The 69994-nt window shown below is 43.2% G+C and overlaps 5 protein-coding genes across 7 annotated transcripts; 2 read left to right on the top strand and 3 right to left on the bottom strand.

Annotated features, from left to right (window-relative positions):
- Nucleotides 1–2331: 2331 nt before the first annotated feature.
- Nucleotides 2332–18643, bottom strand: LOC120032260 (tetraspanin-33-like). 2 transcript variants are annotated; one of them, XM_038978268.1, is made up of 8 exons: nucleotides 18274–18643; nucleotides 8061–8118; nucleotides 6967–7094; nucleotides 6273–6347; nucleotides 5112–5207; nucleotides 4603–4731; nucleotides 4155–4316; nucleotides 2332–3786 (listed from the first exon to the last, which is right to left on the bottom strand). In XM_038978268.1, the coding sequence occupies exons 1-8, from the start codon at nucleotides 18370–18372 to the stop codon at nucleotides 3685–3687; spliced, it is 849 nt and encodes a 282-aa protein (XP_038834196.1). In that variant the 5' UTR covers nucleotides 18373–18643; the 3' UTR covers nucleotides 2332–3684. The 2 variants fall into 2 exon arrangements, with proteins under 2 accessions (XP_038834196.1, XP_038834197.1); XM_038978269.1 differs by lacking the exon at nucleotides 5112–5207.
- A 3261-nt stretch (nucleotides 18644–21904) lies between these two features.
- On the top strand, nucleotides 21905–37318 carry LOC120032153 (prestin-like). Of its 2 annotated transcripts, none has more exons than XM_038978118.1 (18): nucleotides 21905–22076; nucleotides 23396–23690; nucleotides 24228–24367; nucleotides 26972–27082; nucleotides 29548–29735; nucleotides 30126–30290; nucleotides 30582–30817; nucleotides 31142–31289; nucleotides 31542–31655; nucleotides 32125–32202; nucleotides 32483–32578; nucleotides 33580–33686; nucleotides 33889–33958; nucleotides 34199–34291; nucleotides 34512–34640; nucleotides 35011–35226; nucleotides 35474–35528; nucleotides 35676–37318. In XM_038978118.1, exons 2-18 carry the CDS (start codon nucleotides 23536–23538, stop codon nucleotides 35813–35815), a joined length of 2241 nt encoding a protein of 746 aa, XP_038834046.1. In that variant the 5' UTR covers nucleotides 21905–22076; nucleotides 23396–23535; the 3' UTR covers nucleotides 35816–37318. The 2 variants fall into 2 exon arrangements, with proteins under 2 accessions (XP_038834046.1, XP_038834047.1); XM_038978119.1 differs by having other exon boundaries at nucleotides 23399–23690.
- Nucleotides 37319–37349: 31 nt separating this feature from the next.
- Nucleotides 37350–42069, bottom strand: LOC120032154 (26S proteasome regulatory subunit 7). The gene is made up of 12 exons (XM_038978120.1): nucleotides 41900–42069; nucleotides 41390–41427; nucleotides 41045–41126; nucleotides 40718–40817; nucleotides 40442–40573; nucleotides 40255–40327; nucleotides 39641–39736; nucleotides 39226–39390; nucleotides 38842–38929; nucleotides 38409–38611; nucleotides 37818–37914; nucleotides 37350–37618 (listed from the first exon to the last, which is right to left on the bottom strand). The coding sequence occupies exons 1-12, from the start codon at nucleotides 41970–41972 to the stop codon at nucleotides 37461–37463; spliced, it is 1305 nt and encodes a 434-aa protein (XP_038834048.1). The 5' UTR covers nucleotides 41973–42069; the 3' UTR covers nucleotides 37350–37460.
- A 270-nt stretch (nucleotides 42070–42339) lies between these two features.
- Nucleotides 42340–48516, top strand: LOC120031979 (dnaJ homolog subfamily C member 2-like). The gene is made up of 16 exons (XM_038977871.1): nucleotides 42340–42516; nucleotides 43136–43326; nucleotides 43787–43862; nucleotides 44008–44106; nucleotides 44531–44753; nucleotides 44888–44953; nucleotides 45293–45384; nucleotides 45509–45630; nucleotides 45739–45888; nucleotides 46027–46115; nucleotides 46207–46276; nucleotides 46366–46547; nucleotides 46866–46966; nucleotides 47053–47163; nucleotides 47374–47528; nucleotides 47796–48516. Exons 1-16 carry the CDS (start codon nucleotides 42459–42461, stop codon nucleotides 47862–47864), a joined length of 1854 nt encoding a protein of 617 aa, XP_038833799.1. The 5' UTR covers nucleotides 42340–42458; the 3' UTR covers nucleotides 47865–48516.
- On the bottom strand, nucleotides 47878–52122 carry LOC120031980 (mitochondrial-processing peptidase subunit beta-like). Its single transcript, XM_038977872.1, has 13 exons — nucleotides 52025–52122; nucleotides 51509–51646; nucleotides 51330–51416; nucleotides 51096–51225; nucleotides 50771–50969; nucleotides 50280–50359; nucleotides 49939–50051; nucleotides 49435–49578; nucleotides 49193–49353; nucleotides 48835–48920; nucleotides 48581–48669; nucleotides 48393–48468; nucleotides 47878–48097 (listed from the first exon to the last, which is right to left on the bottom strand). Exons 1-13 carry the CDS (start codon nucleotides 52106–52108, stop codon nucleotides 48033–48035), a joined length of 1452 nt encoding a protein of 483 aa, XP_038833800.1. The 5' UTR covers nucleotides 52109–52122; the 3' UTR covers nucleotides 47878–48032.
- Nucleotides 52123–69994: the final 17872 nt, after the last annotated feature.

The raw sequence follows: 69994 nt of genomic DNA on the forward strand, positions 1-69994 counted from the left end.
CCTGTAGGCCTATAATGTTATAGTTCATGCAATTAGTTAAAACAACTGCAGGGCCATGTGCACAAAGCAGAAAGGTGTATGGAGTAGAAGTGCTTCACATGCAGGATTGTGTGTGCTCCCAAGCCCAGGCACATCAGATTTCAGGCCAGGAATGCATCTAAGCTCAGGTTTTCATTCGCCAAACGGGGTGGAGAGGAACCATTTTAATGTTTTACATCTGACTGTTCACAGCTATATTAGACTTTCAGCCCCAACTAGCCTGGAATGAACTTTAGTGTTTGCAACCAAATCATGAACATTTTAAAATATAAATACACTCAACTCACTTATAATTTCCCCTGTGTTTCTAATTCAACATGTTGTATTGTGGGCAGTAGCAAGACCATACTACACTTTTGTTAAGTATTGCAACACTGGCTGGTACAATCTGTGAAACTGCAGATTAGACAATAAAACAAAATACATTTGTTAAACTGATTGACTATAGAACACACATTTAGTCTTTGTGGATAGCGTACACAGCCATGCTTTCACTTGATACTACTTGCTGCAGTAATAGAACATGGAGCTGTGTAACCTGTTGTCACAATGGTCCTATTGAAGATTATAAAGAGGTTGCAGTTCAGTAGCCATTTATGCCTATATCCATGTGTCATTTTCCCTCATCACCCACCCACTGACAGGTCACAACAAGCCATCTGGGAGTACAATACAGGGAAAGAATGTCATGAGACTCTTAAATATACAGTAACACTTCCTTTTAGACCACCGTTTCCACTGGTATTTATCTGCTGTTTATTAGGACAATTACAAATGGTGTCATTGGGTAGTTTCTGGCACTTAATTACATGAATTCAACACAATTGGTAACCAACTAGCTCATACATGGATTGGAGTGCTTGTTGTGATGATTCCCAAAGAAACAAATAAAGAATTTATAAGCTATTGTCTTTACATAAGAGAGTAATTACCATTGTACTACGTACATTCAAAGTAAATACTCTCTGTACCTAAGGGGAATTGGGAAAATAATTTTAACATGTAAAAATGTGTTTTTTTAATGTTAATTCTTAGGATTTTACATGGGTCAGTTCCTAGAATGAATTCCACACCCGTCTGTACCGTTTAAATACAGTGCTAACCAGTAGTCTTGACCAGTAACAGTATGTTGACCCACATTTTGAGAAAATAAAACTGGTATTCCCAGTGGACCTAACTGGGTCGTGTTCATTAGGCACAAAACGGACTAAAACAGGACTTGTCCCATAAGAAGCGCTCAATTTAATTTTCCGTTGCGTGCTCTAATGAACACAACCCCGGTGAGGGGAAATGCCAACAGGGCTAGCCGACGGCCCAACATGGTTATGTTATGGAGAGTAACAGCATTAGTTTAAACTCCAGTGTTGCAGCGCTTGCCAATCTAAACACCAGTGCTTGTGTAAAAGGCGTTACGGAAAATAAGACTGTTTATTATAAAATCAGGCCTTTCTGTTGCGCTTTCAAATGGGGAAATCCCCTAGTAGCCCAGTGAGTAATAAACTACAATTACATTATTGGTCTGTATTGATACCCACAATGCTTCATATGTAAACGATATGATTTATTGAAAGGAATGTATTTACAGTCAATTTAGCTTGAAATATACACTTACTGGCCAGATTATTAGGTAAACCACCCCGTTCGCGAAAATGGGTCGCTCCTACAGACAGCGAGTCGCTTGTCACTGGCTTGCTATATAAAGCATGCAGATAGGCATCGAGGCATTCAGTTGTTGTCAATTGAATGTTAGAATGGGCAAAACGAGTCACCCAAGTGACTTTGAGCGTGGTATGATCGTTGATGCCAGGTGCGCCGGTTCCAGGATCTCAGAAACGGACGGTCTCCTGGGCTTGTCTAGGGTTTACCGAGAATGGTGAGACAAACAAAAATCGTGCAAGCTAACAGGCGGCATCTCGAAACGCACAACTCGTCGGTCCTTGTCACGGATGGGCTATTGCAGCAGATGACCACACCAGGTTCCACTCCTATCAGCTAAAAACAAGAAGAAGCGGTTCCAGTGGGCACGCGATCACTAACACTGGACAACTGAGGAGTGGAAAAACATTGTCTGGTCCAACGAGTCAGGATTTGGCGTAAGCAGCATGAGTCCATGGCCCCATCCTGCCTAGTGTCAACGATACATGCTGGTGGCGGTGGTGTAATGGTGTGGGGAATGTTTTCCTGTCAAACGTTAAAACCCTTGATACCAATAGAGCAACGTTTGAACGCCACATCTTGTAGAATCCATGCCCTGAAGAATTCAGGCTGTTCTGGAGGCAAAGGGGGGGGGGGGGGGGGGGGGGGGCAACAATTTACTCTGTGTGAATGGATTTGATGTAAAACTAAATTGGAATATCCCTTAAAATGTGTAGAAATAAATTGGGTAACACTTTACTGTAAAGGCTGTAGGTGCAATGATTTATTTAAGCAATAATGCTCGAGGGGGTGTGGTATATCGCCAATATACCACGGCTAAGGGCTGTTCTTAGGCAAGACGCAACGCTGAGTGCCTAGGTACAGCCCTTAGCCGTGGTATATTGGCCATATACCACAATCCCCCGAGGTACCTTATTGCTATTACAAACTGGTTACCAACATAATTGGCACAGTAAAAAGAAAGGCTTTGTCATACACGTGGTTTATGGTCTGATATACCACAGCTCTCAGCCAATCAGCGATCAAAAGACCCAGTTTATAAAACTTGTTATAGCATGCATGGCAAACTACAGTTGGGAGATTTAACAAACACACCATTAGCTAATGAGCTTTATTACATTACTTGAGTTTGCTCTTCCATATTTGAGAAGTGCCGACAGAATTGTCTTGTTCTCAACCCTATGAGAGTATTAGGGGATAACTGGATGGATATAAATAACAGATCAATGTCGTAAACCGCATTGACAAAAAAGTAACTGGACAGAGTCTACATTATTTCAGCAGTGTTTGTACTCCGGTTGCTGGGTTTTTTCCCTTTTCAATAAATTACAGATCGTGCCATATTTGAGATGAGTCAAATGACGAATAGGTATGAATGGAGGAGTTCTCCATTGGCTGTCTGGCTGGAGTACTTCCTGATTAGATTCATTCCTTTTAGCTCCCCTGGGGCACAGGGTGGGCAGAGTTTCAACATTGACCATTCCATTGATCATAAAGTGAAAACGCTAACCATCCGGGATACTGGGTGAGCTAAAACGAAACAAGTAGACATTGACACACTGTCCAGGCATCTGGACTTTTTCGGGAATCTTGGTTTCTCAGCCATTTCACATGGGTCTTGTCCCTCAGCCACATCAACCCATTCAGGAAATAAACCATTGGTTCTGGTAGCTCAGTTGGTTAGAATATATACTGAACAAAAATAGACATGCATAAGAATCAAGAACGCAGAAAGAGAGCAGACCACTTCGACGTCTCGACTCTTGTCAAATGGTGGATCATCCAACCAGAATCTTTGGCCTCAAAGCCAGTCCTTGCACCATTGAAATGATCAAGCAGCCTTGAAAATGAACAACATCTACATGAAAGCTTGAGCCCCATCCAGCAGAAGGGGGTAGAATTCCAGACTCCCACACCCCCTGGGTGACCCTGGGGTTGATGATCTAGTCCTGGTCCAGTTTGATCGGGTAGGACCTAATCATGACCAGGTTACTGCCAAGGGTCTGTACGGTGCTGCAGGTTGTAGTTCTGAAGCTCAATCTGGTCCTTTATCTGGTTGATCAGAATCTGAGACAAGAGGATCCCCACCAGCTAATGACAGAGAGAGAACACAGGAAAACAATAGAGGCTGGGTGAGCAATGAAGTGACTTTAGAGAAGTAACTTCACGTGGTTCCTGACCCTCTCTACACTTCTAGATGATGTGCCCATAGAGTTACAATGTGAATCTAAATAGACCAGGGCTGGGGTCAAATTAAATTGAAGTCAGTCAATTCAAGAAGTAAACTGAAATTCCAATTTAACAATTAAAATAACTAAATCTACTTTCAATTACTTCTTAATAACATGAAAAGGAGAAGCTATGTATTTCTAATGTTTGATTTGAAGGAATTGAGTGACATCAATTCGAATGGACCCCAACCCTGAAATAGACTATACAAGTGTGTGTGTGATGTTTACCTGTGGGATAGCCAGACCCAGGGCGATGCCCCCTAGCATGAACAAGTTGCTGTGGATCCAGTTGACCAGCTTGTCGATGCAGCCATTGGTGTGGATGAAGGCACCAGCCTGCAGGAATGGCAGCTCCTGCATCCCCCGACCACACATTGTGTTAATGACCGCCTGCAGAGAGAGAGAGAGAGGCAGAGAGAGAGAGAGGCAGAGAGAGAGAGGCAGAGAGAGAGAGAGGCAGAGAGAGATACATTTTAATTACAATGCACGTGCACAAGAATGCACAAGCACGTACATGAGCATGCACATTGTGCTCTGTTGAAACTAAACCACACTTGACAATAAAGTGGAACATAAAATAGCACACTTAACTGTAGCCTGTCATGATTTAACCACTGTAACAAGTTGCTGGCAAGATGATTGTAATACCCCAAGGCCCCGATCTCTAACCCCTGACCTCATCTTTAGACAGCAGGCAGCAGGAGAAGGGAACAGAGCAGCGCTCTCGGCTGCGGTTGTCTGTGGTGCAGTTGAAGTACATGTTCTGAGACCAGTCGGTGTAGGTGACACCTCCACAACAGCTGAACTGAGGAGACGAGGACAAACAAGTCATTGGTAATGGTTTGTGTAGCCTGTGTAGTCAACAGCTGTCAGTCTGTATTTGTGTGAAACTCAGTGTGGTGTGTAGATGTTGTCTTTTAACTCAAGAGCTTGTGAGACACATTTCTGATTAAGACCTATACAATGAACTGAACTGTTCTTTTCAGTTGAGGACGATAGAGGAACCTAAAAGGGTCATCTCAAAACCTCGACCAAATCTGACAGAGAACCTTCAATACTGAATAAACAGTAGTGTAACTACCGTCGCTGTACAGTACTTGTTGAGTTCAACGTGTATTATTTGGGAACAACAAGTATTACAGTGAGACAGTGTTGTTTTCCAGTTCTTCGTGGTCCACTCCTCACCTCTTTCTGACCAAAATCGATGAGGTTCTGTAGGTCAATGTCATCCCTATAATGAACGATGGCATTGTTGATAATCTCACTCACTTTATTCCGTGCCTTTAGAAAATACAGAAAAGAAAGATGACATTTGCTTTAAATAATTTGTTTAGTCAATCAACTAATACATTCAATTGTACCCTGAGCAAGACAAGATTGTTCCCACAAGCAGGGGCCATTGAATTACACACATTTATTTATCCTGAGTAAATCCTGGTAATATAATACCCCCATAGTTAGAAAACAGACCTGACTTTCTTTGAGCTGCGTTCTATGTCTTTACACACATGAACACACTCGCAAGCAAGCACGCACAGTGGCACGCGCACACAAAGTATACACGTAGTACATTCCTCTGAAAACCAACAGCCTGCTGCTGGATGAATTAAATCGACCGGTGAAGTGCAGTTGAAGGCAACTAGCAGCAGAGGGCGCTCTCTGGCCACAAGTCACAGACTGGCAAACAGCCCCCCCAAAAAAATACTTCCTCTTCTAAATGTACATTAGCATTTTTGTCGTCATTATCATATTTCTGACCCTTATCTTACGGTAATTACTTAAATGAACTGATATGAGCACTAACGGAGCCAATAGAACATTAGAAAGCCAACCATATTCAACAGTCACAATGTATGAAAGTCTAATCCAAAAGCATGGCTTTCGTTGGCTGCTCTTGTAAATATTGTGAATTCACGGCAAATCTTTCTCTTTTAATGATTTCTATTTTCCTCTTGTTGTATATGCTGTGTGTACGTTTCAATTACGCAGATTTTATTCTGCACAAGAACTGCCCTTTGGGGACAGTAACAATCTATTGAATTGACCTCAAAGAGAGATGTTGCACTTCTTTAACAAGAACTGGAGAAGGACAGAATATTAGGACCTGGTCAAGGTATAATGACCTAGCTAGAGGCAGAGGAGACGGGACGTGTGGGAATGAGTTCCCAGAGTAAAATTCTTAGGGGGAACCGACATGTACAGTTTATTATGGGTAATAAAATGCTGCATGATACAACCAATATAAATAATTCCCACAGTGATACCCCCATAATTCCCAGTGATACCCCCATAATTCTCATAGTGATACTCTGATAATTCTATCCTTTCCTAGTGGAGATACAGTACCTTATCTGAGAAGACGAAGCCCAGGACACCTGCAGCTAGCTGCAGCAGAAAGATGATAGTCAGGAAGATGCAGAACTGGAGTAAATAAGGAAGGAAGGAAGGCAGGAAGGAAAGAAAGAAAGAAAAGGAAAAAGAGAGAGCGAGAAAGAAAGAGAGAGAGAGAGGAAGAGTTAATCATTTGTTCAGTCTGAGGGCATGTCACTCAAGTCTTATGGATAAGAATGTATTAGCCTGGTAATCTTTCAGGGGTCAAAACCCCCCATCAGCAGATACTTTAGTCCTCCTCAGGTTCTCATACTAGGCTATTCAAATGATAGAGCACAACACAGCTGATAATTGGCAGTGGTCCAATTCCAATATTGTTAGAATGCATCCTTCCAGCCTGCCTTCCTTGAGGTAGAGAGCACTGATTCATACGTTTGGCTACGTGAAAGCACCATTTCTATCTTATTGCCTTCACCCACCAATCCTTAACAGATCACTGATTTCTTCAAGGAAGGTAGGTAGGCATGAAGGTTTTATTTATCAAATATTTACAAGTCTGCATTGTGGGGAATAGGTTCGTAAGTAAGCATTTCACGGTGAAGTCTACACCTGTTCTGTGTATTCTGTGAATGTGACCAATAACATTTGATTTGATTTTGATTTGAGGATGCTCTTTTAAAAAGAGTTAGAAGTGGGCTAGACCACTGACTGTCTGTAGGAGGCAGATGTTCTCTCTGAGGGAGCCCACACAGCCACAGAAGGTGATGAAGAACATGAGCACCCCCACGATCAGCAGCAGGATGGCAGGGTCCACCGCTAGACAGGCCATGGCTGCCTCTGGGAGAGGGAGAAAGAGAGGGAGAGAAGGGACAGAGAGCAAGTGAAAGAATCATGTACCGGAGAGAGTGGAGAGAGAGAGTATACGTGGCGCCAAAGAGTGAGAGAGAGTATACGTGGCGCTAAAGAGAGGGAGAGAGTGGAGAGAGAGAGTATACGTGGCGCCAAAGAGTGAGAGAGAGTATACGTGGCGCTAAAGAGAGGGAGAGAGTGGAGAGAGAGAGTATACGTGGCGCTAAAGAGAGGGAGAGAGTGGAGAGAGAGAGAGTATACGTGGCGCCAAAGAGTGAGAGAGAGTATATGTGGCGCCAAAGAGAGGGAGAGAGTATACGTGGCGCCAAAGAGTGTGAGAGAGAGAGAGGGAGAGAGTATACGTGGCGCCAAAGAGTGAGAGAGAGGGAGAGAGTATACGTGGCGCCAAAGAGTGAGAGAGAGAGAGAGTATACGTGGCGCCAAAGATTGAGAGAGAGAGAGAAAGGGAGAGAGTATACGTGGCGCCAAAGAGTGAGAGAGAGCTTGATTTGTTTACAATGACTGAAGTTGGTTCTTATCTTAGAAGGAATTACAAACATAGTGGGGATATTCATCAAACCTTAGAAGAAGTTGTGAGCCGTTTGCATATTTGACATTCTTCCTAACAGAGGGACCTTTGGAACCACATAAACAAAATGACATACTCTATAAACGTCCTGTACTGCCTTGGCATTTCTGCCTTGGTGCTGCGACCAGGGTCGTGTTCATAAAGGCACAAAACAGGAGAAATGGAGTGAAACAGGATGGGATGAGACTACCTGGTCCAATAAGAAACTCATTTTCGTTTTCCGTTTAAAAACGTTTAGCTACAGTATGGTGCATGACCTAGGCCTATTGAACTCAGTATGAAAGCACCACTAGAATGCCATACAAACAGCTCTGGAAATTCACACTGAATGTATGCATCGATTGAGTCAATGGAGGATCACTTACCGGCATGTTTCATCATCCTCGCGTAAATGCCAATAGACATCAACACCAATGAGATCATCTGATAAAATGAAAAGAAAAAAGTCACAATGTTATTTTTCTTGTTGTAACTAGGCGTATGGAGTAGAACGATATGAGAGTAGACTAAATATGAACCTGGACATAGTGTCTTTGTGAAAGTATAACACAGGAGAAAGACACAGTCTCAAAGGAGGAGAACAGGAGGGATTTAAACAGTCCAAAGCAGATGTTTTTATCTCAATATCAAATCATTCATTACCTTACTGTGATTGTTTGTTTTTGACCATTTTAATTGAAAACAAAAATACCTCTTGGCAAATAGCAATTTCTCAATCAAAAATGTTTCTAGGATTGTCTGGGAGTTGTCTGAGTGGGGAGGGGAAAACTGAAAACTAGCTGTTATTGGCAGAGAGGTTTGTAATTATTTTTTTATTGGTCTATTACCAAATGTACTACCTGGTGATGTCACAGGCAGGCCAAAAGTACATTTTCAAACAGCTCTTACAGTAAAAGGGCATTATCATATTCACAATATTATTCCAACCTCAGTGTGGAAATGTATATAAAACAGTAAGGAGGTATGTGAGAAACAGCTCACTCTGGAAATGGAACTCTTCTCCTTTAAGAGCAGACCATCATTATAACTCTATGGAGCAGATACACACACAGCCAGGCAGGCAGGAGCTAGGGGATGTCACTCTGCTGAAGTGAAATTTAACATTCGACTACAGAAACTTTAAGCTGCTTTTCAGAACCAGAATCTTCCCCCTGGAGACCTCTGAATTGTATAAAACATTACATTTTTGTTTCCGTCTGATTCTGAGGAGAGAGAAAATACCCATCCACACAGCAGAGAGTGGAGAGAGAGAGGTTACTGTAGCAGGTGAGGATAAGTCATCTTCCTGCTATACACATCCTGCTATTAATCCTTTCTGGTTAAAGTCGGATTTTACCTTTAAACTACAGTTGTGGCCAAAAGTTGAGAGAATGACACAAATATTAATTTTCACAAAGTTTGCTGCTTCAGTGTCTTTAGATATTTTTGTCAGATGTTACTATGGAATACTGAAGTATAATTACAAGCATTTCATAAGTGTCAAAGTCTTTTATTGACAATTACATGAAGTTGATGCAAAGAATCAATTTGTATTTGCAGTGTTTTTGCAGTGACCCTTCTTTTTCAAGACCTCTGCAATCCGCCCTGGCATGCTGTCAATTAACTTCTGGGCCACATCCTGACTGATGGCAGCCCATTCTTGCATAATCAATGCTTGGAGTTTGTCAGAATTTGAGGGTTTTTGTTTGTCCACCCTCCTCTTGAGGATTGACCACAAGTTCTCAATGGGATTAAGGTCTGGGGAGTTTCCTGGCCATGGACCCAAAATATCGATGTTTTGTTCCCCGAGCCACTTCGTTTTGCCTTATGGCAAGGTGCTCCATCATGCTGGAAAAGCCATTGTTCGTCACCAAACTGTTCCTGAATGGTTGGGAGAAGTTGCTCTCTGAGGATGTTTTGGTACCATTCTTTATTCATGGCTGTGTTCTTAGGCAAAATTGTGAGTGAGCCCATTCCCTTGGCTGAGAAGCAACCCCACACATGAATGGTCTCAAGATGCTTTACTGTTGGCATGACACAGGACTGATGGTAGCGCTCACCTTGTCTTCTCCGGACAAGCTTTTTTTCCCGGATGCCCCAAACAATCGGAAAGGGGATTCATCAGAGAAAATGACTTTACCCCAGTCCTCAGCAGTCCAATCCCTGTACCTTTTGCAGAATATCAGTCTGTCCCTGATGTTTTTCCTGGAGAGAAGTGGCTTCTTTGCTGCCCTTCTTAACCCCAGGCCATCCTCCAAAAGTCTTCGCCTCACTGTGCGTGCAGATGCACTCACACCTGCCTGCTGCCATTCCTGAGCAAGCTCTGTACTGGTGGTGCCCCGATCCCGCAGCTGAATCAATTTTTGGAGACTGTCCTGGCGCTTGCTGGACTTTCTTGGGCGCCCTGAAGCCTTCTTCACAACAATTGAACCGCTCTCCTTGAAGTTCTTGATGATCTGATAAATGGTTGATTTAGGTGCAATCTTACTGGTAGCAATATCCTTGCCTGTAAAGCCCTTTTTGTGCAAAGCAATGATGACGGCACATGTTTCCTCGCAGGTAACCATGATTGACAGAGGAAGAACAATGATTCCAAGCACCACCCTCCTTTCGAAGCTTCCTGTCTGTTATTCGAACTCAATCAGCATGACAGAGTGATCTCCAGCCTTGTCCTCGTCAACACTCACACCTGTGTTAACGAGAGAATCACTGACATGATGTCAGCTGGTCCTTTTGTGGCAGGGCTGAAATGCATTGGAAATGTTTTTTGGGGATTCAGTTCATTTGCATGGCAAAGAGGGATTTTGCAATTAATTGCAATTCATCTGATCACTCTTCATAACATTCTGGAGTACATGTAAATTCCCATCATACAAACTGAGGCAGCAGACTTTGTGAAAATTAATATTTTTGTCATTCTCAAAACTTTTGGCCACTACTGTACATTAAAAAGGGTTAAAATAAGCCCTGATAAGTAGCTCTACAGTGAAATTCAGTAAAAGTATGAAGGCTTTAGAATGAAGAACTGACTTATTCAAATTAAGATTAGCTCTCATCTTCCTTGACTCATCCAGGAAGTCAGTTCATGGCTATATTTTATTGTGTTCCAGAAATGGTGTCCCCCAGTAGTCTGCTGTCTGAAGAGCAGTTCCTGTGTTCCATCTGTCTGGATGTGTTCACTGACCCTGTCACCACTTCATGTGGACACACCTTCTGCATGGCCTATATCAGTGGATACTGGAATACCACTGACCTGTGACAGTGTCCAATGTGTAAGCAGAAGTTTTACACCAGACCAGAGCTTTGCGTCAATACTTTCATAGCTGAGATGGCTGTTCAGTTTAGAAAGTCTGTTCAAGGGGAAGTTCCCAGCAACCCAGGCCAGCAGCCTGCCGAGCCTGGAGAAGTGTCCTGTGACGTCTGCACTGGGAAAAAGCTCAAGGCACTCAAGTCCTGCTTGGAGTGTCTGACCTCCTACTGTGAGACTCACCTGCAGCCTCATCAGATAGCCCCAGCACTGAAGAGACACAAACTGATCAACCCTGTGGAGAACCTGGAAGACATGATGTGTAAGAAGCACAACACACTCATGGAGCTGTTCTGTAGGACTGACCAGACGTGTGTGTGTGTCAGTTCTGAACAGAGACTGACCACAGGACTCACCACACCGTCCCTCTCGAGGAAGAGTTTGGGGAGAGGAAGGCTCAGCTGAGGAAGACGGGGTCACAAGTGCAGCAAATGATCCGGGAGCGACTGCAGAAGATCAATGATATCAAAACGCTCAGTGGAGGTCAGCAAGAAAGACGCAAATGGAGAAATAGCAGATGTGCAGTTCTTCACTGCTCTGGTGGAGTCCATTGAAAGAAGCCAGGCTGAGCTCATTGGGGTGATTGAGAAGAAGCAGAAAGCAGCAGAGGCGGGCTGAAGGGCTCATTAAAGAGCTGGAGCAGGAAATCACTGAGTTAAAGAGGAGAGGCACTGAGCTAGAGCATATTTCACACACTGAGGACCACCTTCATCTAGTCCAGAGCTTCCCATCCCTGTGCACCCCATGAACACCAGGGACTGGACTAAGATCAGTGTTTACTGTGATCTGTGTGTGGGGAACTTAAGGAGAGCTGTGTCTCAGCTGGAGGTTACCGTTACCAAGGAGATGGAGAAGTTGTGTGATGCTGAGATGAAGGTCCAGCAATGGGGAGTGGATGTGACTCTGGACCCTGATACAAGACATCGCTATCTTGTTCTGTCTGAGGACGGGAAAAAAGTGAGAGATGGATACAGGCAACATACTCTCTAATATGACCTGGAAAGAAATTGGAATATTCCCAGTGTCATGGGAAAGGAGGGCTTCTCCTCAGGAAGATTCTACTACGAGGTGCAGGTTGAGGGAAAAACTACTAGGTTTTGGGAGTAATTAGAGAGTCCACAAACAGAGCCCTCCTGTTACGGTACCCTGAAAATGGATTCTGGAATGCACGACTCCTAGGTGATTGGGTCTGTCCTATTGGTTGCACCGCAATCTGCCTTAAGAAGAAGCTCAGGAGAGTGGGGGTGTTTGTGGATTTTGAGGAGGGTCAGGTCTCCTTTTATGATGTGGAGAACAAGTCTCATATCTTCTTTCATTGGCAACGCTTTCACTGAGAAACTATATCCATACTTCAACCCTGGTTGTTATGGTGGTGACAACTCAGCCCCATTGGTCATCTCTCCTGTCAATCACACAGATTGACAATGAAATGGGAACACATTGATTATCAGTTAACACCCTGCAGAGGTGCTGTCGGCCTACGAGTCCTGAACTGTTCATGATTCTTAACTCAACCATTGTGGTGACTTGAACTCAGTCTTGATCACTAGTAACTTAAGCCTTCTTCACATTGCAGGCCTTAAATGCTCAAATCAGTTTTATTTTCCAAATCCATTTAGGAATAGTGACTGTCCAAACAGCAAGTTACAAGTGACCAAATCAGATGTGTGTGTGTGTGTGTTAAGACTGCAGTCATTTGCTGACAAGGCTATGCTAGTTGTTATAGTAACGATGGGTGTGTGCACAGTGGCATAGGCTGATTGGTGGTGTGGTGCTCGTGCTTCCTAGCACTCAGAAGTTATGTAGCAGGCTAAGGTGACGACTCCTGCCATGGACGTTTCCTAGTTGCTTTGAATGTTCAAAATCATAGTGCAAGGACACTTTTAAAGCCTCAAAATGATAAGATGATCCAACTTTCAAAAGGAGTCCTTTTTGGCCACAGCAGTTAACTAGCTAGTTGGATAGCTTTCTAGCACATTCACTAATGGGTTTGTAAACAATTAACTAGCTAGTTGGCTACCACATGATCTTGTCAAACTGTCAACAGAGTAGCTAGCAAGCAACACAATATGCCAAATAACAGTCTAAAAACCACTTGATAATTCAGATTTGACCATTCAGACACAAATCTGATTCCTGGCCATGTGACGTATCAGACTTCAAACCACCTATGAAGGTAGTTTGAAATGTGGCTTGAAATATCCTATTCCATGTGCTTTTTGGCTGTTCGGACTGCAGGAAAAATAACAGATGACAATGGGATATGCAACAACAACAAAAAGGATTTGAGTCACTTCCACCTGCCATGTGAACCAGGCTTTAGTTGTTCATTAAAGTTTCTCTCCTTCCCATAATTCAACATGCTATCTACAACTCTTGTATTACCTAACAAGCCTTATTAATATACACTGAACAAAAATATAAAACCTAACATGCAAAGTGTTGGTCCCATGTTTTATGAGCCGAAATAAATGTTCCATATGCACAAAAAGCTTTTCTTTCAAATTCTATGCACAAATTTGCTTACATCCCTGTTAGTGAGCATTTCTCCTTTGCCAAGATAATCCATCCACCTGCCAGGTGTGGCATATCAATAATATGATCATAGAGCATGATCATTACACAGGTGCACCTTGTGTTGGGGACAATAATGTGCAGTTTTGTCACACAACACAATGCCACAGATGTCTCAAGTTGAGGGAGCGTGCAATTGGTATGCCGACTACAGGAAAGTCCACCAGAGCTGTTGCCAGAGAAATTAATGTTAATTTCTCTACCATAAGCCGCCTCCGTTGTTTTAGAGAATTTGGCAGTACATCCAACCAGCCTCACAACCTTAGACCACATGTATGGCGTAGTGTGGGCGAGCAGTTTGCCGATGTCAATGTTATGAACAAAGTGCCCAATGGTGGCGGTGGGGTTATGGTATCGGCAGGCATAAGCTACAGACAATAAGAACAATTTCATTGATTCAATGGCAATTTGAATGCACAGAGTTACCGTGACGAGATCCTAAGGCCCAGTTTATATTTTTGTTCAGTATACTAAGCTAGCTATTTTTCTTTACGCTATGAACTGTAGCTTGAAAGATTGTCGGAGCACAAGCTTTAGCATAAGCAAGGAACTTGTGACTCAACTCCAACGCTAGTGACTTGGGACTCTAGTGGGACTTGAGGTTTAGTCACTTGACTACAACACTAGCAATGTGTATGTAACTTAAAACTTAAACAAAAACAATTCAGTGCATGTCAGAACAGAACAGAACCATTGCAAAGTGGGTGTGCTGTAGTATTTACACTAGTTTTAGTCAGAGTGAGTAAAAGTGGCATACAATGTAAAACTAAATTGGATTCTCAAATATACAGTTTGGCACACTGAGAATCATATAACGGAACCAACAAACAACGTTCAACTAGTGACTTTATCCATAATAGGCTGATAGTTCACAGTTCAGAACTAGTGAGTTGGGATATGTTCTGTTCTATAGAGTTCGTTCTCGTTTGACTAAATAAACAACTTGGCAGCGATCAGAGGGCTTTTCTTATAATGGCCCTTTCACTTTTTACTCCAACCTGCAGCTTCACCAACATAACAAGGAGCACACAGCAACCCCTCTCCCACTCCAGTATCCAGTTACCACACCTTGCACTTTGGAGGGAAAAGCCTAGTCTGTCCTCCGAGTAAGGACTAGTCTTCCTCTGCACAAAGGAGGCTAAATGGATAGTTTACAAAAACACTGTTGTTATGTATGCAAAGATAGAGAATAAACTCTTGAGCCATCTATCCAGTCATTAGTTTGAGTTGAGCGATTCATTGGTTGTGGTGTAAATTCTGCCCTCTAAGTTATTTAGGGAAAATGGAAACAGAAAATGAGTGGCCTTCCTACAGCTCTGTACCTCAAATGGAATTACCATGTGGTCACTAGAGATAGATATCTTCCTTGGTGGTTTGTTCAGATAACCTCTCACACCATAGTTCACATTTGTAGCAATACTGATGACTCCCTCGCTTTTAACAGTCTACGCAGGGTGTTAGATGTGTCCTTCCAGACACATACTCCAGCTAGCCAGGGGGGGGTGAAAAACGAAGTCAAAAATGCATTCCTCACAGCCAGAGATGCAAGTTTTTACAAGATCTTATCCTGTTTGCACAAGGCCGAAGAGTAGCTCTTGCTTGTGGTACGTTGTGAGGGACTGGACTGTAACAATCAGGAGTTTGTTTTTAGGACGTCCATGTTCAAACTTGTAAAACAATGTAGAAGTGGCCAGGGGTGGAGATGGGGGGGAAACCTGGTTCCGTCCGCATTCTGGGAGTGAAATCATTTTGACATGTAAAAAATTGTTTATGGTGAATGAAATTATTTTACATTAGTGTGTTCCTGAGTTACTCTTTTTCCATGTCCACTTCTGCAGGTGACCCATGTGGTAAATTTAGCAGATGTAATGATACCATTATCATACATAATGAAGAATAAAACCTGAAAGGAAAGTATTTTGAGGGCACATCCGGGTGTGGACACACTGACACTGTAGCCTACATGTTGTTTTGCACATAGCTAACCTCAAGCCCTGTCATTTCCTGTTTATGAATTTGTCTTTATCTGCTATGCATAGAAAGGACTAGCTCTGGTCTCGTTGCACAACCAGAAAGAGTTGCCTCTGCTAGTTAATTAACTCCTCTCTGTTAGTAGAGGAAGAACCTACTAAACAACCTGGACAAGAGCTACGGTGTTAGTAGAGGAACGTGTACTAACACCCTGGACCAGAGCTACGGTGTTAGTAGAGGAGCGTGTACTAACACCCTGGACCAGAGCTAAGGTGTTAGTAAAGGAACGCCTACTAAACACCCTGGACCAGAGCTAAGGTCTTAGTAGAGGAATGCCTACTAAACACCCTGGACCAGAGCTAAGGTGTTAGTAGAGGAACGCCTACTAAACACCCTGGACCAGAGCTAAGGTCTTAGTAGAGGAATGCCTACTAAACACCCTGGACCAGAGCTAAGGTCTTAGTAGAGGAATGCCTACTAAACACCCAGGACCAGAGCTAAGGTGTTAGTAGAGGAACGCCTACTAAACACCCTGGATCAGAGCTAAGGTCTTAGTAGAGGAACGCCTACTAAACACCCTGGATCAGAGCTAAGGTGTTAGTAGAGGCACGCCTACTAAACACCCTGGACCAGAGCTAAGGTGTTAGTAGAGGAATACGTACTAACACCCTGGACCAGAGCTAAGATGTTAGTAGAGGAATACGTACTAACACCCTGGACCAGAGCTAAGGTAGGCAAACGTTTATGCTAGTTTTCCGCTAGTTATGGAATGTAAACACAGCAGAACTGGACATAAATCCACGTCAAACCCTATTAACACTGCAAAGCAGTACGGACTAAAACCCAACACTGGAAATCCCAGTCTGCAATAACAAGGCTGCTTGTTCTTGCGTCTTAGTCAGAAATCCCCTTAGTGTTGAACAGTGAGTGAAAGTTACGGTTCCCCCAAGCACCTGACAGTAGGCTGACATCTATACTATCAATTTGCGTAGTTTGCAAACTTCTGCTTCCAGAGTTGTTAATGTTTAACAGCTGGCTGCCTTTTTATAGTTGTTATAGATATTCTGTACTCAAGGACAACGTTTGGGGAAGTAGCTAGATGTCATGAGATCAGGAGCATTCAGAGTGGCACATTTTTCCCCAGATGTTTTTCTATTGAACAGATCGTGAGAGATGATGGCAGTGGGGAAAGAGAGAGCGAGAGGTTGTATCAAAGGGCACTAGGCCAGATTCTAGCCTTTGCCGACACTATAGACATGTGTGCCTATACTGACAGCCAAGGCATGGGATGATTGCCTATGCTGTGTGATGTTAAAGCAGGGCCCATATCAAAGGTATGAACTCAATACAGAACGCCAAGCCTGGATATTTCAAAGAGCTCCTATCTCCTAATGTGTCATAGGTCGCTCAGAACAGCGCCGACACTAGTGTCATCACCATCAAAGGCACATCAGTGCTTGGTGACACAGTGATTGGGGGGGAAAGGAGGATGGGGTCCTCCTCACATATTTTGATACAAACTGTGACAAGGAAAGCTCATTCAAAAGGGAAAAAATGGGGCCAAGATTAGTTTCTGATAGTCAAACATGCAAAATGCAACTGTAACAAGCATTTGATGAGGTCTAGCAACAACAAAAAAGATAAGAGCAAATAACACTCACAGATAACTGTTTCAACAGCTTTCTAGGATGTGATTGAAGTATCTAAAAGGCATATTTGATACGCTCATTTGACTGCTAAACAGATTTGGAGAGGAGAGTGCATGGGCCCCCTTTTCACAGAACCCCATGTTGCACCATCAGCATATGAATAAATGAAACTTTGCGTTGCTTGGCAACAGCTTGGTTAAAAAAGGAGTTGTGACAGTGGACTGGCATATACAGAGCAGTGTATAATGGAGTTTTGTTTACTGCTCCTTTTGGTTTTCACATTATTATTGAAATGAGAGTCTGGATCCCCTCTATATAAAGACTATTAATTTAGGTCTAAACATATTCTAGCAGCCAACGTCTATCAAGACTAGGTCCATTATTAATGGAGTAAAATTGGTTATTTAAACACAAATGAGTTCCAAAACAAGGTGACACTTTGACCAATGAGAGAGCTGCAAGGTATGTGCAGGCATTCCTTAGCATGCCTGTAGCTCCATTCCTCACCACTATCACAGCTGTGATGTTGTAGCTGCAGTTTAAACATGTTCATCAGCAAATAAGCACTCCTTTAGTATGACACTAGTAGGAGTCATTGGTGTCAAACATGAAGCAGAATACAACCTCTACATCTCGATCATGTACTCCTTTGAATAGGCAATATTGGTTATTTTCCAAGGTTAAGGATTGATTATGATTGTTTTGTAGCATAGAAGCAAAGGCATAAAAACATTGCTAAATGTTTCATCCTATTGAATATGTTGCCTGAAGGCCAATGGTTAGAAAAACCAGCCCAGTGAACGGTCATTAGGGGGGGGGGGGGGGCTTTTGATATCATACATGATTGTATCACATAACTATTTTGTGGGGCTTAGAAAGAATGTGTCTTCTTAGTGAGGCGGATTTTCTCATGCATTCACACAGTAATAAACTAACAGCCTAAATCAATGATTAACCAGTCTTCACAGCAAATTTGTACAATGAAAATTTGTACAATGAAAATGTGTGCGTAAACTTAAATTAGGCAGAGTGAGGTGCACAGATTACGCAAAATCAGCAGACAAAGCCAGCAAAAATCTAAACATATTAAATACTTACCCAAAATATTAAGTTAAAAAGGAAAAGTAGATATTTGACAACTGGGCTGACAAAGCTGAACTCTTTATCGTAAGTCGCCAGCGCGGCTCTTTTCCCCATGGTTAAAAATCAGAATTCCCAATCCGTGCGTAAATGTAGGCTATCACCTTCCTTGGTCTTTCCGCAATAGTCCAGGTATATCAAAGCATTTATACGTGCGTTTATAGCTACTTTTAATTTACGGAGTAAAGTACAGTAGCCTAAGTTGTAGGGCGAGTCACTTCTCACACTCGGTGGTGCTGGATTCCTATTACATTTCCTTATTCAGACAAGTCTAGAGAAAATAGGCTACATACACAACAGAGACACGAGCAAAAGCCTACAGCCGCAGCGCAACCTTGGGTTTGTAAAGAGGGCGTCTTTCTCAGTATTGTGCGACGTGGGTCACCTGTTTCAAAGTTGCTTGTGCTACTGTGATTAATGATTGACGGATGTAGCCGAATGCGTAACTTTGAATTTGTTTGGTATCTGCAATGGAATCAATTACAAAACAATACAAAATAAAAACTATTAATTTGCTTTAATGAATTAAAAAATGATTAACAAACCAATGTTATGTTTGAGGTTTGAGGCTATAGGTGCATTTGACTACAGAAGATCAAACTGGTACACAAATTACACAATAAATACACACTTGCTCAAGTTTACATGATTTAGCCTAACACAGTGTCAAATATCTTTAATTTTAAGGGTTTGTCAGTTTGACATTAAAGGCCCAATTAGCCGTTTTTATATCAATATCAAATAATTTATGGTTAACAATTAGCTAAGTACATTAATGTAATAGATTTCAATAAAAAATGGGCAAAAAACTATTTCTCAAGCAAGAATTTTGCTAGGACTTTCTGTGAGTGGTCTGAGTTGGGAGGGGAAAACGGAAAACTAGCTGTTATTGGCAGAATTAGGAATTAGAATACTAGACGAGACTTGACACTTCTTATGATGGCCTAAAGGTCAGCCATTCCGATCAGATATTGTGTAAAATAATACATTTTAAGAATTTAAAATATAGCACTCACAGCTTTCCAAGAAAACAAAAATGTAGACATTTAGGATCATGTATTTTAGAGGCTATTTATACAGAAAATGTGTATAAAAACGGTATTTAAAATGATCTGACAATATTTTAATACACAATTTCAGGTATATCACATGCCTTACATGTATTTTTCTGCATAAGTAAAATCTGGATTATGCCTCAACGGCCATTCATAGACTAGTTTGGATTTGTCCCTGACCAATTTGGCTGCCATTTTCACTCCATTCTGGAACTTTGAGGGTTTAATGGCAGACCCCTCTAGCAATTTAATTGGATCTCTATGTTTGGAACTCTCTTTGTTATTGGTCTATTAACCAAATTACCGCCTGGTGACGTCACCTGGCAATCCGAAACTCCCGCCCATGCAAACCTGCTGATTAGAAGGTCCTATGTCGATTGGATTTTCAAGCAGCAACTATCAGGATTTTTTAAACGCTTTTACAGTGTTAGTTAATCAGCTGTTGTACAATTGCTACAAAACATAGAAAAACTGAACTTTGACTGCAATGGGCATTTAAATAATCTGACAAAGTGTGAATGACTCAACATGACAGTTTTGCTTAGGTCATGGCTTTGTCTGGACATGCAGAATTGAGACAGGCAGTTCCTTTGAGATTGATGTTGTCATATGATTACAAAGTAAAACAGATGCACAAAGAGAGAACAGTGAATAGTATTTATGCCTTGAATTGTGAGGAAATTCAGATTACCATGTGCCTTCATCTGAGATCACCATTTTTTTTTTTTAAGTGATACAAAATAAAATAAAAAGGACCAAATAATTTACTCTTATGGCCTGTAATGAATGGTGTGATGTGTAAAGGGAGAATGCTGTTATGCCAGGGTATTACACTACACAGACCCTGTCCAGGAGGCTTTTGAGGCCTGGGACTCTCTTAGTCACTGGCAGCCTTCCAGGTAGCCCTCTGGGGTCGCCCTTTAGTGCCAGCTGGCTGCCTGCTAGCACCAGACAAGTTGGATCTGGTCGTCTTATTTTTACAAGGAGGCTATGGATTAAAGGGTCCTCTGTTCAGTACGCCATGCTCCTAGCCTATAGAGTAGAGTAGAGAAAATACATGAATGTACCCAACCTAAGTTGTTATTTTTTGCCTGATAAGTAGTAGTAATGAAATTAGTGGTGGATATAGTAGTGGTGGTGAAATTGGTACACCCAATTGGCCATTTAAGATTGACTTTGAAGGTTTGAAGTTGTCAAGTTTACACACAGCCAACATTTAGATCCATGACCATTTCCTAACCATATGTTTGAATGCAGGACCCACCTGCCCCTTTATAAAGTACAGTACTTAGGCAGTATAGGTGACCTAAGCCTTTGACCAAGTATCTATAATTTAATGCCAGCAATATAATGTCAAAAAGCAGAACTGAGACATCTAGTGATAGTGACGTACCCTGCTCAAAAACAAGCAGAACCGAGACACGAGCTTGTAAAAAGCATACAATGGCGCCATCTGTCGGAATATTATTTGAGCACGTTAATAATATTTCATGAATATATTTATTTTACACAAGAAGGCCACTCGAGAGCGCCTTTGTATCTGTATGGGTCGTAGACCATTGAAGTTGACATTTAAAATGGTTAAGGTAAGGGTTAAGGTTCAACACACTGTCACGGCTTATTGTGAAATAGACACAAATGACTTATTCGACATTCGTGACAGGCACGATTTTCATCACAACGCATTTCCTGTGTATTACACTATTTTCTTGACGCATTTGTGTACATTTCAAGAATTCCAATTTGCCGAGGCTAACGTTAGCACGGTTAGGGGTTAAGGTTGTGGTTAAATGCTAGCTAAGTATTAAAGGGTTAGGTTTTGGAGTTGGGTTACGGTTAGGGGAAGGGTTAGCTAACATGCAAAGTAGTTGCAAAGTAGCGAAAATGCAAAAGTTATCCATGAAGAGATTCGAACACACAACCTTTGGTTTGCTAGATTTTCGCGTTATACGCCCCTCCCTTTCGTTTCTGTATTAAGTAACCTACTGTCTTTATCAGTGATGGAAATTCACTGTATACAAAATCGTGTACTGCACACGAAAACATATACTTTTTCGTGTGTCTGTCACACATTTCCAATAGGCAATTCGTGTCTATTTCACAATATGTGAGACTGGGTTGTTAGGGTTTAGGGTAGGAACGTCCCAAGGACACTGGATAGCAATGACCATCAATAGGGCCAGGCCGACCGGACTACTATTCCATGGGAGAATGAGTGATATTCTGTCTTTTATTTTTTTTATCTGCAAGGCAATTGTCAGTGTTGACAACATTCACGGAATTATGTAGTATGATAAACTGAAACAAAACCAATTTATATATATTTTTTCTAATTTAGGTGAGTATTTAGGAAATGTAGATGCATATACTTCGGAAAAACACCAACCAAAGAACTATAATACGTATATAGATAGCACCAATAACGATAATAAGAAAAGGGGAATACATTTCTATCATCATCCAACTACTGTAGGAAAGAAAATACAAGTCCCATGATCACTGGTTTAGTGACGTCAGAGTTGACGTGCTCCCCACTCCATCAAGTGATCTTCCTCTGGTCGAGTATGCGGCTGTCGAGTGTCGACGGTTGTAAAACTGCATTCCCGGTGTTAAACTGTAACCGGAGCCTAGATGCGCGGTCAGTTTCTAACATTGAATTCGGGTCAATCGCGTCAGAGTGTGACATCCTAGGCTGAGGTCGGGAAGGTAAGAAATGGTCCTTCATTCGCATCTGTCATGTGCGCTTTTCATTCTGTAGATAGCCGTCACTTTTCCGCTACACATTCCTCTGTAACCTGCAATTCAGGTTAAAACATGTGGCTGACGTTAGTTAACTACCTTTTATTTTGAGGATGTGGTTGTGTTTTGTCATTGATGACACAAGTCGCTAGGCATCTAACAAAATCACGAGGAACAGCCAGTTACTATACACATGGTGTTATAACTTCACGTCTTTGTTGTCAGGGTTCCAGAATTTCAGTTTAATATATTTAATCTCATGTTGAATTTTTGTTTAAATATTCTGATTTTACAGTAAGTAGTCAGTCATAGCCTATACCTTTACGTCAATGCCTATAAAGGAGGGTAGCTCTCCAGGAACAACGGTTGGAGAGCCCTGCTTTAGACATTATTCTAATTAAGAGTAATGTGATCATGTTTATCATTGCCGCAGAAGTCTATTAAGTATATGATAAGAACATGGATGTCTATTTTTAGTAAGGCTGCTGGAGACCTTTCCTCTAAGTAGCTTCCAACCTGAAAGGTCAATATCCTCTGGTTTGCCATGTTGTGTAGGCCAGGCTACCACAGTCAGCCTGAAGTGTAGTTTGGACTGTTCTTTAGCCCAAAGAATAGGCTCCTATCTCTGCATTGATTTTGGAGTGTAAACTTTCTTATGTAGAACACACATGGGGTGTATTCATTAGTGCCAACTGTAGTACAACTATTTGCAACAGAACATTTTGCCACGAAAACCAGTTTCTTATTGGACAAGTTCAGGAGTTCACTTCCTGTTTCTTCCCCTTTGGTTCCTAGTGAATAAACCCCTGTTTTTCTTTTTCCACATGGAGCAGAAAATTTGGTCACAATTTTGCGATATCAGTTCAAAAATATTTGCTTGAAAAGATAGCCCATATGTCTGAAAACATTACCCCCCCCCCAAAATAATCAGAAACGCATTGTAATCTCCATAAATAGGGCTACTCTATTAATGTAAACTACCAGCCGCATGGTGCTCAACCCTGCTGGAGTTTGGTCAAAACAACGCTTTGCTTCAAAAACATTTGGTCTAAACCAGGGGTGTCAAACTCATTCCACGGAGGGCCTAGTGTCTGCAGGTTTTTGGTTTTTCCTTTCAATAAAGCCCTAGACAACCAGGTGTGGGGAGTTCCTAACTAATTAGTGATGTTAATTCATCAATCAAGTACAAGGGAGGAGCGAAAACCCGCAGACACTCGGCCCCCCGTGGAATGAGTTTGACACCTGTGGTCTAAACGGTTACTGACTGTTTTGTCTTCCTCTCTCAGCAGAGCAGCGGGAGGAAGCAGGACGTGTGGAAAAGGAGACAGCGAACCACACAGAGAGAGAGAGAGAGAGAGAGAGAAAGAACCTACTTAAGCTAGGAGCTGCCCCCTTTCTCTGACATGCCCAGTGTCCTGTCTGTGTTATGGAACATGTGACGCCCTGCGAGGATGTGCCCCCACCGCTGATGTACCGTGTGGAACGGCCTGTGTTCAATGAGGCCTACCTTCACACCCAGCTCCTGCACCCGAGAGAGAGGATCCCCAAGACCATCAGGCAGAGACTGGCACAGCAGCTCCAGTAAGCATATACATCGAGTTAGTGTCCACAGACCTGGGTTGTGTTTAATAGTACACACTGTAGCAAAACTTTTGCAACAGAAAATGGAAAACATTTGTGGTTCTTATTGGACAGGTCCAGGTAGTCCCACCCTGTTTCAGTTTGTTTTCTGCCGTTAGGCGACTAAAGAACACGACCCTGTTACAGATATGAACAGACTGTAGTGTTGTGTTCTTCAATCCTGGTCATTGGGACCCACAGTGTGTTCAAGTGTTGTTCCAGCCCAGTAGACATACCTATCAGTGTTTTGATGACCTGGATTGAAGAACATTGCTGAGTGTGTGACTGGGATGTGGAATTATGCAATACCTTGTTTCAGGAAATTTGTTGCGACTCAAAGCTTATGTGAAGTTATGATTATTATTTTTTTATCTGACAAAATGTGTCTAGTATTACACTAGTAGAAGTACACACCCATTTACTTGCTGCTAGGAAGCTTCCCTAATAGATAAGCTGATTAAGCACACACACCTACTCACTCACTCTCTCTCTTCCCAGCTGCTCGTCAGAGAAGGCCAAAGCCATTGCTCTGAGCTTCCTGCCCATTTTAACATGGCTGCCGTCCTACCCTGTCAAGGAGTACCTGTTTGGGGACCTGGTCTCAGGCCTCAGCACGGGGGTCATGCAGCTACCTCAAGGTCAGTGGTGTTGGAGTCAGGGGTATACTGCTGCACTTCCCAGGATGGGTTTAATGTCACTTCTCAGAATGGTGCTCGTTTTAATAAAGTTATATCGAAGCTGAATCATTGTTGATTGTGCTGAATGTTTGTGATTTTTCCCTTTAAAGCGACTAAAACTCAACAACACGTTCCAATAAAAAGCCTACCAGTTTATGCTTTGATTGAAATCAAATACAGATATGGCTTGTTGTTGACATGTGCTTTAAAATTCACTCACGAAACAGTAGTTACACATCATTCAAGAAGACTCCATATTCTTTTAACATTAACAACGCAGAGATCAAATGTCTGGTTTGGCAGATGCAGCTTGGAATGTCACCTGTAAAAACATGACAAATTGTCATTCATGATAGGCGATCACCATCATTGACAATTTTGACGTTAGGAGGGTCTAATTTAGTGCTTGAGGGTAATAAAAAAACAAACATGTATTTGAGCCAACGTGTAGGTATACACAGATGTTGCATTTGGAGGATGTATTTTCTTCATATTGTAAAAGGATTTTATTCAATGATACATCTGTCGGTACAAACCTATAAAGAAAAGTGCCACACCGCTGGTGAGACCGGCCATGAGCTGAGCCAACAACAAGGCTGCTAGGCAACCATCTTCTGCTTGGAGATAAGGGACGAGTGTTGAAGTGGTAATGCCAGATGCTGCCTTAATGAAGAGATTGTTTTATACTAAACAAAAATATAAACACAACATGTAAAGTGTTGGTTCCATGAGCTGAAATAAAAGATCCCAACAATTTTCCATACACACAAAAAGCTTATTTCTCTCAAATGTTGTGCACAAATTTGTTTACATCCCAGTTAGTGAGCATTCTTTGGCTAGATAATCCATCCAGTTGACAGGTGAGGCATATTAAGAAGCTGATTAAACAGCATGATCATTACACAGATGCACCTTGTGCTGGGGACAAAAGGCCACTCTAAACTGTGCAGTTTTGTCACACAACACAATGCCACAGAAATCTCAAGTTGAGTGTGCAATTGGCATGCTGACTGCAGGAATGTCCACGAGCTGTTGCCAGATCATTTAATGTTATTTTTTTTAAAACAATAAGCCACTTTCAACGTAATTTTGGAGCATTTGGCAATGCGTCCAACCGGCCTCACAACCGCAGACCAGCCCAGGACCTCCACGTCCGGCTTCTTCTGAGGAGTATTTCTGTCTGTAACAAAGCCCTTTTGTGGGGAAAAACTCATTCTGATTGACTGGGCCTGGCTCCCCAGTGGGTGGACCTATGCCCACCCATGGCTGCGTCCTGCCCAGTCATATGAAATCCATAGATTAGGGCCTAATATATTTATTTCAATTGACTGATTTCTTTATATATATGAACTGTAACTCAGCAACATCTTTGAAATTGTTGCATGTTGCGTTTATATTTTTGTTCAGCATATACAGTACCAGTCAAGTTTGGACACACCTACTCATTCCAGTGTTTTTCTTTATTTTTACTATTGTGGAATAATAGTGAAGACATCAAAACTATGAAATAACACATGGAATCATGTCGTAACCAAAAAAAGTGTTAAACAAATCAAAATATATTTTATATTTGAGATCCTTCAAACTAGCCATCCTTTGCCTTGATGACAGCTCTGCACACTCTTGGCATTCTCTCAACCAGCTTCACCTGGATGCCAAGAGTGTGTCTTCACTATTCTACAATGTAGAAAATAGTATTAAAAAAAAAAATCGAATGAATAAGTGTGTCCTAACTTTGACTGGTACTGTATTTATTATGGATCCCCATTAGTTCCTGCCAAGGCAGCAGCTTCTCTTCCTGGGGTCCATCAAAATTAAGGAAGTTATACAATTTAAAAAATATTTCACAACACATTGTGTGCCCTCAGGCCCCTACTCTACTACCACATATCTACAACACAAAATCCATGTGGGTGTATGGTGCATATGTTATCGTGTGTGTGTATGCATGTGCCTGTGTTTGTGTTGCTTCAGTCCCCGTTGTTCCATAAGGTGTATTTTTATCTTTTTTAAATGTGATTTTATTGCTTGCATGAGTTACTTGATGTGGAATAGAGTTCCATGTAGTCATGGCTCTATGTAGTACTATGTGCCTTCCATAGTCTGTTCTGGACATGGACTGTGAAGAGACCTCTGGTGTGTCTTGTGGGGTATTCATGGGTGTCTGATCTGTGTGCTAGTAGTTCAAACAGACAGCTTGGTGCATTCAACATGTCAACACCTCTCACAAATACAAGTAGTGATGAAGTAAATCTCTCCTCCACTTTGAGCCAGGAGAGATTGACATGCATATATTAATATTAGCGCTCTGTGTACAGCCAAGGGCCAGCCGTGCTGCCCTGTTCTGAGCCAATTGCAATTTTTCTAAGTCCCTCTTTGTGGCACCTGACCACACGACTGAACAGTAGTCCAGGTGCGACAAAACTAGAACCTGTAGGACCTGCGTTGCTGTTAAGAAGGTAGAGTAGTTCTTTATTATGGACAGACTTCTCCCAATCTTAGCTACTGTTGTATCAATGTGTGTATGCACTGGGTAGTAGAACATCATTCCATCTCTCTCCCCAGGTCTTGCCTATGCCATGCTGGCTGCCGTGCCTCCTGTGTATGGCCTGTACTCCTCCTTCTACCCCGTCCTGCTCTACACCTTCTTTGGGACCTCTAGACACATATCTATAGGTGAGCCATCCCGATGACAGAGCTCCAGCTAGTGCAGAGGAAGTCACTTTACACTATTGAGATGTATAATGTGGCTAACCAGGAGCGGGGTCGTGTTCAGTGTTATAAACTGGGTGGTTCGAGCCCTGAATGCTGATTGGCTGACAGTCGTGGTATATCAGACCGTATACCACGGGTATGACAACGTTTATTTTTACTGCTCTAATTACGTTGGTAACCAGTTTATAATGGCAATAAGGCACCTCTGGGGTTTGTGATATATGGCCAATATACCAAGGCTAAGGGCTGTATGCAGGCTGTATACTCCGCGTTGTGTCGTGCATAAGAACAGCCCTTTACCCGTGGTATATTGACCATATACCACACCTCCTCGGGGCTTATTGCTTAAGTAAACGTAGAGGTACAGATACTACCCGAACGTCTCTAATAAGAACATTGACTTTTGTTTTCCCTTGCAAACCGGTTTGTTACTTTGTGCCCTACTGAACACTACCCCTGCAGCCGACCTGTGGTGATAATGGATGTTACTCCTACTGGGTGTTCCAATGAAGTAGTCCTGGTTGTATTCACATAGTTTTCCTGTAGGTCTCTACCCCTGGACAGCCGTGGCCTTTTCACTTCTTGGACAGAGAGTTTTGTATTCCGATGACTGTGCCAAGTACAGACTGACCATTCCAAACCACGCCAACAACAGGTGAATTCCAAATGGCACCCTATTCCCTATTTAGTGCTCTACTGTTGGTCAGAGCCCTATCGGGCCCGGGTCAACAGTAGTCCACTATGAAGGTAATATGGTGCTATATGGGACTAAGCCTTCTCATCCACCCAGGGAGCCCAGTCAACCAAGAGTCTGGGTGTTACCTCTGAGAGATTAATATGTTTAAGAGTAACAGATAAAGTGACCAGAATAATAGCTAAACTATTTTTTTCATGACACTTCAGGAAATGAGCCAAGTTTTGAAATGGTTTACTTTGGGAATTGATCGGTGTCCTTGTTAAGCTTGGGTGAGGTCAGGTCTCTTGGCATATAGTGACCCCATCTGTTGCACATAGACAGGCTAGATTTATGGGAACATTCAAGGCAGACATAGCCTTGTCTCCAATTTCAGCCGTCACGTTTGTCTCCTTTTGACAACTCGGTGAGTCAGTGAATCACATTAAACACTTCAACAAGAAAAGAAGAACTAAAACCGTCTTGGAAATAGTTAGCGGCAGCAGTTGTAACAAAATGGCCTCCGCCCAAATTGTGGCCTTAAGGAGGGCAGTTGCTGTAGTAACTTGCGACTGCCTTCTCTCCCTCTGAGGCAGGGATGAAGGAATATTTTGGCACCCGTTCAAGTCTTGGGCAAAAGCCCGTGTCAACATCTCTAGTTGCAAACGTAACGAGCTAACACAAGCAAACCTGACCTGGAAATGAGAACACCTTTTTAACATGACTTTTTACATGGCTTCATACCTCTTTTACCAGACACAGAGACTTGCCCCGGCAGAGGCGCCTGGACTGGGTTCACAGCTGTTTGCACTGGTGTGTCACTGATGTCTCCCCTCTCTATTAAACAATTACTGATAAAGAACCTGGCACCTTGGCGACTGACTGATAACCTCGAGGGGAATGAGTGCTATGTTCATTATTTGACCAAGGGGGAGTGCCAAAGCTACCAAGTCAAACTGTTGTATGAGTCAATGTCATGAAATAATAATATATTCCATTTAACAGACACTTTTATCCAAAGCGACTTACAGTCATGCGTGCATACATTTTCCGTGTGTGTGGCCCCGGGAAGCGAACCCACAATTTTGGCGGTGCGTGCTCTACCAATTGAGCCATACAGGATGAGAGGCAATGGTCAGTCAGACTCAACCGGCTGAAGAGAGAGTGCTCCTCATAGTTCATTTCATTGAATTCATTTATACTTCTATTATTCTGTTTTATTTCAGAGTGATGTCATCATATTCAGTATCAATAAGCTGCCAGGTGTTAAGTCCTTTGTCTGTGTCCCTGAACCCTATAACTCCTTAACCCTGTCCCTTAAAAGCCCATACCCCTAAACCATTAACCCCCAGCGGTGTCGGAAGTCAATTCCTGGAGGGCCGAGTGTCGGTTGGTTTTCGCTTCTCTCCTGTTCTTCATTGATCAGTTAAGGTCACTAATTAGTAAGGAACTCCCTGGTTGTCTTGGTCTTAATTGAACACATTTTGCATTTACATTTGAGTCATTTAGCAGACACTCTTATCCAGAGCGACTTACAGGAGCAATTAGGGTTAAGTGCCTTGCTCAAGGGCACATTGACAGACTTTTCACCTCGTCGATTTTGAACCAGCGACATTTCGGTTAGTGTCATAACGCTCTTAACCATGAGGCAGCCTGCTACCACACATGGAAAGGAAATAACAAAAACAGCTAACATTCAGCCCTCCAGGAGTTGAGTTTGACACCCCTAATGTTGTGGCTGTGCTCTCTGCAGGCACATTTGCGGTGATCAGCCTGATGATTGGAGGAGTGGTGGTGAGGGAGGCCCCTGACTCCATGTTCACCATCCAGGCCCTGAATGGTACCGCCACCAACACCACCGTCTTCATCGACACAGAGGCCCGCGATGCCAGGAGGGTCCACGTAGCCGTAGTCCTCACCACCCTGGTGGGAGTCATACAGGTGGGTTACACTCCCCTCTTCCACCTTCAGAAAAATGTCCCCTCAAATAACCCAGCATCCTCTCTGCTGGACAGTAAGTGCATGAGACCACGGATTATTCCATGTTGCCACTAGCTTTCCCACCACTAGTCAGTCTCTCAATAAGAGGTCAAAGTTTTCATGCTGAAGATAAGGATCATCCCATAACCTTGGGGGTTTGTGGTTTCAACAGGTTGCTCAGCGCCCACTGTTTACTCAACCATAGTGGGATCCACAGGACCGCAACTTAGTTGACCTAATGTCAACCTACTTTATCTATGTTGACATTTATTATGCAAGTAAATCGTCATCATCTACTCTCCCCTTGTTTGTCTTTCTCTCTGTTTGTCTCCTTCTTTCCATTCCCCCCAGCTGGTCCTGGGGTTGTTGCGGTTTGGCTTTGTGGCCATCTACCTCACGGAGCCCCTGGTACGCGGATTCACCACGGCCGCGGCAGTCCACGTCTTCATCTCTCAGCTTAAATACCTGCTGGGCATCCAGACCCCGCGCTTCAGTGGGCCCCTGTCCGCTCTTCACGTGAGTCACTGACGGGGCCTCTCAGAGGCCTCTACCGCTGGATGGGGTCCCCTGCATGAGGAATGGAGTGGTTAAATTTTAAACGGCAGCAGACAGGAAAGTCATCCACATTATAGGAGTCCGTGGATGTACTCTGCTGTAATACATGGGCATTAGGCCTAGTTTACAAGCCTGCATGGTTTAGTTATAAATCGACAAATGATTAATTCCTGATAAATATAGATTGTGAGTTTTATGCAATGCTCTCGGGGACACACTCCCAGGTCTCTCACACCCCCTCTCTCCTCCCAGAGTGTTACGGCCGTGTTCAGTGACATCACCAGCACCAACGTGACCACGTTGATTGTGGGCGTGGTCTGCATGGTAGTCCTCTACTGCGTGAAGGACCTCAACGAGCGCTTCAAGAAGAAGCTGCCTGTGCCCATCCCTGGAGAGATCATTGTGGTCATGGTCTCAACGGGGATCTCCTATGGTCTCAGTCTGTCAGAGAACTACCAAGTGGACGTGGTCGGGACAATTCCATCCGGGTAAGAAAAGGGCTTTTCACACTACTGGGCCGATCCAAACCAAGCTGTACTGAACTGGCCTTCGGCCCAGCCAAATCAAACGGGTTACTGTATGCATCCTACATGGTTACTAGAACCTGAAAAGCACAATACGATAACCCAATATCCAAGCCAGTACGGTTCAGGTCAGCTCTATAGTGGGAAAAGGTATCGGTGGCATATTATGGTCCAAAAAGTGTTTAGTGAGTCAAAATGCACAAGTAACAACATCAGAAGACTTGTACTGTACAAACAGTTGTTACTATTCAATCAACTTTTCAGACAATATTTGTTATTTGTTTCCAGGCTGCTTCCACCTGCAATCCCAGACTTCTCTCTGTTGCCCAACTTGGTAACGGATTCTATCGCCATAGCGGTGGTGGGCTTCTCCATGGGAATCTCTTTGGCCAAGATCTTTGCTCTGAAACACGGCTACAGTGTGGATGGTAACCAGGTCAGTTTCTCCACAGTACTGTAGCCATTATAGCCTTGGAGAGTGGAGATGTCAAAGAACGTCATAGCATTTCTCCCACTAATGGTTAGGATTGGGGGAGGGAAGCTGATCCTAGATCTGTATCTATGGGATACTTTACCCCAGAGTCTAACCCGTTGGCTCTGTGTTGCCCTGTAGGGGCTGATCCTAGATCTGTACCTGTGGGATACTTTACCCCAGAGCCTAACCCGTTGGCTCTGTGTTGCCCTGTAGGAGCTGATTGCCCTGGGCCTGTGTAACTTTGTCAGCTCCTTCTTCCACACCTTCGCCATCACCTGTTCCATGTCCCGCAGTCTGGTGCAGGAGAGCACTGGAGGCAATACGCAGGTAACACACATGCTCAGACACACACATACATAGATGCATAGTCACTTTAATAACTCTACCTACATGTACATATTACCTCGACTAACCGGTGCCTCCGCACATTGACTCTGTACCGTTACCCCTGTATATAGCCTCGCTATTGTTATTTTACTGCTGCTCTTTAATTGTTACTTTTAAGGGCTTGTAAGTAAGCATTTTTCTGTAAGGTCTACACCTGTTGTATTCGGCGCATGTGACAAATAAAATTTGATTTGATACAGTGACACACACACACCCATCCTGTTTGCTGGGCCCACACTGAGTGTATGGCCATTAACATGACACAGTTGTCCTTTCATTACATGTGTCACCTCATAACGGGAGCTAAATTGGCGCCATAAAGATTAGATCAACAGACGCTTCTGTGCAGACTCAAGGAAGGCTAAATGATAGGTGTGTTAACTTACCTTATCTCTGTGTGTCTTTGCAGATTGCGGGTCTGTTGTCGTCTATGGTGGTGTTGCTGGTGGTGGTGGCCATTGGTTTTGTCTTCCAGCCTCTGCCACAGGTGGGTGTAACTGTTACCGACCAACTCCACCTACAGCGGGTGTTCTATGAGACGGCTAAGGAAGAATGAGGACGGGAAACAGCCCTGTCAGAGGCACTATCTTTATTTAATATATCCCTTGCAAAATGTCAACCAATTAAAAAGTCGCATTGATGTTGGAATTTGAATCGCTATTACAGTAGCCTATATAATAAATATTTGCATTGAAATGTCCAATCCTATTCTTTTGAATGGTAATTCACCCCAACTCAACCCTGATCCCTCCCCCCTGTCCTTTCAGACCGCGCTGGCTGCCATCATCATGGTTAACCTGCTGGGGATGTTTAAACAATTCAGGGACATCCCTGCCCTGTGGAGGACCAGCAAGATCGAGTTGGTGAGTCTGGACCGCAACACAACTCCTTCTGATTACATCTGACCCAGGGTCATTTCAGGAAGTACACTGTAATTTCAATTATCTTAAATGCTTTTCAATGTAGAAAACTTGGAATTTGGTTTACTTTCTGAATTGACTAAAATGTAAACAATTTAAATGATCTGACCGCACCATGACCACATCACACCAGAAAACCCAATCGGACAGATTCCTTCAGTACATGTCATGCTATGGTAGCCTTGTCCCAGATCAGTTTGCTATGGTAGCCTTGTCCCAGATCAGTTTGCTATGGTAGCCTTGTCCCAGATCAGTTTGCTATGGTAGCCTTGTCCCAGATCAGTTTGCTATGGTAGCCTTGTCCCAGATTAGTTTGCTATGGTAGCCTTGTCCCAGATTAGTTTGCTATGGTAGCCTTGTCCCAGATCAGTTTGCTATGGAAGCCTTGTCCCAGATCAGTTTGCTATGGAAGCCTTGTCCCAGATCAGTTTGCCATGGAAGCCTTGTCCCAGATCAGTTTGCTATGGTAGCCTTGTCCCAGATCAGTTTGCTATGGTAGCCTGGTCCCAGATCAGTTTGCTATGGAAGCCTGGTCCCAGATCAGTGTGCTATGGTAGCCTTGTCACAGATCAGTGTGCTATGGTAGCCTTGTCCCAGATCAGTTTGCTATGGAAGCCTGGTCCCAGATCAGTTTGCTATGGTAGCTTTGTCCCAGATCAGTTTGCTATGGTAGCTTTGTCCCAGATCAGTTTGCTATGGTAGCTTTGTCCCAGATCAGTTTGCTATGGTAGCCTTGTCCCAGATCAGTGCTATGGAAGCCTGGTCCCAGATCAGTGTGCTATGGTAGCCTTGTCCCAGATCAGTTTGCGCTGTCTTACCGTATGATCATATGGTCATTGCATGACAGTGACTGTAGGAGTTGGATACACAGCACAAAGAGATCTGGGACGAGGCCTATACTATGGATCTGTAACCATTGTTGCTTTGGTCTGTATGTCTTCCAGGCTATCTGGCTGGTAGCCTTTGTGGCCTCTGTGCTGTTGGGCCTTGATCTTGGACTTCTGGTGGCCTTAGGATTTGCCATCCTGAGTGTCATCTACAGAACACAGAGGTACTAAACCATCCTACTACTTTTGAAATATATTCAAGTTTAGTATTTAATATTCCCTTCACGATCACTGGTAACCACTTCATATCACCAGCTTCATTTGGAAAAAAGGTAGATTTTTTTCAGTTTTAATCTGTCCAATGGAAATGTATGAAATAACTGTGCTAAAACGTTTCAATATCTCTCGCCCCCTTCTTTTCCACAGCCCAAAGAGTGTGATCCTGGGACAGGTCCTGGACACAGGCCTGTACTGTGACGTGGATGAATATGAAAAAGTAATATTGTAACTCTCTGTATGGTCTTACAGTTGCAGGCACTAAAAAGCTAGGTTTCATTAAAGTATTGAACAATTGCCTAGCGGTAGTTTGTCACAAAAAAATTGTAATGGTGGACAAGGTTTTTATAAATGAACTTTTTAGTGGCCGTAACTGGCCTGTAACTACCCTTGGATAGACTGAGAAAGTACATGGTGTTGGATGAGGAGTGAGACCTGTGATTCTGCCTCTCTGTTCCAGGCAGCTGAATGCACAGGGATTAAGATTTTCCACTCAAACTCTTCAATCTACTTTGCAAACAGTGACCTTTATTTGAACGCCCTCAAAGAGAAGGTAATCTCAGCTGCCGTGTGTGTTTCTGTGTGTGGAATATGCAGAGTTGCATAAGTTTTCATTTTTGTCCGACTATGTTACGGGTAAAGCACTTTAGGCCTAGCAAACTAGTCCATCTCTCTTGTAGACTGTAGCTACACTACAGTTCAGTGAGGGATCCTTGCATTGGGAAAAAACAGCTTGGCCCATCCTGTCTCGTCATATTTAAACATGTGTACAGACAGGAGTGGACCCCGTACATCTCCAGGCTATACGGAAAGCCCGAAAAAGAGAACTCAAGAAGGAGAGCGCAGAGAGGGAGAGCCAGAACCACAAGTCACCACAAAAAATGAGAGCTGTCGTCAAACTGGTGAGCCCATTCAATATGGGATTTTTCTACTCTGTTCACAATATCACTATTTGGTTTACTTCCCCTGCTTCTTGTTGAAACACGCCACATATTGACACTGTAACCAGAACACCAGACAGACGGGCAGAATTGAAGGCCTTCCCGTAGTCATTTTCTAAGAGGCTTTTGCTGTTAGTCTTGTTGTGGTTGGTTTGAAGCCAAAAGAGGTGTGATTGCCTGGTACAATTTTGGTCTCCTTCATTCTACTGTGTGATTGGCTAACACTTGGTCTCGTTCATTCTACTGTGTGATTGGCAGACACGATATTGGTTTCCTTCATTCTCCTATATGATTAGCTGATACAATTTCCGTCGTTTTGTGATTGGGACAGGATGTGGAGCTGGGCGTAACTCACGAAGTGGTGGCAGGGGGCGGCTCCCAGAACCACTTGGAGGTGCAGGGGAACGGGCAGGTGGCCGAGACCCACACAGAGTCAGACTCTGAGGAGACCCGGTTCCTAGAGCCCCTCTGTCCTGTCCACACCCTCATTCTGGACTGGACCCCCGTCAACTTCATTGATTCTGTGGGAGCCAAAGCAATCAAGTTGGTAAGGGACCTTATCTCGACTCGCAGAGCACTGGGGTCTGTTCAGAAGTGTAACATTACAGAACAGACATGTTGTAGAACAGATATGCCTTTGTCATGCAGAATTGGGCGTAATGTCAGCTTTGTTCATGACATTTCTATCGTAATGTTGGGCCCTTCTGAACAGGACTCTGGTGTTACTGCTGATCGACTCTTAAGTTTCCAACTTCCTCATTTCGTGGTGTTCTCATGAGTTTTTCTCTCTGCAGGTGATCAAGGAGTATGCAGCTGTGGATGTGTGTGTCTTCATCGCCGGCTGCAGCAGTGAGTTATAACGTACTGGTCTAGATTACTATTAAAAAACCTGAGGGTAACTGAACTAGAGGTTGTTTAAGACACTAGCCTGAGCAACGATAACACTAGTCAGTCAGATATAGGCCTACCTACCAGCTGTGTGTTGTTTCCTAACAGGAACTCTGCTGGCTGAACTCCGCACCCTGCAGTTCTTCACCGGGGTCGCGACCCCAGAAATGGTCTTCCCCACCGTCCATGATGCTGTATTGCACTGTCGGCGCCGGACTGCCCCGCCCACCATCCCAGCCATCCAATGACATTGTCCGACGGGGGACATCAAGGGGGAGGGGACACAGGGCCACATGCACCTAAGGCTGCTCTAAAGCCGTGTTCACATTGGCAGTTTGAAGTGACTCAAATCCTTTATTATATATAGATATATAAACAATTCAAATCTGTTCCTGCAGTCTGAACAGCAAATGGATTAGGATATTTCTAGCCACATTTCAAACCACCTTCGTAGGTGGAAGTCAGATACAAATCTGATTCCTGGCCATCTGACGTGTTTGAACAGTGAAATCTGATTTATTTGCCCTCAAGGTGTTTTTAGACTGTTATTTGGCATCTCTTGATGCTTGCTAGCTACTCTGACAAGAACGTGGTAGTTAACTAGCTTGTTAATTGTTTAAAATTATTTTGATTTTGAACATGCAAAGCAACTGGGAAACGTCCATGGCAGGAGTCGTCACCTTAGCCTGCTACATAACTTCTGAGTGCTAGGAAGCATAAACACCACCAATCAGCCTACACCACTGCACACACACCCGGTGTTACTATGACAACTAGCGTAGCCATGTCAGCAAATGACTGCTGTCTGAACACAAACTAATCTGATTTGGTAACTTGTAACTTGATGTTTGGAGAGTCAGCATCCCAAAATGGATGAAAAAAACCTGATTTGAGCATTAAGGCCTGCAGTGTGAACAAGGCTTAGGTGACCCAGGGGAGTTGGGACTGGAGACAGTCTGAACGCCCATCTCCAAGTGCAACTTTTTGTTTTAAGCTGAGATATATATTTAATAAAGATGGGTTTGGTTTTATTGCTAACATTCCTATGGGCTGCAGCGTGCAGTACTCTTGGCGTTTTATGCTAAGAGCAAGCCATTTATGAATTTACTTTGTCTTTGAAATGGTTTCAAGCACTTGTGTTCGTCACAGCATTGTCCCAAAGTAGAAGAGAAATAGCAACACTCAGGTTTTTAGGTCACATTTTGTTGAGTGCCGAGGGTCTTTTCAGAGCACCCCCTTTAGTGGTTACATTTGAGATCCAGGAGAGCAACACTGAATAGGCCCACCACTGTAGCTCTGGCATGTTGAATAGATGTTACTTTTACTGTGATGTTTTCCTCAACGATTGGCCTCTTGTTACCCCTTTCCTGCTGAATATCTAAGAAATGCATCATTCCAGTTCCAGTCATTGTACAATCGGTGTGCAAATCTACAACAAACTAATCAGGGACGCTGTCAGGATGGCCACTTCAGATAATAATCTGCTGTTTTGTCAAGTGTCTTTAAATCAGTGATATGCAGTTGAATTTACTATATGAATAACCAGTCACCACAGCAGCTGAACACTGCGTTTGGTCCGATTTAAGTCACTCATCTAGTGCTGTATGTTGTGTTGGTTCAAAGCTATGAATTTGTACATTTGGAAAGTTATCAATATTTTTGTGATAATAATATACCGTTCAAATGTACTGTACATATCTTACAGCTTAAGACTTTTACATCAATAAACAATGCAGTTTTATAGTACAGGTCAATGTGTGATTGAATGAAAACTTTAAAACGTCCAAACTGGAATAAACTTTAATTGTGTAGGTAATGTTGAATGACAGAAAATGAGCATCGACTCTCCTCCCCAGCCTCTTGGGAAACAACCCCAGATGCAGGCGGTGCTGTTTAGTTGTAGGTCATGTATCTCGGGGTGGCGCTGAACTTGGCGTAGGACTTGATGACCTTGTTGACCGCCTCCAGGAAGTCCTTCTCAGTGGCGATCTTCCGGCGGGCGCGGATGGCGAACATACCCGCCTCCGTGCACACGCTACGAATCTCCGCACCTGATAGGACAAAACAAACGGTGTGACTGACTACCTTGCATCCCAAATATGGCTTGACAGGGTGTGGGCTACATGGTTGGAGCCCGTCATTGGGCTGCAGGAGAGTGCAGGGTAGAGAATTCCAACGCAACCTTTTTACATGTCAATTACTAAAAATAGTGTTGCATCACCGGAACAACGCGGTGTCGGGTCATCTTACCTGTGCTGTTGGGACAGAGACGAGCCAGCAGCTCGAAGCGGATGTCTCTCTCCACGCTCATGGAGCGGGCATGGATCTTGAAGATGTGAGTACGACCCTGAAACAACACCTCATTCTTTACCACACTGCCAGGTCACTACATTCATATTGAGGAGTACATCTCAACCCAATCACATCTTCACTATTCATCCAGTAGGAGTAATTGTTGGCAGCTAACTTCATTCACTACTCATTCATCTTCATGCATTTTTTATTACCACCTTTGTAATGATGTAATCTGTTCCTCTGCATATTCACCAAGTCAGGGAGGAGTCAGTGGCTACGTTCCAAATGGCACTCTGTTCCCTAATATAGTGCACTACTTTTGACCAGCCAAATGGCACCCTGTTCCCTAATATAGTGCACTACTTTTGACCAGCCAAATGGCACATTATTCCCTAATGTAGTGCACTACTTTTGACCAGCCAAATGACACTATTCCCTAATATAGTGTACTACTTTAGACCAGGATCCAAAGGGAATAGGGTGCCATTAGGGACTGGAGTCCGAGAGGTCAGAGTTACTCCCGTTCTAATCAGACATTGTATTCACCTCCAGGTCTGGCAAGCTGAACTCAATCTTCCTGTCCAGTCGCCCGGGCCTCATGAGGGCCGGGTCCAGGGTGTCGGGCCGGTTGGTGGCCATCAGGACCTTGATGTTCCCCCTGGGGTCGAAGCCATCCAGCTGGTTGATGAGCTCCAGCATGGTCCTCTGGACCTCATTGTCCCCACCGGCTCCGTCGTCAAAACGGGCCCCTACAAGACAAGACAACCCACATGTAAGTCGAGGCACAATAACAGACAGGGCTACTATTTCTGGTGACAAGATGAGCATCCTGTGCACGTCAAGCTGCCTCCTGCTCTATGGGTTGTTCTGGCTCGGACAAGGCTACTTACTACCACTTCTTGTGAAATGCATAAATGTGTTCTTTTACAGAGCTGTCTGGCATTTAAATCAGTACAAGTTTTTTTTTTTAAGTGCTGACCTCCAATAGCGTCAATTTCGTCGAAGAAGATGAGGCATGCCTTCTTGGTTCTGGCCATCTCGAAAAGCTCCCGCACCATTCTGGCACCCTGAGGAAGAGAAACAAAGCACAGAGAACAAGGTAAGCTCACACTGATTCAGGACCACATTCTTGAGTTAATTCTCCATCATCCTGAGTTCTCAAATCAATTCAATACATCCTGAGTTCTCAAATCAATTCAATACAACTTGATTGCGACTCGCTCAGGGTTGAAGTTTCCCCTATATACAGATCTAGGATCAGCTTCCCATCCTCCGATCCTAACATTAACCATTACTGGAGGAAATTCTAAACTGACCCAAAATCAGTGTCTGGGGGCAACTTCACCATTTATCATTGACTCACCTCTCCCACGTATTTCTGGACCAGCTCTGAGCCGATGACCCTGATGAAGCAGGCATCGGTGCGGTTGGCCACGGCTCTGGCACACAGGGTTTTACCTGTACCGGGTGGGCCGAACAGCAGAACCCCCTTCGGGGGCTCAATACCCAGGTTGACAAACCTCTCGGGCTGAAAGCAGAACGGACAACGAGAGGAGACATCAGCAGAGGTACAAAGGATCCAATATGTTTTAAGTGTACAAGATGTCTAATAACCCTGCCACAAATGCAGGAAATCTGAGGGCACTCACCCATGTTTTTATTGCCTTACTTATTGATACTTTCTCATTTTAAATGTCATGAATGTATAGTTTATACGCATTTTGTGATATTTGGTAGAGTAATTATAAATGACAAATCGAGACTATAGGAACACTTACATGGAGCAGTGGGGTCTCCACCACCTCCCTGAGCTTCTCAATCTGCTCTTTACATCCACCCACATCACTGTAGGTCACATCAGGCTTCTCCTCCACCTAGTAGACAGGAACAGATGTTGCTGTTAGTTCAGGTAGCTACAATACGTTGACAAGTATCCTTCAGGCCATGGTCGTAAACATTAGGCACAAAGCAGAAAACTGACAAACGGGGAGGCACTACTTGAGGTGTATTCACTAGGAACAAAACTGAACCAAAGGGGGAGGGACCTACCTGAATTTGTCCAATAGAAACTCTGTTGCAAAGAATTTTCCGTTTGCAGTAAACAGTTTCAGTAGAAAAAATGTTTTGGGCTAATGATTACACCCCAGAACTTGAACAAGAAGAAACATTTATTTTTTTCTGTTGCAAAAAGTTTTGTTACTGTTTGCCCTAATGAATAAAACCCCTTCCTCAAAACAGATGTTGGCCTTCTTTGCGCTGACCGGGTGATAGCCAACCTAAGGATGAGCTTCCACCATATTGTTTTCAGCTGTCAAGTACTTTTCCAATCGGTGCAGATAAAGGTGAGGAAACAGATCTTGAATTGAGATCAAGCGGTTGTGTCACGTCTTACCTGCATCATAGTGACTGTGGGGTCAATCTTGGGAGGCAGAGGAATGTGGATCTGGTACTTGTTTCTGTCCACACTAAAAGATAAACACAGGAGACTTAAGTATCTAACAATAATACTGTACCAATGCAATATTGAACATTGGCACACGTGATTCTTATTGGAGCAAGATATCACCCTTCAGCCTTACCCGACTCTCATACCCTCCTCTATGTCAGTGGGGGCCACCTGGTCACTCAGGTCCACCACAAACTTGGCAAACTGCTTCACATTGATGATGTACTTTGGGTCTTCAGAGTCCGCGTTGATGATCTTTGTGCATCTGCCACAACAAAATACAACAAGCATGTGGGTGTTTAGCTCAAACTAGAAAACAAAACCTAAAACAATTTCCATTGTTTTTAAAGACAGTTAAATCTATTAAATGATGCTGGTGAGATACAGTAAATTGAGAAGTGTGCCATACCTTGCCACCTGCAGAGGCTGCTCGCTCTGCAGAGTCTGTTTGTCTGCAGCCAGATCCCATAGAGCAGGGGGAGCCAGGCCAGTGTCCGATTCCTTAATGCCTGCATGGTTAGATAGCTGAGGTTAGTGCACGTACGCTATCTGTCAGACTTGAAAGCAACAAATAACAGATGTTCTGCTATCACTAAGGAAAAGCAAGCCACATTCTAAATAGTTTCACGCATCATGGGAGAGTAGAATACTGAAGGTAATCCCTATTCAATATACACTACATGTTTAATGAGTGATAATGCACATGGATGTTACGTATAACCACATTGCAGCCTACCGGTTAGTTCATTGATCTTCTTGAGCAGGTTTTGGATGTCATCTTCCACTTGCTTAATCTGTCTGGAGTAAGTGCTCTGGCCCTGTTATCAACCAGCAATACAAAGATGTCAGTCAAGGAATTGCATGTTTTTCAGGGAATGTAGACTGTAGTTATTGTAGCAGATAATGACATTTCAATCAGTGATAATCAACCTTTAATCAATAGGTAATAACGGGAAAATTAATTGGTCTGCCCTACACCATTAGACATCATCATCACAGGGGTCATTATGATTGTAGCTAGGCCTACAAGATGTGAAATAGCAATCAATTAATGTACAGGTATAGACTAGCTCATACTCACATAAGTTTTCAATAAGGCAATGTCTCCTTCATCCAAAGCTGGAGGGCAAAAACACATTTCAATTTGAATTTACATAACATTCACGAACAACCAATTCATAGCTATTAAATAGGCAAATATCATTATTGTAATAGCTTGTCTTTACATCCAGGCATAATTGATCATTTAAAGAACCCACTGTGACATAGGTGTCCAAAACAAAAATGGCAGTGTTCATTAGCCAGGGCTAGCTAACGTTAGCCCTGGCTAGCTAACGTTAGCCCTGGCTAGATAACTAGCTAACTAACGTTAATGATATTAAGCCATACTAGGAAAGATCACGTAACACCGTGGCTTGTTTGATTTTTGTTCTAGCTCATATTGTTATTAACTAGCTATCTTTGTTAAAAGTATTCAGTGTATGACAATGTATTGCATGACTTAAATTAGCCATCATAGCTAACTGTCGTACTGACCAAGCTAGCTAACATTAGCTAATAAACAGTGGTTCTCAAAAATATCATCACATACATCTGATAGGTTTATCCTCCTCTTCTTTGACATCTTTGATTTTCCTTTGATCGCCTCCCAAATAATCTGGCATTGCTAATGTTATTCTGTGTATAAAGTTTTACTAGAAGATTTTGTGCTTCAGCACAACAAGGATTACACAGCAGGTTTGTTACTTCCGCTATGCACAATTGACCGGAAATGGAGGTCGGACCTTTATTTGACGACCCATTGTCATAATGTTCCAATTTAAAAAAATATATATATTTTATACAACCAATATCTGTTCAAATGTATGAATGTTTTTTTTTTTTTAATTAAGCGACATACTTAATACTAGCATAACAGTCGTTTGTGAGAAGATCGTCTCTGAAATGTAAAACTATTATTTAGGAACTAAACATAAGGTATCCTATGTGGGATATCGGAATTATAAGAGTGTAAGCCCGGTCTACCCAGTAAGGCACTTGTAAAAGCAGGCCCATGTGGTGCACTAAAAAACCGGGCGACATACTAGCACTTTATAAAACATTTAACTGAATACATTTCACAGCTGAATGTTATAGCAGACCTTTCCAGTATGCTAATAGAAGCATTAGAAGGGGATGTTACAGTCGTCTACTGTAATGACATTTCTGGTAAGCATTGAATGAGAGTGAAAATGCTGCTGATACTGACACAATTCGCTATCATGCAGCTAGCTAGCGAGCAACTATGCTAGTTAACTACCGGTATATCAGATAACAGCTAACGTTAGCTAGTTATCGCATACGAGTATGGAGTGTTATTTAATTAATATTGTTAATATAATCATTGTAGCTTACTAGCTAGCTAACGTTACTGTCTATGAAAATCGTTACGCTAACTAGCTAAATTACTAAGAGAGACAGCATTGATGTTGTGCATGTGTTTGCTGTTGCTGAATCTTAGTTTGGAATAAAGACACCTGCTGCACAGGTTCATATACTGTAGCCCCACATAGCTAGCTATAACACTTAACATGGCCATTTTGTTGTTCATTTGTGGACGTTTAGTGATCATTCGTAAAAAAAAAATATATATATATATAAAAAGAAATAGGACACCACTCAACTTATTAAAGGATATTTGACAGTTCTAGCTCACACTTACTCATACAACATGTATGTTTTGTTAACAAGGGAATTGAAGTTGTTTGATAGGTTGCAGAATGTTATTCTCCGTTTAGAGAATGCAGCCAGATGGAGGGGATAATGGTTGCCCTCCTCTCTCCCTCAGCCTCAGTGCAGATCGAGGTGGAACCTGTTGGTCGGTGGTTCGAGGCTTTTCTGAAGAGGAGGAACAGGAATGTATCTGCCTCCTTCCAGGAGCTTGAGGAAGAGGAGGAGCTGTCTGAGGAATCTGAGGATGAAGAGCTGCAGCTGGAGGATTTCCCCCTGCTGAGAACACTGGACCCCAAAGACTGGAAGGTAGTTGGGTGTATTCATTCCGCCGATTCTATTGAAAATCATTAAATGGAAACAAACGAAAAAGGGATAAACATACCTGAATTTGTCCAATCGAAACACTCGTTTGCAACTGTTGGACTAATGATTACACCCTAGATCAGCTAGATGCAGGCAAGAAGTGTGCAAGGCGGTATTAAATGTGTCACACTGCGTTACTCAAATTTTTCTCTTGACCTTTTGTAGCAACCTCATGATGGGTATTGACGTTATATTGAGCTGGGTGAATGGAATATGAATGGGACTTATCCAATATGCTGTAATAGAAATCGTCCTCCCTCATCTTAAACAGCACCGACTGCCACTGAGTTAGACGTTATATCAGTGGGACCTCGCTTCAGAACCGTTAGGAACACTGTATTGAATTCTACCTTTGGGAATACGTAGTAAAGGATGTCTTCCCCCTTGGCATTTCTCTTTTCAGAATCAAGATCACTATGCTGTCCTTGGATTGGCTCATATGAGGTACAAGGCGACACAGAAACAAATCAAAGCTGCCCGTGAGTATTTCCATGTGTTCTGTTTTCGTCTTCTGAACCACATTTATATTTGTTGACCATAAGGTTTCTCTGGCATTACTTCCAGAGTTCATTAGAATAGCAGCTTGTTTTACCGCAGTATATTAAGTCTAATGTTTTTCGACAGACAAGGCAATGGTGTTGAAGCATCACCCTGACAAAAGGAAAGCTGCGGGAGAGCAGATTGTAGAAGGAGATGGTGACTACTTCACCTGCATAACTAAAGGTAAGGACATTGAAAAACATTGTCAGCAATGCCAAGGTCATGGTTTGTTCAAATCTCGCAGGGATCACATGCACATCCTAAAAAAAGTCCCTTTGGATAATTGTCTTAGATAGATAGGTGTTATACCTCACAGTACTCCCTCTGTATACAAATACAATGATTATAGTATGAAATATAGTATTGTTTTACCAGAGGGTTGCTGGCATCAATATCTGCCAATGTTCCCTTGAGCATCAAACTTAACCCCCTAAACTGCTCATTGGGCACCGCAGCTGCCCTCTGCTCCAACCGAATGTGTGTTTGTGTGTTTGACAGATGTCTATCTGGTGGACTAATAAAGTAGACATTATCTCATCATATGAGGCTAAACATTCTGTTTCAGCTCCTATTAACAATAATATTTTGTGTTTTTATCTCATACCAGCTATAGAAATTCTGTCAGATCCTGTGAAGCGAAGAGCATTTGACAGTGTAGATCCTACCTTTGACAACGCTGTGCCCTCAAAGGGCGAAGGCAAGGATAACTTCTTTGAGGCGTATGCTCCCGTTTTTGAGAGAAATGCCCGGTGGTCTTCCAAAAAACACGTGCCCAAACTTGGCACTATGGATTCCTCCTTTGAGGATGTGGATAATTTTTATTCTGTTTGGTAAGTAAGATCCTTTCAGCCCCAAAAAAATCTGAATTTGGAACTTATTGTGGACATGCGGTGTATAGCAACTTCTCACAATTTGTTGTTCATTGATTTGAATTGTGAATTTGTTTCCCATTCATAATCTCAAGGTACAACTTTGACTCATGGAGAGAGTTTTCTTATTTGGATGAAGAGGAAAAGGACAAGGCAGAATGGTAAGTAATATCAGAACATGGTGGGTCATATCAAAACCATCCATGTGGAATGCACTTTCTTATATTTATGTATTGTATATGTTTTATTGTCACCAGGTACAGTAGAATGTGTTGCTTTACAGGGTTAGCCATAGTACGGTGCCCCCATGGAGTAAATTAGGGTTAAGTGCCTTGCTCAAGTGCACATCAACCATTTATTTTTCTTTTTTTCACATAGTCGGCTCAGGGTTTCGAACCAGGGACCTTTCGGTTACTGGCCCAGAGCTCTAACCGCTAGGCTGCCTGTGTCTTCCATTCTCAGTAGTGTCTGATTTGTATGCTTTCATCTGTTGAATTCAGTCGTGATGAGAGGAGATGGATTGAAAAGCAGAATCGTGCAGCCAGAGCCACCAGGAAGAAGGAAGAGATGAATAGACTACGGACACTTGTTGGTAAGGCCCACTAGGCATGCATACCTGTTCTTACTTGAACAATAGAAAATGACTAACTCCAAACTGAAATACCTGGCAGATGGGTTCATGGAATGACACTGTTTGGGTGCGTTTCTGTTGAAAGACACGGCCTACAGCCTTGATCCCAGGATAAAGAAATTCAAAGATGACGAGAAGGCCAGAAAGGAGAATGAGAAGAAGGCCAAAGCAGACGCCAAGAGGAAAGAGCAAGAGGAGAAGGAGCGGGTCAGTCCGACACATTAGAACATCCATTTAGTTTTATTCTTGCCTCTCCCTTGTGTCCAGATTGTTTCTGCATAGACTTCAATGCGTTTCTGACTCTGTTGGTATCAGGCTCGGCAGGCAGAGCTGGATGCTGCACGGCTGGCCAAAGAGAAGGAGGAAGAGGAGGCCAAACTGGTTGCCCAGCAGGCCAAGAAGGAGAAGGAGATCCAAAAGAAGGCCATCAAGAAAGAGAGGCAGAAACTGAGGACAACTTGCAAGGTGCTGCTTGAATGGGGTGGCCTCTCTCCAGGGAATTAATTAACATTTGCTGATTAGTGGGCAAGATTGTAATGCTGTTTAAGGTACCCAACTCATCTTAGTATTTTCCTGTCCTCTTTTTTTTGTTTTCCCCTGAAGAACTGGAATTACTTTGGTGACAATGAATCTGATAGTGTGAAAATGATGGAAGATGTGGAGAAACTTTGTGACCGTTTGGAGCTTGTGAGGTAAAGGATATTAATAGAAATTGCCTTATTGGTAATACTTTATACAAATCTGGAGTTTAACTCTACAGTGGGAATCACTTTCTTTCTCCAGTCTGCAATCCCTGAATGAAGGATTGGCATCGGGTTCAAAGGAGGAGGGCAAGGTAGCGGTGGAGAAGCAGGTAGAGACCGGCACCGCATGATGACTGGGTGTAAATATGGTACACAGCTTCCATCTGTACCACTGACATTGTTTTGTGTGTATGTACAGGTGCAAGAGGTGAATGCCCAGCTGCAAAAGGAGAAGGATGCGGAGGTGCAGGCCAGGCAAGCTGTCCGCACTACCGTACAGGCCAGCGGAGGAGGCGGGGGTGGTGGAAAGGGCTGGAATGAGGAAGAGCTCCCGCTGCTCATCAAAGCAGTCAACCTGTTCCCTGCTGGAACCAACGCCAGGTACCCTCCCAGGGCTGCGTTCAACAGGACACAATGTTGAAGTAGAACAAACAAGCCTAAAAATACATATATAATGAACTTGCTTCTCATATGTAGAATAAGGAATCCACTCTATTCATGACATTTCTGTATTGACATGTTTTACTGCTCATGGGAAACCGGCACTTTCATTTAAACAATGGTACAGTGAGGTTATAAATGGTACAAGTTCAATATTCATTACATTTATATCTGCAATGTTTGCCTAATGAACTTGGCTGTGTTCTGTTCATGAAGCTTTTACTTTAAACGATTCGTCTTTTGTTTTCTATCCTGTAGATGGGAAGTCATTGCCAACTACATGAACTTGCACTCCACCAGTGGCATCAAAAGGACAGCCAAAGATGTCATCAACAAAGCCAAGAACTTACAAAAGCTTGGTGAGCAACTGTCATGTCACCAGATGTAGGAGTCTTTGTCAGTGTAATTCTCTGCAAAACACTTGACTTTATTGCCACTTTTTCAGAACCCGGGCAGAAAGATGAGATTAACAAGAAGGCCTTTGAGAAGTTTAACAAAGAGCATGCAGCTGTGCCCCAGACAGTGGACAACGCAGTGCCCTCTGAGAGATTCGACGGTGAGTGGTCATTTAGTAGTGAATTTTTGCTTGCACAAAAGCCCATTGGATTTATACCCATGACTGAAAGTACTTTGTCACTGACTCCATACTTTCTACACTTAAGGATCTGATTAAGCAATATGGGGTGTAGTAGTGACTACGGGTTCTTTCTGGATATGTTTCCTAGTGTTAGCCATTCACTGTCCTCTTCAATTCTCACTGCTTCAGGTGCTGAAGCCAACACTGCATCCTGGACCACAGAGGAGCAGAAGCTGCTAGAGCAGGCCTTGAAGACCTACCCAGTCAGCACCAAGGAGAGGTGGGAGAAGATCGCTGCAGCTGTGCCTGGACGTACCAAGAAGGACTGTATGAAGAGATATAAGGTAAGCTGGGCCTTGTTATCATTGATCCTTCTGTGTGTGGTTTCAATCCCTGTTTGTATGTACAATTTAGATGACAGTATACAGGCTGGGATACAATCTGATCGCGTTTAGTCTGCTACGCACCTTTTTAAAGGCATTGTTCCCATGTTTGTGGAGCCCGAATTCACGGTAAACGCCGCATAGAGCACATGTCCAGTGACCTTTTAAAAGGGATCTAGCGCTGATCAGATTGAATGCCTGCCTAAAGCTAGTTCTCCTCTCCTACAGGAACTGGTGGAGATGGTCAAAGCCAAGAAGGCCGCCCAGGAACAAGTTGGCAGTAAAAGCAAAAAATGACAAGACAAACAGCCCTGTTCTTCTTTTAACATTATTGTGTTGGTCTTTATTTTATAATAAAATTAAAAGAAACCACAACTTAAACTCTGTTTGTAAAAGTTGATATACTGTACAGTTGGCTGCTCGCTGTTATTAACTTTCCTAAGTATCTAAAGAGAGCGCCAATTCTCAGGTTCTCATCCAGTACATCCCACTGCGAATTCGGTTGTAGTCTGGGAGCTGCTCGATTGGTCCTGAAACAAGAGGGAAATGTACTGAATGCTCTTTATACCACACCAGTGTTGTAAGTAGTCAACCTTCAACAGTTCAATTCCACTGTTCTGACCTAGCAGCACAGGTAAGGTCTTGACTGACTGCAATATTGTATCTATTGTTTTGGCAACATAAATGAAGTGTGTATATTTGTAGCTGAAATTGCATAACTTTGACGACCCCTAATGGCCTTAATTTGGAGGGGGGGGAATGCCAGTAAACAGGATGAATTAGAATCTGTTCTCGATGTCAATAAGAATAGAAATCACAACGTACCGACTGCTGCGATGGCAGGCGATTTGTCATAGATGTATTTTGTACACACGTCCTTGATGGTCTTTGCATCTATGGCCTTCGAGGGACATAAAAATATTTCAAATAAAGACACTGCAATTTCCCAATACAAGTGTCTTTGCTATGTTAATCACAGCTTACATTTGGCATCGAAACATTCATTTACTCACATCAATTCTGGCCTCCAGTTCATGCAGAGGGATCCTACGGCTGTAACAAAGCATCTGTCTGCCGATGTCCTCACAGATTGGGGTGGATCCTAGAAAAAAGGTCAATTTGATTTTATGATCATTGGCAGGGTTTGAATTAAAGGGTGGCTGGCTAAATACCTCCATAAGAATTGAAATGTCAATGTGCCCGCAGATAGACTGTGGGTACCCCCAAAAGTCCATTGGTAATTCAAACCCTGATCATGTGGCCTTACCATCAAGATGCAAAAGCATGTTTGTCTTGAGGAGGTTCTTGGCTCTTGCAACTTCGCTCTCAGTAACGCTAGTGCAGAGTGACATCCTGAGGTAAACAAAAGTAAACGTCAGTCAAATTTAATGGAAAGAAGTCATAGTATGAACTGAGCGGCAACCCCCTTTCACACTACCGTGCTGACCCAAACTATGCTGGGTCAGATTCTTTTTCACATTGTCATTTTCAGCCCTGTTCCAGCATAACCAGGCCAGCTTGGTTTGACTGCCCACTCAGGTGACAGCTGGGCTCAGTCAGTGCTCACCATTCCAGCTGGGCTCAGTCAGTGCTCACCATTCCAGCTGGGCTCAGTCAGTGCTCACCATTCCAGCTGGGCGAAGTGCATCATCTCGTTGATGGTGCCAGGCTCACACACCATGTAGAGTCCCCACAGGCCTGTGTCGGTGTAACAGGTGTTGAAAGACTGGAAGCTGTGGCACAGGTTGCCCTGGCACGCCATCTGCGCCAGCTTGCTGGAGAGATTCTGGCAAAGGTCAATACACAGAAGGTAAGAGGGGGAATCGACCTGGAAGGAGTCCTGATGCCTGGGAACATGAGAACTTACCACACCCCCACCAAAGGAGCGGTCCCAGTTGCCGATGAGTGTGTTTGCCACCATAAGGGGAATGGTATCGGGGTGCGACCAGCCCACTGCTTCCACAGCAATGGCAATGTGTGCCAGGGGCATCTTGTCGTCACGAACTCGGATCTAACCAACAACAACGTAATCAAATTGGCCAATATACAAGGGGAAATTCCACATTAAACAAAAACCAACTACTGCAAAGTTAAACAAACCATATACCTTTATGCACAAAGACTACTTTAAACACTTACCAAACTTTGCATTTTCATTGTTCAAGTAAGAGAATGACAGTTTGTCATTTTGTTATCAAACTTTGCATCTGCACTGTTCTCAAGTAAATGTGTTTTTGTAAACATTTCTTTGTGCATAGTAGTTTGACATACACTTTAAAGTGAAATCTGAGTGTCACCCTTACCATGGAGTTGACCATGGGGAGCAAGTTTGCCTCTGTTGGAGATAAACAATAAGGGCCTTCAGTCTCACCTCACTTCCAGTAAAGTCACATTGTGGGAAAGTTGGCGCCTCTCCCTTGTATCTGGCAGGAAGATTCCCAAAGTGGTACTTGGCCAAATCTATCAATTCATTGTGTGAAACCCCTGTTTGAAAGACAATGTTAGCACAAAATATCTTCCATGGATTCTATTTCTCAATGGCAGTGTACATTGTGTGATTTTGACCAATTGTGTAGGCATTTCCTACTAATTGGTTGATGTCATTGGAAACACTTATCTTTATTACTACAAAACATAAGCATGCCATTTTCACAAATGTTGGGATGGTGCTGGAACATTTTTCAAATGTCCCTTTAAGATGAGAAAACCTACCTCCAGCAGCAGCCAACACTATTCTCGGTCCTTTGTAGTGAGTAGTGATGTATTCAACAAGGTCTCCTCTGTTTATTGTTCTATAAACACAGACAGCAGAAATATCACTGCATATCCCCTGTGGTTTCTATGAAGCAAACTGATCTGAGTTGACAGGAATAACCAAGTCTAGGGGTATATTATTCAGTAGTGAGCAATTCACAACATTGCAGATATAAAAGGTAATGGAATAGTTAACCGGATGCCCTGTTCAGTATGACAGGCAATCATACCTGTTATGCACAGTACATTTCTATGTTAACATTCTGTAACATTGTTCTCTCGTGAGCTGGGTTATGTTCATTAGGCACAAAACGGAAGAAAACAGACTGTATCCGTGTGGGACTAGGCTTCCTGGTCCAATAAGGAATGCAGATTTTTTTGTTTTCGGTTGCAAAACATTTCCCATTCTGTGCCGTCATGAACCCAGGCCCCAGGTGAGACAGTCCTACTTGATGTTCTCCGTAGGGCCCAGGATGGTTCTGCCCAGCGCTGTGGCTTGATAAGCTGTGGCGTGGAGGTAATCAAACACCACTTCCTGCAGGTTGGTCTCTACTTCCTGCATCTCTCGGAGGATGACCCCTCGCTCTCGCTCGATCTCTGCTCCCCCCAATGTGCTGTTCTGGATGATGTCTGCCAGGATCTCTACCGCTGGAGAACAAGCATTATAAACGGTCTCTGCTACACTTATAGCAAAATGTCCACTATCCATCTGTGGCCACACACAGTTCAGTGACAAGACAGTGGAGCAAATCTCTATACAGTCAGTGGTCATACCTCTGGGAAGATCCTTTGTGAATGCTTTGGCGTAATACACAGTCTGCTCCCTCGAGGTGTAAGCATTCAGATGGGCCCCAATATTTTCAATCTCCAGCTCCAGGTCAAGCTGGGAGCGCTTCCTTGTACCCTGCCAGACGCACATCACAGATGAACAGACATGTCAAACGGTATCAAAGTTGGTAATGGAACTTTGGTTGCGATTTGCAGTGAATGTAGCACTTGTCATCTAACCTTGAAAGCCATGTGTTCCAAGAAATGAGCAGTGCCATTGTTCCTCTCATTCTCATAACGACTCCCTGCATCTATCCAGAGTCCAACCTGCAAGGCACCAATTGATGACATCCGACTTCAGCACACTACTATATAGTAGATAGATTGTACTTAACAGTGGGAGGGTCTCTGTTACTCACCGTGCAAGTCGAAAGACCGGAATCCTCAGATGCAACACGTAGTCCATTTTCTAAGGTGGTAACCTTGGTTTCAGGGACATTTAACATCACTTGGTTGGCGGCCTGTGTAGCCAATAGTCTGTGTGATCCAACTATGGACTGCAATGAGAAGGGTGGGAGTGAGTACTATTAGCGACTAACGGTACTAACGTTAGCTAGCTACAGGAGAACGTTGATCGCATTTGCAAGTTTTACTTGGCTGGGCATTACAGTTTATTCTAGTCTAGACTATGAAAACAAATATCTAGGTAATGCTACTGGTTTGAAGTAAGTTGTGTGATCATTTCACACGCAGAGTCAATTATCACTAGAAGGAATTATTATACTTCATCAAAGCTTCAGGACCTGCAGAACACAGGCAATGCTGCCTGGATATCCCTCTTATTTAGCTACTATAGTTAGCTAAGTATCTGTTATTGATAATTCTACCAAGGTTTACAGGCTAAAATTGTCACCCTTCTGGATATCGAGACTTACCCTGGTTAAGACATTACTCTCCAATAAATTCCGTTTTACAAGATATCTCCCAGCGGAGGTAAGGCGCTGTAAGGACGTCGCCATGTTGATTATTTGTGACATGGCTATTGCGCAAGTGCGATTATTTAGTGAGCTGCGGTAATGAGCATGTAACACGTCCACCAGCATTTGCCATGTCATTATGATTAGTAAAATGTCATATTCATAAATATACATGTACAAATGTAGCTATAATTGTAAATGTATGAATAGAAAACAATTGTTTATCATCTTTAAGAATGAAATTGTACAATACTTGAAAACCATTTCCTCCTCTAGTAATAAAAAAGCTGTGAAGACCGTGAATGTATGTAACTTTTTCAAAGGTTTTGGTTTGAATGTACTTTATTATCATAATGCTTTACTATTCTCTCCCCTGGTAGTTATGTTCTAAATTTTTCATATACTCTTTGTTTATTTAGTCTGTCTATTTCCTGTGTGCTTGATATTGATTAATAAAAAATAATTTCAAATAATATAGCTGCAGGCAGCAATGAACGGGGTTCACAGGATGACAGTCAAGACACACTATCAGTTAGATAACAAAGCAAGCACTCTATCATGTAGAAATCTTCCTTTATGTGCAATCAATTAAAAATTAAAGCATGAAGCACCAGTGACTCAGTCTATAAAAAAAGTGGTCAGATGAAGCAGATGCTAAACTACAGGACTGTTTTGCTAGCACAGCCTGGAATATGTTCAAGGATTCTTATGATGGCATTGAGGAGTACATCAAATCAGTCACTGGCTTCATCAATAAGTGCATCGATGACATCGTCCCCACAGTGACTGTGCGTACATACCCAACCAGAAGCCATGGATTACAGAGTGGGACTCTAACCCGGAAGCTTATAAGAAATCCCGCTATGCCCTCCAACGAACCATCAAACAGGCAAAGCGTCAATACAGGACTAAGACCGAATTGTACTACACCGGCTCCGACGCACGTCGGATGTGGCAGGGCTTGCAAACTATTACAGACTACAAAGGGAAGCACAGCCGAGAGCTGCCCAGTGACACGAGCCTACCAGACAAGCTAAATTATGCTCGTTTCGAGGCAAGTAACACTGAAACATGCATGAGAGAACCAGCTTTTCCGGGCGACTGTATGATCACACTCTCCGCAGCCGATGTGGGTAAGACCTTTAAACAGATCAACATTCACAAGGCCGCAGGGCCAGACGGATTACCAGGACGTCTACTCCCAGCATGCACTTACCAACTGGCAAGTGTCTTCACTGACATTTTCAACCTCTCCCTGTCTGAGTCTGTAATACCAACATGTTTCAAGCAGACCACCATAGTTCCTGTGTCCAAGAACACTAAGATAACCTGCCTAAATGACTACCAACCCGTAGCACTCATGTCTGTAGTCATGAAATGCTTTGAAAGGCTGGTCATGGCTCACATCAACACCATTATCCCAGAAACCCTAGACCCACTCCAATTTGCATACCGCCCAAACAGATCCACAGATGATGCAATCTCTATTGCACTCCACACTGCCCTTTCACATGTGGACAAAAGGAACACCTATGTGAGAATGCTATTCATTGACTACAGCTCAGCGTTCAACACCATAGTGCCCTCATTAAGCTAAGGACCCTGGGACTAAACACCTCCCTCTGCAACTGGATCCTGGACTTCCTGACTGGCCACCCCCAGGTGGTAAGGGTAGGTAACAACACATCTGCCACGCTGATCCCCAACACGGGGGCCCCTCAGGGGTGCGTGCTCAGTCCCCTCCTGTACTCCCTGTTCACTCTTGACTGCACGGCCAGGCACGACTCCAACCCCATCATTATACTTGCCGATGACAGAACAGTGGTAGGCCTGATCACCAACAACGATGAGACAGCCTATAGGGAGGAGGTCAGAGACCTGACCGTGTGGTGCAAGGACAACAACCTCTCCCTCAACGTGATCAAGACAAAGGAGATGATAGTGGACTACAGGAAAAAGGAGGACTGAGCACGCCCCCATTCTCATCGACAGGGCTGTAGTGGAGCAGGTTGAGAGCTTTAAGTTCCTTGGTGTCCACATTACCAACAAACTAACATGGTCCAAGCACACCAAGACAGTCGTGAAGAGGGCACGACAAAACCTATTCCCCCTCAGGAGACTGAAAAGATTTGGCATGGGTCCTCAGATCCTCAAAAGGTTTTACAGCTGCACCATCGAGAGCTTCCTGACAGGTTGCATCACTGCCTGGTATGGCAACTGCTCAGCCTTTGACTGCAAGGCACTACAGAGGGTAGTGAGTACGGCCCAGTACATCACCGGGCCAAGCTTCCTGCCATCCAGGCCCTCTATACCAGGTGATGTCAGAGGAAGGCCCTAAAAATTGTCAAAGACTCCAGCCACCCTAGTCATAGACTGTTCTCTCTGCTACCACACAGCAAGCGGTACCGGAACGCCAAGTCTGGGTCCAAGAGGCTTCTAAACATAAGACTCCTGAACATCTAATCAAATGGCCACCCAGACTATTTACATTACCCCCCCCCCCCCCCCCCCCCCTCTACCCTGCTGCTACTCTCTGTTATTATCTATGCATAGTCACTTTAATAACTCTACCTACATACATATAACCTCAATTACCTCAACGCCGGTGCCCCCGCACATTGACTCTGTACCGGTACCGCCCGTATATAGCCCCGCTATTGTTAATTACTGCTGCTCTTTAATTATTTGTTATCTATTACTTTTATTAGGTATTTTCTTAAAACTGCATTGTTGGTTAAGGGCTTGTAAGTAAAGATTTCACTGTACACCTGTTGTATTCGGCACATTTGACAAATACAATTGGATTTGATTTGATCAGTTTGGTATTTGGTATTTTATTAGGATCCCCATTAGCTGTTGCAAAAGCAGCAGCTACTCTTCCTGGGGTCCACACAAAACATGAAACATAATACAGAATGACATAATACAGAACATCAATAGACAAGAACAGCTCAAGGACAAAACTGCATATAGTTTTTAAAAAGGCACATGTAGCCTACATATCAATGCATACACACAAACTATCTAGGTCAATTAGGGGAGAGGCGTTGTTCCGCGAGGTGTTGCTTTCTCTGTTTTAGTTAAATAATTACCATGTTTATCTCTCAGTACCACAAGGATGATGCAAGTGAAGTTGAGTCTAGTGCTGTAGGTTGGTTATCTTGAATGCAGGTAACCATTCTTAAAGTCATTACTTAATGTATTGAGTTTATATATAGTGTACCTATGCTGGGGTTAAGATTTGTAAAATATTTCAGCGTTAGTCTATTGGTATATTGCAGTGATCTTATTTTGTTAAACTCGTACCAAATATGGTTGGAATATGATTTGTGGTTTTCGAATTGTTCTTTTAACTGTTTTGCTATTGACTCCTTGTGCATCCCTTTGAGCGTGTTCATCAAGTAGTTACTTGTGTTATGGTGTGAATTTGGTTTAGGAATTGTATTGATTGTAATGTGCAAACTGAAATACACTACAGTTAAGTCCTTACACCATTAGTTAAGGCAATTCATTAGAATATATATACAAAATCTGAAGTCAATCTGATTTATGGTTCATGAGAAGATTTTATAAAGTATTTTAAACATTAGCATATATGGTACAATATGTACAGTTGAAGTCAGAAGTTTACATACACTTAGGTTGGAGTCATTAAAACTTGTTTTTCAACCACTCCACAAATTTCTTGTTGACAAACTACAGTTTTGGCAAGTCGGTTAGGACATCTACTTTGTGCATGACACAAGTAATTTTTCCAACAATTGTTTACAGACAGATTATTTCACTTATAATTCACTGTATCACAATTCCAGTGGGTCAGAAGTTTACATACACTAAGTTGCCTGTGCCTTTAAACAGCTTGGAAAATTCCAGAAAATGATGTCATGGCTTTAGAAGCTTCTGATAGGCTAATTGACATCATTTGAGTCAATTGGATGTGTACCTGTGGATGTGTTTCAAGGCCTACCTTCAAACTCCATGCCACTTTGCTTGACATCATGGGAAAATCTAAAGAAATCAGCCAAGACCTCAGGAAAAAAAACTGTTTCATCTTTGGGAGCAATTTCCAAATGCCTGAAGGTACCACGTTCATCTGTACAAACAATAGTATGCAAGTATAAACACCATGGGGACCACGCAGCCATCATCCCGCTCAGGAAGGAGACATGTTCTGTCTCCATGAGATGAAAGTACTTTGGTGCAAAAAGTGCAAATAAATCCCAGAATAACAGCAAAGGACCTTGTGAAGATGCTAGAGGAAACAGGTACAAAAGTATCTATATCCACAGTAAAAACGAGTCCTATATCGACATAACCTGAAAGGCCGCTCAGCAAGGAAGAAGCCACTGCTCCAAAACTGACATAAAAAAGCCAGACTACGGTTTGCAACTGCACATGGGGACAAAGATCGTACTTTTGGCGAAATGTCCTCTGGTCTGTTGAAACATAAACTGTTTGGCCATAATGAATATCGTTATGTTTGGAGAAAAAAGGGTGAGGCTTGCAAGCCGAAGAACATCATCCCAACTGTGAAGCATGGGGGTGGCAGCATCATGTTGTGAGGGTGCTTTGCTGCGGGAGGGACTGGTGCACTTCACAAAATAGATGGCATCATGAGGTAGGAAAAATATGTGGATATATTTAAGCAACATCTCAAGACATCAGTCAGGAAGTTAAAGCTTGGTCACAAATTGGTCTTCCAAATGGACAATGACCCCAAGCATACTTCCAAAGTTTTGGCATAATGGCTTAAGGACAACAAAGTCAAGGTATTGGAGTGGCCATCACAAAGCCCTGACCTCAATCCTATAGAAAATTTGTTGGCAGAACTGAAAAAGCCTGTGCGAGCAAGGAGGCCTACAAACCTGACTCCGTTACACCAGCTCTGTCTGGAGGAATGGGACAAAATTCACCCAACTTATTGTGGGAAGCTTGTGGAAGGCTACCTGAAACGTTTGACCTAAGTTAAACAATTTAAAGGCAATGCTACCAAATACTAATTGAGTGAATGTAAACTTCTGACTCACTGGGAATGTGATGAAAGAAATAAAAGCTGAAATAAATCATTCTCTCTACTATTATTCTGACATTTCACATTCTTAAAATAAAGTGGTGATCCTAACTGACCTAAGACAGGGCATTTTTACTAGGATTAAATGTCAGGAATTGTGAAAAACTGAGTCAAATTTTGTGTTATTTGTACTTATGGGTCATGAGAATATGTTTTTTCCCCCCCAAAGATTTTCCCAACATTCCAACATGGAGGAAAATCTATCCTGACGGACCTTATGGGCCCTTGAGGTGAATTTGTTCAGCGTGAGGAAAGACACCAACATTCCAAGTTTCTAAGTATCTAAGTCAAACGGGCGATGGATATGAGGGTTTAAGTGAGACTGCTTATAACGGTGCCATTCTTTTTGACCAACGTAGTCATGGCCTTTAGTTTTTGTGTGCCAAATTAGAAAAGAGTTACAAATCTATGCTTAAGTTTTTTGGCCATGTCAACAATAACACAATTCAGAGAATAAGAACAGGCTTCACAGGTAAAACATTTCTAATTTAGCAGGTGCTCTTCCCCAGGGATCTAGTGCAGGGCGGCAGGTAGCCTAGTGGTTAGCGCATTGGGCCAGTAACCAAAAGGTTGGTGGATCAAATCCCTGAGCTGACAAGGTGCAGTTAACCCACTGTTTCTAGGCTGTCATTGTAAATAAGAATTTGTACTCATTGCCTAGTTAAATAAAGGTTAAAAAAATATATATATATCCAGACCAGCTAGGGTTAAGTACCTTGCTCAAGGCCACATTGACATACATTTCACCTAGTTGGCTCAGGGATTTGAACCAGCAACCTTTTGGTTACTGGCCCAATACCCTTAACTGCTAGGCTTCCTGCTGCTATGAACCCCCCCCCAAAAAGTGTATTTGCCCACACTTTTAAGCTAATACAACAGCTGGAAAACCAAAACCCCCGCGTAAAAGCGCACATATTCTAAAACTCTAAATATCTATGTCTAGAATTTAGAGCAGGTCCGTGCCTAGTTTCTGTGGCGTATCCTGAACTTACTACTGATGTCCAGTAGATGGCAGCCTGTTCAAACTCCAGTACCTTTGCAGATTTGTAATAGCACTATGGAGTTTTTTGTGTCTCAAATATTGCTTCATGAGGTTGTGTTGAGCGTGTATATTAATGCCTTGCATATCCTGACTCTGCCAATTTATAGTTAATACATTTTTTTGCTGGTATTTTCATCAACTGATGTCCCTGTTTTGAAATGTAGCCTATTATTGTTATCCAATAAAAAAATGTTGGAGAAAAAGTAGACTAACCTGGGTTATTGCAGATCGGATTGAATCCTATTCTTATTATGTCCCCCTTGTAGCTCAAGGTAGGCTAAAGTGTGGCCCGCTTTTTCTTGGGTAGGACTAGTCTAATTGAATACTGTTTACAGCTGTTGCTGTTCATTGCTGTAAATCAGAAAATGGGACACATTTGACACACAACTTTGTCCTTTATGTCCATAGTATTACAATTGTCGCATTATTCAATATATCTCCTGATGGTCAGAAGGGGTGAAATTCAGGACAACACAGATCCTTGTTACAGTTTTGAGAATTTATCCACTACATACAGATAAATCAAACAGTGAAACCACCATTTCATGTATCGTTTGCCTCTCAAATGAGGGTTTTACTAAAGCATAACTGAAAGGATGATTCTTTGTAAAGTAACATTCCCTGCTAAAAGATTGTATCTAATGAAGGTATTTTAAGTCTTGTGTTGAGTTCAGCTGCTTCAGGCTAGAATAAAAGGCGTTTGTCAACACTGTATCGCCTTGGAAATGATCATTATCTCGGTACATGGCTCACCCATGAAAGTGGCTGCTTTCAGTCAGACGGCAACGTTGGATATTCCCACCAGTAATGACTGTGTCCATATTTGCTGTGGGATGTTTCTCTTATAATGAGCCGCCTCTGCTTCCATAACTGCAGCAATTAGACAAATTTAGGTAAAATACATTTGATCTGTTTTTCTGCACCTATGAACACTTCCATACTTTTTCTATAATGATACTGTATCTTAATATAATGACTTGAAAATGTACTTTTGAATTCATATGTGAGTGTAGTAGAATAGCAATCCTGAGTTATTTTTATAGGCTTTTCCCAATCAACATTGGTATATGAAAGATACTGAGGAAGTTTTGAGGTGAGAGAAATTCTGTCTTGTCTTAGTCTCAGGATGACTCTGGTCTCAGGACCTCTGTGTCTGTCACCTGGCAACAATCTTGTTGCTTGGATACAACATGCTGTGCCTTATTTTCATAAGATCAAATAGGCTGGAGTTGAAAGACTTGTAGGCTAGAACAGGAGGCGGTGTTGTATTGCATATGATGTGAATGTTTTGAGGTGATCATACAGTCTTTTGTGATGCATGGTCCATCCTGTAATTAGAACCTCCAGCATCACTTGGGTTAGAAGTAGAGGGAGGGGGGTGGTGGGGTTTGAGGTAGGTGGGGTTTGAGGTAAGGTTAGGTTAGGGTTAACTTCTTTGGCATACTGGTTATTGTTCGGAATTTCAGATGACTGACGTGCCCAAAGTAAACTGGCTGTTACTCAGGCCCAGGAGCTAGGATATGCATATCATTTTTGGGGGATATTTTTGGGACTTTTTGGGATATAAATAAGGACTTTATCGAACAAAACTACCATTCATTGTGTAGCTGGGACCCTTGGGATTGCAATCAGAGGAAGATCTTCAAAGGTAAGTGATTTATTTAATCGCTATTTGTGATTTTGTGACGCCTGTGCTGGTTGAAAAAGTATTTTGATGTGGGGCACTGTCCTCAGATAATCGCATGGTATGCTTTCGCCGTAAAGCCTTTTTGAAATCTGACCATGCGGTTGGATTAACAAGAAGTTAAGCTTTAAAATGATGTATGACACTTGTATTTTCATGAATGTTTAATATTACGATGTTTGTATTTTGAATTTCGCGCTATGCAATTTCACCGGATGTTGTCGTAGGTGTCCCGCTAGCGGTTCATGCGCCCAAACAGGTTTTAAGGTTGTGGTTGTGGTTGAGGCCAGGGTTAGGGTTGAGCCGGAGTGTGGACATGAAGGTACAGTAGGGTTAGGATTGTGGTTGTGGGGTTAGGGTTGAGCCGGAGTGTGGACATGAAGCTAGGGTTAGGGTTGTGGTTAAGGTTAAGGGTTGGGCCAGTGTGTGGAGATGAAGCTAGGGTTAGGGTCAGGCTAACAGAGAGCATAGCCACGGGAAGTAGTGGTGCTGAAGATGCTACAATTTCAACAGAAAATTTCAGCACCCCAAAACATCTTCCCATGGCCATGACAGAGAGCAGTCTGTAATACGGCGAATTTAGCAAACAAGGCATTTGTGGTGAGTGCATAGATGCTGTCATCTTTATGCATGTCTGCCATTGACCAATATGGACCATGTAAAAATGTTATGGTATTGCTTTTCTTAATAAATAACATATTTTTAATACAGTGGGGCAAAAAAGTATTTAGTCAGCCACCAATTGTGCAAGTTCTCCCACTTAAAAAGATGAGAGAGGCCTGTAATTTTCATCATAGGTACACTTCAACTATGACAGACAAAATGAGAAAAAAGAATCCAGAAAATCACATTGTAGGATTTGTAATGAATTTATTTGCAAATTATGGTGGAAAATAAGTATTTGGTCAATAACAAAAGTTTATCTCAATACTTTGTTGGCAATGACAGAGGTCAAACGTTTTCTGTAAGTCTTCACAAGGTTTTCACACACTGTTGCTGGTATTTTGGCCCATTCCTCCATGCAGATCTCCTCTAGAGCAGTGATGTTTTGGGGCTGTTGCTGGGCAACACGGACTTTCAACTCCCTCCAAAGATTTTCTATGGGGTTGAGATCTGGAGACTGGCTAGGCCACTCCAGGACCTTGAAATGCTTCTTACGAAGCCACTCCTTCGTTGCCCGGGCGGTGTGTTTGGGGTCATTGTCATGCTGAAAGACCCAGCCATGTTTCATCTTCAATGCCCTTGCTGATGGAGGGAGGTTTTCACTCAAAATCTCACGATACATGGCCCCATTCATTCTTTCCTTTACACGGATCAGTCGTCCTGGTCCCTTTGCAGAAAAACAGCCCCAAAGCATGATGTTTCCACCCCCATGCTTCACAGTAGGTATGGTGTTCTTTGGATGCAACTCAGCATTCTTTGTCCTCCAAACACAACGAGTTGAGTTTTTACCAAAAAGTTATATTTTGGTTTCATCTGACCATATGACATTCTCCCAATCTTCTTCTGGATCATCCAAATGCTCTCTAGCAAACTTCAGACGGGCCTGGATATGTACTGGCTTAAGCAGGGGGACACGTCTGGCACTGCAGGCTTTGAGTCCCTGGCGGCGTAGTGTGTTACTGATGGTAGGCTTTGTTACTTTGGTCCCAGCTCTCTGCAGGTCATTCACTAGGTCCCCCCGTGTGGTTCTGGGATTTTTGCTCACCGTTCTTGTGATCATTTTGACCTCACGGGGCGAGATCTTGCGTGGAGCCTCAGATCGAGGGAGATTATCAGTGGTCTTGTATGTCTTCCATTTCCTAATAATTGCTCCCACAGTTGATTTCTTCAAACCAAGCTGCTTACCTATTGCAGATTCAGTCTTCCCAGCCTGGTGCAGGTCTACAATTTTGTTTCTGGTGTCCTTTGACAGCTCTTTGGTCTTGGCCATAGTGGAGTTTGGAGTGTGACTGTTTGAGGTTGTGGACAGGTGTCTTTTGTACTGATAACAAGTTCAAACAGGTGCCATTAATACAGGTAACGAGTGGAGGACAGAGGAGCCTCTTAAAGAAGAAGTTACAGGTCTGTGAGAGCCAGAAATCTTGCTTGTTTGTAGGTGACCAAATACTTATTTCACAGGTGTCAAACTCATTCCACGGGGGGCCGAGTGTCTGCGGGTTTTCGCTCCTCCCTTGTACTTGATTGATGAATTAACATCACTAATTAGTTAGGAGCTCCCCACACCTGGTTGTCTAGGGCTTTATTGAAAGGAAAAACCAAAAACCTGCAGACACTAGGCCCTCCGTGGAATGAGTTTGACACCCCTGACTTATTTCCCACCATAATTTGCAAATAAATTCATTAAAAATCCTACAATGTGATTTTCTGGATTTTTTTTCCTCATTTTGTCTGTCATAGTTGAAGTGTACCTATGATGAAAATTACAGGCCTCTCTCATCTTTTTAAGTGGGAGAACTTGCACAATTGGTGGCTGACTAAATACTTTTTTGCCCCACTGTATATATAAATATTTTTAATTCTAAAAGTCAAAGGGGAGTTTTTGGAAAACCTGGGAATTTTGGGAAAGTTACTGGAATTTTGCAACCCTGATAAACCCTATGCTTAAGTATGGGCAGTCTAGGGTCCTGATAAACCCTGTGCTTAAGTATGGGCAGTCTAGGGTCCTGATAAACCCTGTGCTTAAGTATGAGAATGTCTAGGGTCCTGATAAACCCTGTGCTTAAGTATGGGCAGTCTAGGGTCCTGATAAATCCTATGCTTAAGTATGGGCAGTCTAGGGTCCTGATAAACCCTGTGCTTAAGTATGAGAATGTCTAGGGTCCTGATAAACCCTGTGCTTAAGTATGGGCAGTCTAGGGTCCTGATAAATCCTATGCTTAAGTATGGGCAGTCTAGGGTCCTGATAAACCCTGTGCTTAGGTATGGGCAGTCTAGGGTCCTTATAAATCCTTTGCTTAAGTATGGGAAGTCTAGGGTCCTGATAAAATAATTACGGGGAAGATGACCAACAGGAATAAGTCAGGGAAGATGGCCAACAGGAATGAGAACACTTAATCACATCACATGAACCATGTTTAAACGATTCCTTGCTAGTTTTTAGAAAAATAAATCCCAGTCTGGCCCCATTTTCTTTAAATAGCCTGCTATTTAAGGTTGGCTTCGCTTGCATGGGGTTTCCTGGATTTTCTTATCAGTCCTACCCAGATATACATTATTTTTTGCCCATGGGTCTCTGAATACTGACATCACAGGCTTCCCGAGGCTCTGAGGCATATTGGCATCTCTCATGATGCCCTATCCCAAATTATAGATGACATATATTCCCATTTGGCCATATTGTCATCAGGCTGAAAGCAGTGTGTCCTTAGGCCTACACTAAATTTGAATGAGTAGGAGGATTGTGGAAACAAGTGGAATAATACTAAGCCAACAGAGAGACACAGTAATTGAAGGAACATTTTTATTTACAGCTATTTATAATGAGTGCATTCATCTTAAAATAGCTAGGTGAGACAACAACGCATCACAGTTATTTCCCTCAACGGTACATTTCCCTCAACGAAGTACTTACGTCGGGGGTGCCATAAAAGTAATTTAAGATAGGTAGCGTTTCAGACATTTTCGAAAGATGGGCAGGGACTCCGCTTGGGGTAGCTTGTTCCACCATTGGGGTGCCAGGACATAGAAGAGCTTTGACTTGGCTGAGTGGGAGCAGGGGTGGGAGGGCCAAGAGACCAGAGGTGGTGGAACAAAGTGCTCAGGTTGGGATGTAGGGTTTGAGCATAGCCTGAAGGTAAGGAGGTGCAGTTCCCCTTGTTGCTCCGTAGGCAAGCACCAGGGTCTTGGAGATGATGTGAGCTTCGACTGGAAGCCAGTGGAGTGTGTGGAGGAGCGTGGTGACATAGGAAAACTTAGGAAGGTTGAACACCAGACGGGCAGCAGCATTCTGGATAAATTGATAGCACAAGCAGGGAGCCCAGCCTACAGAGAGTTGCAGTAGTCTAGACAGAAGATAAAGTTGAAGTCGGAAGTTTACATACACCTTAGCCAAATATATTTAAACTCAGTTTTTCACAATTCCCAACATTTAATCATAGTAAAAATGCCCTGTCTTAGGTCAGTTAGGATCACCACTTTATTTTAAGAATGTGAAATGTCAATAACAGTAGAGAGAATGATTTATTTCAGCTTTTATTTCTTTCATCACATTCCCAGTGGGTCAGAAGTTTACATTCACTCAGTATTTGGTAGCATTGCCTTCAAATTGTTTATCTTGGGTCAAATGTTTTGGGTGGCCTTCCACAAGCTTCCCACAATAAGTTGGGTGAATTTTGACCCATTCCTCCTGACAGAGGTGGTGTAACGGAGTCAGGTTTGTAGGCCTCCTTGCTTGCACACGCTTTTTCAGTTCTGACCACAAATCTTCTATAGGATTGCGGTCAGGGCTTTGTGATGGTCACTCCAATACCTTGACTTTGTTGTCCTTAAGCCATTTTGCCACAATTTTGGAAGTATGCTTGGGGTCATTGTCCATTTGGAAGACCAATTTGTGACCAAGCTTTAACTTCCTGACTGATGTCTTGAGATGTTGCTTAAATATAGCCACATATTTTTCCTTCCTCATGACGCCATCTATTTTGTGAAGTGCACCAGTCCCTTCCGCAGCAAAGCACCCCCACAACATGATGCTGCCACCCCCATGCTTCACAGTTGGGATGATGTTCTTCGGCTTGCAAGCCTCCCCCTTTTTCCTCCAAACATAATGATGGTCATTTGGTCAAACAGTTCTAATTTTGTTTCATCAGACCAGAGGACATTTCTCCAAAAGGTACGATCTTTGTCCGCGTGTGCAAACTGTATTCTGGCCTTTTAATGGCGGTTTTGGAGCAGTGGCTTCTTCCTTGCTGAACGGCCTTTCAGGTTACGTTGATATAGGACTCGTTTTACTGTGGATATAGATACTTTTGTACCTGTTTCCTCCAGCATCTTCACAAGGTCATTTTCTGTTGTTCTGGGATTGATTTGCACTTTTCGCACCAAAGTACGTTCATCTCATGGAGACAGAACGTGTCTCCTTCCTGAGCGGAATGACGGCTGCGTGGTCCCATGGTGTTTATACTTGCGTACTATTGTTTGTACAGATGAACGTGGTACCTTCAGGCGTTTGGAAATTGCTCCCAAGGATGAGCCAGACTTGTCGAGGTCTACACATTTTTTTTCTGAGGTTTTGGCTGATTTCTTTAGATTTTCCCATGATGTCAAGCAAAGAGGCACTGAGTTTGAAGGTAGGCATTGAAATACATCCACAGGTACACCTTAATGACGCCAACGTAAGTGTATGTAAACTTAAGTGCCTTGATGAGTGCCTTGATGAGTGCCTGTAAGTGCCTTGATGAGGACCTTCACCACTTCTTGTGTGAGGTAGGGTTGTACTCTATGGATGTTGTAGAGCATGAACCTGCAGGAGCGAGTCACTGCTTTGATGTTTTGCAGAAAACAACAGGGTGTTGTCCAGGGTTACGCCCAGGTTCTTTGCACTCTGGGAGGAGGACACTGTGGAGTTGCCAACTGTGATTGAGAGGTTTTGACTTTTCATGCTCAATCATTCGTTTGTGGTTGTAATGAGTGTTGATATTAGATGACATTGATACCTAGTGAATAAGGAGACGGAAAAAATTTGATAATTCATGACACTAATTGTGTATCTCAGTTGTATCCTCTGCTCAGTCGTGAGGTGGCATGCGTGTCACAGCTCCATGCCACTCCAGCATCACCTATAGGACAACAAGAGGACAGACTCATGGTTGCTTTGGCAAAATGTAAACGACGTGAGTGTGTTTGTCATGCTTCAATGACAAACACATGGTTCGAGGAAGAGACAAGTGACAGATTAATTCACACCGACTATTCATAGGAAAAATAGAGAGATTTGCTTTAGAATTCAACAGAAGCCAAATCCTTGGTTAAGGATGTACCAAAGCATACATAAGCCCTGACAACTATTGAGTACAGCTTCATTGAAATGCACTGAAATACACTACAAACTGACATACAACATTAGATTTGTATATATAGGTATGTGGGACCGATGCACCAAGTCTGTAACCAACAGGAACCTGAATAGCTTCTACGCCCAAGCCATAAGACTGCTAAATGGTTAATTAAATAGTTAACCAATAGCTACCTGGACTATCGAGGCAAGCAACACTAGACCATGCATGAGAGCACCAACTTTTCCGGACGACTGTATGATCACGCTCTCCTTAGCCGACGTGAGTCTTTAGACCCTTAAACAGGTCAACATTCACAAGGCCGCAGGGCCAGTCAGATTACCAGAACGTGTACTCAGAGCATGCGCTGACGAGCTGGCAAGTGTCTTCACTGACATTATCAACCTCTCCCTGACCGAGTCTGTAATACCCACATGTTTCAAGTAGACCACCATAGTCCCCGTGCCCAAGAACGCCAAGGTAACCTGTCTAAATTACTATTGCCCCGTATCACTCACATCTGTAGCCATGAAATGCTTTGAAAGGCTAGTCATGTCTGACATTAACACCATCATCCTCGACACCCTGGACCCACTCCAATTCACATACCGCCCCAACAGATCCACAGATGATGCAATCTCTATTGCGCTCCACACTGCCTCTCCCACCGGGACAAAAGGAACACCTATGTGAGAATGCTGTTCATTGACTGTAGCTGAGCGCTCAACACCATAGTGCCCTCCAAGCTAATCACTAAGATAAGGACCCTGGGATTAAACACCTCCGTCTGCAATTGGATACTGGCCTTTTTGACGGCTGCCCCAAGGTAGTGAGGGTCGGCAACAACACATCCGCCACACTGACCCTCAACACGGGAGCCCCTCAGGGGTGCGTGATTATTCCCCTCCTGTATTACCTGTTCACCCATGACTGCGTGACTGTACATGACTCCAACACCATCATTAAGTTTTCTGATGACACGATAGAGTAGGCCTGATCACCAACGACGATGAGACGGAGGTCAGAGACCTGGTTGTGCAGTGCCAGGACAACAACCTCTAACCTTAACGTCAGCAAGACAAAGAAGCTGATCGTGGACCACAGGAAATTCCCCTATTCACATTGACTGGGCTGTAGTGGAGACAGTTGAGAGCTTCAAGTTCCTCTGTGTCCACATCACCAAGGACCTATCATGGTCCAAACACACCAACACAGTTGTGAAGAGGACTTGACAACGCCTCTTCCTGCTCAGGAGGCTGAAAAGATTTGGCACGGGCCCTCAGATCCTCAAAAAGTTATACAGTTGTGTCACGACTTCCTCTGAAGGTGGCTCCTCTCTCTGTTCGGGTGGCGCTCGGCGGTCGTCGTCGCCGGTCTACTAGCTGCCACCGATCCCTTTTCTTTTTCTTTTGGTTTTGTCTGTCTTGTGTTCACCTGTGTCTAGTTTAGGCTAATCAGTGCTGTATTTAATCTCACCCTACCCGCTAGGTTTTGTGCTGGATTGTTTGTGTATCTGTCGTTGGTTTGGGTTGCGTTTTGTTTGTTCTGTTAAACAGGTGTTTTCATGGGACTGTTTTCCCGCACGTTAGTTTAGTCAGAGGAGTGTGTTCCTCCGTGTTCGACTGGACTGGGTTCCTGTTTCTTAGTGGCTGCTGCTGTGGTCCTGTGCCTGTTCTGTTGATGGACTTGAAATAAAACGCCCTTCTTGAAATTCTTACTCTCCTGCGCCTGACTCCACACCCACCTCTCCTAGGGAGAATCTGACAAGTTGCATCATTGAGAGCATCTTGACTGGCTGCATCACCACCTGGTATGGCAACTGCTTGGCATCTGACCGTAAGCCGCTACAGAGGGTAATGAGTACGGCCCAGTACATCACTGGGGCCAAGCTCCCTGCCATCCAGGACCTTTATAACAGGCGGTGTCAGAGGAAGGCCCTAAACATTGTGAAAAACTCCAACCACCCAAGTCACTGCTCTCTCTTCTACCGCATGGCAAACGGTACTGTAGCGCCAAGTCTGGGCCCAAAAGGCTCCTGAACAGCTTATACCCCTCCATCATTCTTAAATGGAAGAAGTTTGGAACCCCAAAGACTCTTCCAAGATTTGGACTCTTGACAATGACAAAAAATATTCTCTGGTCTGATGAAACCAAGATTGAACTCTTTGGCCTGAATGCCAAGTGTCACGTCTGGAGGAAACCTGGCACCATTCCTATGGTGAAGCATGGTGGTGACAGCATCATGCTGTGGGGATGTTTTTCAGTGGCAGGGACTGGGAGACTAGTCAGGATCGAGGGAAAGATGAACGAAGCAAAGTACAGACAGATCCTTGATGAAAACCTGCTCCAGAGTGCTCAGGACTTTAGACTGGCACGAAGGTTCACCTTCCAACAGGACAACGACCCTAAGCACAGAGCCAAGACAGTGCAGGAGTGGCTTCGGGACATGTTTCTGAATGTCTTTGAGTGGACAAGCCAGAGCCCGGACATGAACCCGATTGAACATCTCTGGAAAGAGCTGAATATAGCTGTGCAGCAACGCTCCCCATCCAACTTGACAAAGCTTGAGAGGATCTGCAGAGAAAAATGGGAGAAACTCCCCAAATAAAGGTGTGCCAAGCTTGTAGCGTCATACCCAAGCGGACTCAAGTCTGTAATCACTGCCAAAGGTGCTTCAACAAAGTACTGAGGAAAGGGTCTGAATACTTATGTAAATATAATATTTCAGTTTTTTTTTATACATTTGCATAAATTTCTAAAAACCTGTTTTTGCTTTGTCATTATGGGATATTGTGTGTAGATTGATGAGGGAAAAAAGTATTTGATCAATTTTGGAATAAGGCTGTCACGTAACAAAATGTGGAAAAAGTGAAGGGGTCTGCGAATCACCCAGCGATCATACACTGTTTACCAGGGGGCAGGGCTACCGACGTTAAGGCTAATCTGAAGATGGTGCTTGCTAAAGCTAAAACTGGCGAGTGTAGAGAGTATAGAGATATTGTTATCCACGTCGGCACCAACGATGTTAGGATGAAACAGTCAGAGGTCACCAAGCGCAACATAGCTTCAGCGTGTAAATCAGCTAGAAAGATGTGTCGGCATCGAGTAATTGTCTCTGGCCCCCTCCCAGTTAGGGGGAGTGATGAGCTCTACAGCAGAGTCTCACAACTCAATCGCTGGTTGAAAACTGTTTTCTGCCCCTCCCAAAAGATAGAATTTGTAGATAATTGGCCCTCTTTCTGGGACTCACCCACAAACAGGACCAAGCCTGGCCTGCTGAGGAGTGACGGACTCCATCCTAGCTGGAGGGGTGCTCTCATCTTATCTACCAACATAGACAGGGCTCTAACTCCTCTAGCTCCACAATGAAATAGGGTGCAGGCCAGGCAGTAGGCTGTTAGCCAGCCTGCCAGCTTAGTGGAATCTGCCACTAGCATAGTCAGTGTAGTCAGCTCAGCTATCCCCATTGAGACTGTGTCTGTGCCTCGACCTAGGTTGGGCAAAACTAAACATGGCGGTGTTCGCCTTAGCAATCTCACTAGGATAAAGACCTCCTCCATTCCTGCCATTATTGAAAGAGATTGTGATACCTCACATCTCAAAATAGGACTACTTAATGTTAGAACCCTCACCTCAAAGGCAGTTATAGTCAATGAACTAATCACTGATCATAATCTTGATGTGATTGGCCTGATTGAAACATGGCTTAAGCCTGATGAATTTACTGTGTTAAATGAGGCCTCACCTCCTGGTTACACTAGTGACCATATCCCCCGTGCATCCCGCAAAGGCGGAGGTGTTGCTAACATTTACGATAGCAAATTTCAATTTACAAAAAATAAAATGACGTTTTCGTCTTTTGAGCTTCTAGTCATGAAATCTATGCAGCCTACTCAATCACTTTTTATAGCTACTGTTTACAGGCCTCCTGGGCCATATACAGCGTTCCTCACTGAGTTCCCTGAATTCTTATCGGACCTTGTAGTCATAGCAGATAATATTCTAATTTTTGGTGATTTTAATATTCACATGGAAAAGTCCACAGACCCACTCCAAAAGGCTTTCGGAGCCATCATCGACTCAGTGGGTTTTGTCCAACATGTCTCTGGACCTACTCACTGCCACAGTCATACTCTGG

The sequence above is a fragment of the Salvelinus namaycush genome, chromosome 38 (assembly GCF_016432855.1).
Source record: "Salvelinus namaycush isolate Seneca chromosome 38, SaNama_1.0, whole genome shotgun sequence".
Lineage (NCBI taxonomy): Eukaryota > Metazoa > Chordata > Actinopteri > Salmoniformes > Salmonidae > Salvelinus > Salvelinus namaycush.

Coding starts and splice junctions, on each gene's coding strand:
- LOC120032153 (XM_038978118.1), top strand. CDS start 23,536: ATGGAACATGTGACGCCCTGCGAGGATGTGCCCCCACCGCTGATGTAC. Junction 30,291..30,581: donor GGCCCCTGTCCGCTCTTCAC/GTGAGTCACTGA, acceptor CTCTCCTCCCAG/AGTGTTACGGCCGTGTTCAG. Junction 30,818..31,141: donor GTCGGGACAATTCCATCCGG/GTAAGAAAAGGG, acceptor ATTTGTTTCCAG/GCTGCTTCCACCTGCAATCC.
- LOC120032154 (XM_038978120.1), bottom strand. CDS start 41,972: ATGCCAGATTATTTGGGAGGCGATCAAAGGAAAATCAAAGATGTCAAA. Junction 40,818..41,044: donor GAAGATCAATGAACTAACCG/GTAGGCTGCAAT, acceptor CTAACCATGCAG/GCATTAAGGAATCGGACACT. Junction 37,619..37,817: donor TCTCTGTCCCAACAGCACAG/GTAAGATGACCC, acceptor TTGTCCTATCAG/GTGCGGAGATTCGTAGCGTG.
- LOC120031980 (XM_038977872.1), bottom strand. CDS start 52,108: ATGGCGACGTCCTTACAGCGCCTTACCTCCGCTGGGAGATATCTTGTA. Junction 50,052..50,279: donor AGTGTTGGCTGCTGCTGGAG/GTAGGTTTTCTC, acceptor TCTTTCAAACAG/GGGTTTCACACAATGAATTG. Junction 48,670..48,834: donor CATGCTTTTGCATCTTGATG/GTAAGGCCACAT, acceptor CCTTTTTTCTAG/GATCCACCCCAATCTGTGAG.
- LOC120032260 (XM_038978268.1), bottom strand. CDS start 18,372: ATGGGGAAAAGAGCCGCGCTGGCGACTTACGATAAAGAGTTCAGCTTT. Junction 8,119..18,273: donor TTTTTAACTTAATATTTTGG/GTAAGTATTTAA, acceptor TCATTTTATCAG/ATGATCTCATTGGTGTTGAT. Junction 4,732..5,111: donor TCGATTTTGGTCAGAAAGAG/GTGAGGAGTGGA, acceptor TCGTCTCCTCAG/TTCAGCTGTTGTGGAGGTGT.
- LOC120031979 (XM_038977871.1), top strand. CDS start 42,459: ATGCTAATAGAAGCATTAGAAGGGGATGTTACAGTCGTCTACTGTAAT. Junction 44,107..44,530: donor CTTCACCTGCATAACTAAAG/GTAAGGACATTG, acceptor ATCTCATACCAG/CTATAGAAATTCTGTCAGAT. Junction 45,889..46,026: donor AACTGAGGACAACTTGCAAG/GTGCTGCTTGAA, acceptor TTTCCCCTGAAG/AACTGGAATTACTTTGGTGA.